General features: G+C 40.6%; 1 protein-coding gene across 1 annotated transcript; it reads right to left on the bottom strand.

Annotated features, from left to right (window-relative positions):
- Positions 1–38,312: 38,312 nt before the first annotated feature.
- Positions 38,313–40,492, bottom strand: LOC145161887 (glycerol-3-phosphate acyltransferase RAM2-like). The gene is made up of 2 exons (XM_079081372.1): positions 39,825–40,492; positions 38,313–39,330 (listed from the first exon to the last, which is right to left on the bottom strand). Exons 1-2 carry the CDS (start codon positions 40,467–40,469, stop codon positions 38,458–38,460), a joined length of 1,518 nt encoding a protein of 505 aa, XP_078937498.1. The 5' UTR covers positions 40,470–40,492; the 3' UTR covers positions 38,313–38,457.
- Positions 40,493–72,089: the final 31,597 nt, after the last annotated feature.

The raw sequence follows: 72,089 nt of genomic DNA, 5'->3' as shown, positions 1-72,089 counted from the left end.
CGGTTTCCGGTTCTACAAAATTCCGTTAAACGGTTCCGGGTTTTCCGGGTTTGGGTCTATCCGGTCCGGGTTTGGACCACTTTCATCCCTAGCAGTGTGTATTCCAGGCCCACTTAAGCATGCAAATGGGCCACTAAGGCCCAATAAGCATGTAAGGTATATTCCGACCCAATTAAAAGTGTAAGTGACGTATTTGTTCCATTTGTTATTACGTTGATCATTTAAGCTCAATTGTTTACCAAAATGACATAAAATGCCCACTTTTTGTAAAAATGACATTTTTGGTCCATAAAACCGAAAATTTACAATTAAGCCACATTTTTGGTAAAAATGACGCTTTAAGTCCCTTAAGACCAAAGTTTACATTTAAGGGCTTATTTCAAAATAAAATAACATTTTTAGCCCACCTTTGTTAGAATTGTCATTTTCGACCAAAGTGTATAAAAGTTGACATTTTCGTCCCAAATGCTCAAAAAATTACCTTTTTAGCTCAAGTTTAATAAAATTTTCATTCTCACCCCATTTAACCGAAAATTTATATTTTTGGCTTAAATTTGTTTAAAACGACAATTTAATTCATAAAAGCCAAAAAATTACAAGTTTAGTCCATGAAATCGTGAAGGCCCAATTTGAGGCCCATTTTGTGAAAATTTACACTTTTGGCCCTTTTTAAACTATGAACTTTATAAAAATCCATTTTTATTTAAAAATGATCCATTTTGGTCCTCTCAAAACCGTGAGTTACATAAGAATCTCGCATTTTTTTGTTTTGTCAAAAATGGCCCTCTACACGAATTTATTTAGTTTTCTAGTGTTCTTCAACATGTTTTCCCATTTCACTTCATAGTATGTTATATGTAATACTTTTAGTTTGCAAATATCACCATGTTTAGTGAATATTTCAAGTTTTGTGATGTTTCAACAAGTTTTCATAGTAAAAAGCACATCACATAACATAAAACACACATATACATGCATAAACATATAGATCTAACACAAGGCAACTTGTATCCTCCCCCAAAAACAATATAAAACCGAAAATAGGGGTATGAACTCACCTTGGGTTAATGATTAGGTTTTTGGTGCAGAAACGAGAGGGATTTCGGCTCTAGCAAGCTCCCTTGAGTAGATCTCGAACTTATGAGGCTTATAAGGGACATAGATCATGAAATGGAGTGTTAAGAGAAGTAAGTTTATCATGAACATGAAGTTAAACAACTTGATGAGAAGTAGCTTACCAAGAATGGATGGATTTTGATGAAGTATCCTTGGACACTCCCACAAGCACACACAAAAATTTGGAAGGAAGAAGGATAAGTGAATTCTTTGTAGAGATGGAAGTTTTAATTGAGATGAAATGTGGGTGATGGTTGAAGGGTTTCGGCCGAGAGTTTAAGTAGGAAAGAAATGGGTTAGTTTTTGGGTAATACATGAAGGATTAGTGAAATAATCCTAGAAGTATGTGGTGTAATATGACATAGAAATCCTCTAGTTAATGATGAGGTATCAAGGTTTTGTTCAAATAAGTTTTTTTTATTAAAAGCCGACAATGAGAGGAAGGAAAAAGGAAAAGAAAAGAAATGTTTGGGCTAGTTTTGGTTATACTCGAAATTATAAGGCCCAATATGGAAGTCTTCGGCCCATTAGGCCCTCTTATGAATTCACGACCCAAAAGGGGTAAATACAATAAATTTTCGGCCCAATGAGGTTCAAGAAAACATTGATGGCCCATTAAGGCCCATGTAGACAGGGTGAGACATTTTAGGTCCAATAAGGCCCATAAAAGTCTTATGGCCCAAAATGTTATAGTTTAATGAATGTGGGTCCATTTAGGCCCCAAATGAGGATTCTTAGCCCAAAATAATTCAATTGAGAGTTTATTGGGCCATTAGGCCCAATAAATGATTCCTGGCCCAATTATTTGAACCGGGAAGTTAGGGTTACAAACCCAAAATCGAGTGAATATATGTAGAATTAGGTTTAGGGCTTCATGAGTGAGTTTTGATTTGAATAGTTGTTTTTGAATGAGTAATATGTATATCATCTAACTTTGAATTACAAGATACATTGAGAGTTGATCATCCATGGATAGAATTTTCTAGACAGAAATGCTAGTTGTGACAGATTCTTTCTTCCAGTACATTAAACTAAACATACCGATGTTCCTCCAAGCAGAATGCATGGTTCTCCCCCACTTAGGGTTCGGACTACCACCAGCTGGCGTTGGAAACAAACCATATCCCGACCCGTCTCAACCAGGCACATAACATCCCTGATAACGCAAGATGATCTTCCAGATAAAGACCAAGCAAACCAAAGAGGTTATGAATCTCAGATGGAGACCTCGAGAACTTCCCCAATCACAACCGCATCTAATATCAAGAATCCCATGCAGATGCATAACAATATTTCTGACAGTTCATCCATAACACCAACTCCCTATCTAGAACAAACTGACTACCACATTCCTCTTCTGCAAACCCCCTACCGTCAGATCATCGTGAGAATCATTCACAAATACAAAATGCATTATCCTCATAGTCGGGATACATCAGAGACAACAAAAGTTTTCACACCCGATTCGCCTGAAATCATCAGCTAGCACCTGACCTGCCTATATACTAAGAAGCAGACCCTTGGTCTCATCTCAAGGCATCCATACCATAAAATCCTCTTGTGCATTCCCATACTGTTGTTCTGCCGTCATAGACCGCAACCATCCAGCCCCATGCTGGGTTTACATCACAACTCTAAAAATCACATGTCTGCCCTCTCTCTCCTACGAACATGGAAAATCTTGGGAGAATATAATCCCCAATGTGGATAGTGACCTCCCAACCTATCTGCCAACCGCTCAGCCTCTGGATGCAATCCTCGAGCTGATCATCACAATCGCTTCCTTTTTTAGTCTTGCGACTCAACTGGCACTAACCCATAGTAATCTGGAGCCCCACATGCCCGGAACTCCCTGAAATTCAGTGAACGAGTCCCAATTAAAGCCACCTTCTCAGAACAGAAAGAGCCCAAATGCTCCTCCAACACCTCCATGAAACCCTCCTTGATCGTACCAAAGATCATATGAGACTGCTCAAGTATGTTGTGGGTAATCTCAGACGAAATGAACTCCCGCGTCTGATCATCCAACAGCCCGGCTCCAGAACATGAGCCTGAGCCCTCGCCCGCACTAGAACCACCAATCGGTCTGCCTCGAAGAGTCACCATACTGAAAATAGACCATATAAACCATCCGAACACGCATCAATATATATATATATATATATATATATATATATATATATATATATATATATATATATATATATCGAGGAGTCTCAAACTCTACAGGCTCCCTGGATTCATCGCAGTCCTCCTTGACTCGAGTACGAATCCTCTACTTCCAGTAGTACGTGCCCATATTACCTTCCACATCTATCCGTACTTTCCTCAAGAATTGCTTTGAATCCTCCAAGTCACTCCTAATCCACACAAATAATCATTCACAAGACAAGGTTCCCAACACTAAATCTCCTCCTAGGTTTTCCTAGAGCAACCACCACACCACTCTCCGCCATCAGCTGCAGAAGGAATTCCTACCTACACTCTCAAAGTAGCTCACGAATATAATTACATGTCACTGACACCAGATAATTCTTCGAATGAAAGGTCTCACACTACAACGGTTAGACTCAGACAAGAGCTGCGCAATAAAGTTAAAACCTAACCTTCTAAAATTTGTTAGTTTCAGTAATATGTAACTTAACATATTCGCTTACTAGTTAGTTGATGTTGGTGAGAACTCCTAAAAGCACAAAGCAAGCAACATTCGAGCATCGAGTAATCGGAATCATGCCTAACCTAATCAGGTCATCCTATCACCGATTGATCAGTACTAGCATGCAAGTCTACAAACTCATACAATATGCACATAAAGGTATCTCTCCTAGCATTCTATCATGCAAATCCTGAGCAGATCCTTAGCCCCAACTAGCATGTTATTCACAGATTCATAAATAAAAGCATATCATACATCATGTATGGGTATTTTGAGAAAACTTACTTAAGCTTGGTCGATTGCATGCACCACACCCTTTTTCTTTTATTAGAAACCTTTTTTTTATAAACATTTCTTTTTGAAAAATTATATCAAACCCACAGTTTGAGTTCAGAGACACCCAAGAGCATGCCCAAATCCCTCAAACTAAGACTCTAATACTAACTTGAAACGTCCTAAAAATTAAGACCAAAAAGTCTTGTTTATAAATTAATAAAACCATTATCCCAAAACATCAATATAAAACAATGGTGGAACAAAGTGTATCAAATACATCACAAATATCAGAGTAATCATAAAAATGCTGAAAAAGGTGGTGGGTGTTCTACAATCATCTCGAGCTCTTCCCTTTCGAACAAGAAGTACCTGAAACATAAACTAAAACCGTAAGCACAAAGCTTAGTGAGTTCCCCAAAATACCACATACCATACATAATAAAAACATAATGGGCCCAGCCCGTAATCGGGCCCCGCTCGGCATCGAGCCTTGCTCGGTATACAAATCTGTCAGTCATCGGGCCCCGCCCGACATACATATAAACATATAAACAAATAAACAAATAACACATGAAATAATCACAAAAATAAATAGCATACATAATGGTCATCGGGCCCCGTCTGGTAAGCATACAAGCACATAACACATGCAAGAGTCATGCAGACATTTAACATCCTAACATAACAAATCATGGGTCAGAATTGGTGACTTCGACCTGCTAAACACAGTGAGGAAACTCACCTATGAATCTGAACGATAGCTGATGAGGTCCTGACACCGAATCTCAACTCTAACCGATGCCTAACCTTCAAAAGACTAATTCTCAAACATAATCCAGAATACCCAAAATACCCCTTGGTCAAACTAGGTCAAACGGTCAAAAAAAAGTCAAGAAGAGTCAATTCAGGTGACCGCCATGTCATGGTAGCCCTTTGCCACGTCGTGGCGTCGAATACGGCAAAATAGTCGCGACCAGGCCCGCTACCACGTCGTGGTGGCCTTGCCACGCCGTGGTAACTGGTTTCCAGTAGCTTAACGTATTCAACCATTTTCTTCGATTCTAAAGGGTCTCCAACTTAGATCTAGGCAATAATAGGGTCTAGATCTCAACTTTAAGGTCCAAAACACTACATGGATTAAGCAATAATCACTCAATCTTTAAGGTTACTTGTCCAAAAGCTCTAGAAGAGTTTCTAACACCAAACAGATCATAAAAATCAATGCTTTTCAGAGATGCATGTACAATGCATGTCTTGAATTCTTATTAGGTCAAATTAGGGAAAAAGGGGCCAAGATTCCATGCATGGCCTCAAAACTCAAATCTAAATCAGATCTAAAGAGTCAAATGCTCCAAATGGTCTGGAGATTCATAATGTAACATCCAAAAATCGAGACCCAAAATTTTTTGTTTAACTATTATACTTATATAAATAGTTTACGGAAAACATCGTTACTATCATTTCAAAACATCTAGTCACAAATCACAAGTCTCGAAAACCATAACATCAAATAGTAAAATGTCAGAGTACAATCCCAGGGTTCTCAAAAAGGAAATCATGTGTGTGCGATGCGCTGCTACCCTGCTGGTTCCTTCCCCTTAGCTGAAGAGGTACCTGAAACCAAAACTAAAAATTGTAAGCACGAAGCTTAGTGAGTTCCCCCATCATACCACATACCATTCAACATACATGCTGTCGGGCAATTCTGGGGTGCCCGACCTACCCATGTCAAGCCATTTTGGGGTGCTTACCTACCCATGTCAAGCCATTCTCGGGTGCTGACCTACCCATGTCAGGCTATTCTAGGGTGCCTGCCTACCCTCCGGTCTATCTCACCCGGTCACGGGGACTATTTCACCCCTACTACTATCACATAATAACATATCATAATCATGCTGTCAGACATATCTGGGGTGTCCGACCTACCCTTCGGTCCTAACGACCGAATTGGGGGACTATTCCCCTCCTACTACCACTATCACATATAACATATCATACTGGCACATAGAACACATCAAGTAATAGCAAACTTATAAGTCCCGAATCTTCTTGTGTATCAACCAGATCCGTTTGATGGTGCGGAATCCCAATCAAACGGATAATGCCAGATCTAATGAAGAAGAAGGAGAAGAAGAAGATGATGAATCTTGTATGATTTGATTAGAATGAATATCCAAATACAAGATTCACATACAAACACACACACTTAAGCTCCTTTCTTCTCTCTAACTTTCTCTCTACCATATACTCTCACACTTAGCCTTACACTCTCACACATGCACTCCTCACCCTATATATAGTAGACATGGGCCGTGAATGGGTTTACGGCTGTAAACCTGTTCACGGCCGTAAACACAACCGTAAACATGTATTCAACCGTAAACACCAAGCTGTTTACGGTCCAAGACATAAAAATACGTTTTCCTAAAAAGGTAAAGTATAAACCAAATTTTGACCCAACAATCTCCCCCTTGGTTTATAGCTTTCTTTTCTAATTGACCCAACAGACTCCCCCTAAAAATAGTTGGCTTTTCTTTTCAATCTTCATTGGGAGCTTGGCTTCAGCATTAATCTTCAAATTCTTCACAGCTTCAAGATGAACATGATGAATCTTCAATAAATGACTTCATCTTGAGCACTTGGGCTTTTCTTCAGAATTTGGCATTGAACGCACGTTGGGTGAGGAGGTTTCTTGAAAAGATTCTTGAAAATTTCGCTTTCAGCTTGAGAATCTTCAGAGAGAATAGAGAACGAAACTTCTGGATCACTTTAGCAGGTACAAGATAACAGCAAATTGATTGAGGAGGCTTCAATGCAATCTGTCACATAATCTTCAATTACAGCTTGGCCTTGCTTCTGGGGTTGAAGGATTGAATGTTGAAAGAATAATCTTCATTTCTTACTCCTTTGAATGAAAATTCTTCGACACTCACGGATGAAGTCTTGGCTCAGAAATTCTTGATACAGTCTCCACGAGTCTCATCTACATCTGAATTCACTTTTCAAGACAAACAAAGCTAAAAATAGAAACAAAACTAAAATAAAACTTAGCACACAATATTTTTGGATTTTTCATATTTTCTGAAAAAGAAGTAAAACAGAAATAACACTATTTTTGGATTTTAAATTTTCTTATTTATTTTTATTTTTGTTTGATTTTTTTTATTTTTTTTAATTCTCCCCCTAAATTTGTGCATAGAGGAAAACTATGAACAAATTTAACAAAAATATTTGGGATCAAAGTTGTGAGACAATCTTAACTTTGTTTATCAGTACCTTCACCTTCATGAATAAAACTGGTCAATTACCGGTATTATGGTCCACTTAAACACGAAGAATATTGACAAACTTTTCCAAATATACCATTCAGCTGATGACGACCACGGGTATTGTTGTCCACTTAAATTAAGCAGCGAGATCTACAGACAATCTCTAAATGGTTCAATTTTAGTTGCACTAGAACATATTCCCCACTTCCCGATATACCCTGGTTATCAAGAACTTCCTAAGGACTCCTTACTTTAGGTGAGTAAACAATTATTAAGGAGGAAGTCAGATTTAGAGATAGGTGCATATGTTGTGTCCCAGGTCGGATCTCTTTCAATCACGCAGAGGGGACAACATATGACTAAAAAAGATAGAGGGATTGAGAGGAAGAATGTTGCATATGTTGTGTCCCAGGTCGGATCTTCCGATTCACGCAGAGGGGACAACATATGACTAACAGATAGAAAGAATTTCATAGATAAGGAGGTGCGTAGAATTAGAGTTGCATATGTTGCAATCCAGGTTGGATCTCTTCCAATCACGCAGAGGAAGCAACATATGAATGACAGATAGAAATCAAGAAAATAATTTCCTACATACCTACTTTATCAGAACCCCCCAGTCGCCCTATCAGAACCATAATTAAGGACATAAATCTGTACATCAAGGAAAAGTTAAGCCACAGTTCTAGATGCGTATTAATTTAGTGTATACCGTGGGTTCCCATGTTTATCTCACTGCTCAATCTACCCGAGCGTCGTATGGTCAGTCCAAACAATCCTATCTAAATCCACACTGTCAAATCCTTCGTGCCTACCAGCACATTGAACACAGAGTCTAGACAATTCAGATTCAGTCCCTTACACATGTTTTAGACTGCCCGTTATCACTTTATCTTTATATCACTTACCAAAACAATCTACTAAAGAAAGACATATAAGGAAATAAAAAAAATTGTCTTCAAAATGAACCAGTTTAAGATAAACTCAGGAGTATAGAGAAGAAAACTCAAACCGTAAGTCACCGATTGAATTTGCATCCAGAAGATCTGAGAACAGCACGCATAATCTCAGAACAGATCCGAAAATTCTTCACATCGTTAAGAACAAACCCCATGAGTGATCCCTTCCTTTCTTCCTTTCCCGCAAAGGACACATACTCTCAAACAATGTTCTGAGTGTTGTACTGTTGAGAGATGCCTCCTATCATGTGCCTGGAACAGCCACTACCAACAAACTAAAGTCTGATGATATGCCTCCATAGCTGCTCCGACACAGAGCGGGATTAGTTGGTCTTTGGAACCCAACCCATTTTGAAACTAGGTTGACCTTTGTCGTCTTTGCAAGGAACTCTCTCCCACGACATGTACTGCTTATCACAAATAGAAGATGAAGAAATATTAGAGTCATTGGGTGATTTGGGAGATTGAACCTTTGGTACCCATCTGTAGTTGGGTTTAACCCATTTCTTTTTCAATCCGATGGGTGCCCCAGCATTTGTTTCAGAACTTGAAGCCGATCTTCGAGATGACTTTGACCTAACCGGTCTTGATTTCACTAGAGCATCTCTTGGATTGGACTTCTTGGCCGACATTCCCTTTTTGCCCTTGGGATTTTGATTCTTGGCCTTTTGCGAGTTCCAGTCGCCATTGTCTGAACGTGACCTTGAGGGGTTTCTTTTGAAAAATCTTCCTCTTGGCGCGTTCTGCCACCCTTGTGCATAGTAGGGAACGTATGCGCGATTTGGACAATTTATGGCAATGTGTCCAGGTGTTCCACAGTGAAAGCAAGTTTTTTTCTTCACTGGGAAGTTGTTTCTTCCTGCCCCTGGTGGCGTGTCTTTGCCTTGTCGCTGGTTGTTCCCACAAGCACACTTGCAACAGGCACTCTGTTTCACTGGAATTGGTGGCCTGTATTTCTCAACCGCAGGTTTGTTAGGAGTAATTGAGTTAGAAACAACAGATTCAGAGTTCAAGGAGTCATTGGATTGTTCAAAAGTGTTCTCATTGTTCTCTTCTTCCACTACTTTACCTGCACAATTCTCTCCAGACTCCTGCTTTCCCTGGCTTAAAGATGTATCTGCATGGGAAGTAGAAATGTTAGTATCCAAAACCCTAGCACTAGGTCCTGTTGCCTGTTCAGCAGCTGGTTTACCATAAACCATATAAGGTTCTCTGTCGATCTCTTCTTTTGTTAAAGGACTAACATAATACGAATGATTAAATGGAGGAGGGACACTCTCATATCCTAGACCCTTGGTTTGATTATCTTTAAAAATCAATTGTTTTTCAACTAAGGACTAGACTGTCTTACTTGACGCAGTATAATTTTTGAAACTAACATCTGTTTTTCCACACTTAATTTTCAAAGCGTCAAGTTCTTCAGTTACAGCAGCAAGTTTATTTTTGATGTGATCATAATTCTCACACTTGTTGCTGTAATCTTCTTGCAGTTTCCTAAAATCATTTGTTTGGATTCTAATTTTTCTTTTAATGGTTTTTGTCCTTTTCTGAGTTGATATCCTTCGTATTTTAGGTCCTCATTTTCTCTCTTAATCAACTCGATTTGGTCACGCAAAAATTTGACAGTTTTAATGCAAGATTGAGAACAAGAAACTTCATTGACCGGGATGTTTGAGGAACTCATTTTTTTTTTTAAAAAATATGCCCTTTGACTAAAAACTCAAAAGTCAACCTTAAAAGTCAAACTTAAAAAGTCAAACTTAAAAAGTCAAACTTAAAAAGTCAAACTTAAAAGTCAAACCGAAAAGCTAAATTTGAAAATTTAAAAGTTAAACGAAAAAGTCAAAGTTTAAAGTCAAAGGTCAAACTTGAAGTCAAAGGTCAAACTTTAAAAGTCAAAGTCAAAAATTTAAGTCAAAAGTCAATTTAGAAAGTCAAAAAATTAAAAACTAAAATTTTGGAAGAAAATAGAATTTAAATATAAAAGGAAATTGAATTTTGGGCTGAATATGACAAATTGCGAAACTTGGATCGAAATAAGAAGCCTTTTGAATTAAATGTGGGAGGAGAGTATCAACTCGCAGCCTAGATGAGTTGGAAGAGGCAACCCCCAAAATCGATTCTTTTTTTAATGGAAGCACGCTGCGAGGACTTCTACCGCTGAGCCGTAAACTCCGAAGCCGGAATCCCATGTACGGCCGTACACCGAAGACCGCACACCGAGCCGTACACCGAGGCCGCACACGGAGGATCGTACACCGAGCCGTACACCGACGACCGTACACCGTACACCTTCAACTGGTCGTACACCTCGCATATACGAAAAAAAACGATGATGTTTGCCCCTTTTTGCTCCAAAACTCGTTTTTATCAAAAATGCAAAGAACAACCCCCCCCCCCCCCCCCTAATTTTCAGAGATCTATCCAAAAACGCAAAGATCCTTCAAAAATAAGATCAAATAAGCTCCAGATCTGACAAAAATGATTGATACAATCCAAGCTCTGATACCACTTGTAGGTCCCCAATCTGCTTGTGTATCAATCAGATCCGTTTGATGGTGCGGAATCCCAATCAAACGGATAATGCCATATCTAATGAATAAGCAGGAGAAGAAGAATATGATGAATATTGTATGATTTGATTAGAATGAAGATCCAAATACAAGATTCACATACAAACACACACACTTAAGGTCCTCTCTTCTCTCTAACTTTCTCTCTCTACCATATACTCTCACACTTAGCCTTACACTCTCACACATGCACTCCTCACCCTATATATAGTAGACGTGGGTCGTGAATGGGTTTACGGCCGTAAACCTGTTCACGACCGTAAAGACAACCGTAAACACGTATACAGCCGTAAACACCAAGTTGTTTACTGTCCAAGACATAATAATACATTTTCCTAGAAAAGTAAAGTATAAACCAAATTTTGACCCAACAAAACCAGACAATTATCACAAAGACAATCATCTCAACTGTAATCAACTACTAGTGGGTCGGCCTTGGTGCCTTAGACCCACTTCTACTGGAAGGTAACTCACCTCAATGTCGTGTAGTGTATGCACTGTCCTTGGTATGGAAATCAACTCTTCTCGACTCCTCGATCCCTACATAACATCCTTTCTAAATTACCATTTCGTACTCATAACCCTTACAAGGGTCAACTCAAGTCCAAGCCAAAGTCAAGGTCAAAACCTTGTTCAAAGTCAACATCTGGTTGACTCGACTCGCCGAGTTGATCCACCAACTTGTCGAGTCCCCACATTCACAAAATGCAGCAATCCCGTCCCTACTCGTCGAGTCTAGCAAGAGCTCAATGAGTTCTCCTTCAACGAACATTGGGACCTTCTTCAACTGACTCGCCGAGTTCAACCTTGAACTTTTCGAGTTCATCTTCATCCGTATGAAGGTATTTAGTCTATGACTCGCCGAGTTCTGCTTGAACTCGTCGAGTCCGTCTTCATGTGGTTGGGACATTGCCTTGAACTCGCCGAGTTCCTCCTTGAACTCGTCGAGTCCTTTGATCTTCAAGTCCATAGCTAACCCCAACAGGCTGAGTTTTCCTTCAACTCAACCAAAGACCACTTCCAGAAGTCGTTTTGGGGGAAACTGCGACCTGACTCGCCGAGTCCCTCTTTGTCCAAAACTATACAGTCGATCTTAATCGGTCTTAACGCATCCAAATCATAGATCTGACATCCTAGGGTCTATATAATACGTAAAGTCACAAACTTGATGTCTATGCATGGGGTTCTTGGCTCAAAAGCCATAAAAAGGGGTTTATATGTTGCATGGGTCTCCCATGGCCATAAAGTTGGCACCTTTATGCCATGGGAACCCTCAATGGTTCCAAATCTGAAGTACAACTCCAAATATACACACAAATCTGAGTATAGCTTCACTAAAGCTTAGAAAAGGTAGAAATTAAAATAGCCCCAAATCAAGATCTAAGTAAGGAATAGCCAAGGTATCAACTTTATACCTCAAATGAGCAGGAAATGTTCCAAGACTTCTGGATCTACTTGCTCTCCCTTGATCTCCCAAGCTTCCTTCTCCTTTTCCAACTTCAAATACACACAAAAGGCACCAAAAAGCTCAAGAACACTCAAATAACGCTTAGGGTTTCTAGTTAGGGTTTCTCTGGGTTGGGAGGGACGATGGAGGCTGGGTTGGGGCAGAATAAGTCGTTTAAATAGGGTTCAAACCCTAAATATTAGGGTTTCATCCAGACAGCTTCTACTTGTTGAGTCCGTCTCCCGACTCGTCGAGTAGATCATTAAACTTCCCGGTCAATATCAAGTCTACTCGACGAGTTGGGCCTCCAACTCGCCGAGTCCCAGAGCAAAACATGAACTTACTTGAATTTAAATACATACCAGGAACTTGGTGTTACAAATCTCCCCCACTTATTTTAGACTTCGTCCTCGAAGTCTGCTGCTGAATCCGGAAAAAGCTCGGGGTAGTGCTCCCTCATCTCGTCCTTCGGCTCACAAGTCCATTTCGAGCCCTTGTGGTGCTACCATTGCACCTTCACCAGCTCCACCCTCTTGTTCCTCAGATCCCTCGACTTCCTGTCGAGGATAGCTACTGGTCGCTCGATGTAGTTCAGGCTGTCATCCACCTGAATATCCTCCAAAGGCACCACTACCAAGTCGTCCACCAGGCACTTCCGCAACTGGGAGACGTGAAAAATATTGTGAATCTGACTGAGTTCGGTTGGAAGATCCAGCCTATATGCCACCTTTCCCACCCGGGCTACAACCCTAAAAGGTCCAATGTACCTGGGGACCAACTTACTGCGCTTCCTGAACCGAATGACGCCTTTCCAGGACGACACCTTCGGGAGCACCATATGCCCGACCTGAAATTCCAGGTCCGAACGATGCTTGTCGGCATAACTTTTTTGCCGACTCTGAGCAGTATGAAGCCTGCTCCGCACCTGCTGGATCCTCTCCGTAGTCTTGAGTACCACTTCGGTACTCCCCATGACCCTCTGGCCAACCTCACCCCAGCATATCGGGGTCCTGAACTTCCTCCCGTACAACATCTCGAAGGGAGGACGGTCGATACTCGCGTGATAGTTGTTATTATAGGAAAACTCTGCCAAAGGAAGTTAAGTATCCCAACTACCTCCGAAGTCTAAAACACACGCCTACAACATATCCTCCAGAGTCTGTATAGTTCGCTCACTCTGACCATCCGTCTGCGGGTGAAAAGCGGTGCTAAAGTGCAGACGAGTACCCAGCTCGTCGTGAAACTTCTTCCAGAATCTGGAAGTGAACCGCACATCTCTGTCGGAAATCACTGAAACTGGCACCCCGTGCCGAGCCACTACCTCTTTGATATAGATGTCGGCCAAATTTTCGGCCTAAATGCTCTCCTGAAACGGAATGAAATGGGCGCTCTTGGTCAACCGATCCATGATGATCCAAATCAAATCCACTCCCCGCGCGGTCCTAGGAAGCTTCTTGATGAAATCCATAGTGATATCTTCCCATTTCCACAATGGAATATCCAATGGTTGGGTCTTGCCGTGAGGCCTCTGGTGCTCGGCCTTGACCTTCCTGCAGGTCAGGCATCTCTCAACAAACCAAGCTACGTCCCTTTTCATGTAGGGCCACCAATAATCAAGACGAAGATCCCTGTACATCTTTGTCGCCCCGGGATGGATAGAAAACCTGGATTTGTGCGCCTCCTCCATCAATACCTGGCGCACACCTCCATGATATGGGACCCACACCCTACGGTGTAGAGTCAACAATCCACGACTGTCATAATCGAAGGAGGGAACCTGACCCACGATACGCTCACTCTTACGACGTTCCTCCTTCATGGCCTCCTGGGCCTCTCGAATCCGCTCCAACAGCGGAGTCACCACGGTCATCCTCATGCAAATATCTCTAATCGGCGCTGCCTTGTGGCTAAGTGCATCGGCCACGACATTGGCCTTCCTCGGGTGGTAGAGGATCTCACAATTGTAATCCTTCACCACATCAATCCATCGACGCTGTCTCATGTTCAGATTCGGCTGATCCATAAGGTACCTAAAACTCTTCTGGTCCGTGTAAATGGTACAACGGACCCCATATAGGTAATGACGCCAAATCTTGAGGGCGAAAACAACTGCCCCCAACTCCAAGTCATGCACCGGATAGTTCGCCTCATGAGGCTTCAGCTACCTCGAAGCGTAGGCGATAACATGCCCCATATGCCTTAATACCATGCCCAAAACCGAGATGGACGCATCGCAATACACCACAAAATCATCCACGCCCTCCGACAGGGCTAAGATTGGCGCCTCACACAATCTCTGTCTCAGCGTCTCAAATGCGGCCTGCTGCTCAGGCCCCCAGCGAAAGACCACGGCTTTCCTTGTCAACCGGGTCAAAGGCACGGCTATCATGGAGAAGTCGTGAATGAATCTTCGATAGTAACCTGCCAATCCCATGAAGCTCCGAACCTCAGATGGAGACCCCCGAACCTCCCACCTCATCACGACCTCCACTTTGGTCGGGTCGACTGAAATTTCGTTCTGGTTGACAAGGTGCCCAAGAAACTGCACCTCGCGCAACCAGAACTCACATTTGGAGAACTTGGCATACAAGCTCTCCCTCCTAAGAGTATCTAATACCTCCCGCAAGTGCTCCTCATGCTGCTCCCGTGTCTTGGAATAGACCAAGATGTCCTCAATGAAAACTATCACAGACCGATCCAACATCGGTCTACACACGCGGTTCATGAGACACATGAACGCGACAGGAGCATTGGTGAGCCCAAAAGGCATCACCACGAACTCATAGCAACCATATCGCGTCCGAATAGCAGTCTTCTGCATATCCTCCTCTCTGACCCTCATCTGATGATAACCCGGACGCATATCGATATTGGAGAACCAAGATGCTCCTTGAAGCTGGTCAAAGAGATCATCAATCCTCGGGAGTGGGTAACGGTTCTTCACCGTTACCTTATTCAGCTCCCGGTAATCTATACACATCCGATGCGACCCGTCCTTCTTCTTCACAAATAGAATCGGGGCTCCCCAGGGGGAACTTCTTGGTCTGATGAATCCCTTGTCTAACAGCTCCTGCATCTCAGGAGGAGCCAACCGATACGGTGCCTTGGCTATCGGATCCGCACCAGGGACTAGGTCGATCCTGAACTCTACCTGCCTCTCCGGAGGTATCCCAGGCTGCTCCTCTGGAAATACATCCGCGTACTCTTGTACCACCGGTACATCACTCATTGTCGCCTTACCCGCCTCTCGGGTATCCAAGACATAGGCGACATACCCTGCGCACCCCTGTTGGAGGTAGCGGCTAGCTCTCGCTGCTGAACGTAAAGCTGGTCCACGTTGTGGTCTCTCGCCCTGAATCACCAGCTCTCCCCCACTTGGGGTCCTGACCCGGACCAACTGTTGTGCGCAGTCGATCACTGCCCCATTGGGGCTCAACCAATCCATACTTATAATAACCTTGTTCCCCCGCAATGGTATGGAAAAGTCTACCAAGTAGCGTTCCTCGAACAGTCTCAAAACACAATCCCTGAAAACCTCTGATGCTCACACTGATCGGTCGTCCGCAATCTCGACCTCTAGAGGGCAATCTAACATGCCCGAAGATTCACGGAACCTCTTGCTAAGCGCACGAGAGACAAATGATCGGGTAGCACCCGAATCAAACAACACCTGAACTGGGATACCGTTCACATGGAACGATCCCATCACCACATCGGGTGTGGCGCGTGCCTCCTCGGCTGTCAACTGAAAAGCTTGGTTCCTCATCACTGGAGCCTCTGACTTGATCTTCCGGTCATCCGTAACCCATGCAGTCGCTGGAGTCGGCGCCACCACTGGCGCTACTGCTCCTGCTGTCAATCTAGGGTAGTTGGCCTTTTCATGGCCCCTTTGATTGCAATGAAAGCAAATCAAGTCTGATGTCTAAACAGTGGGGGCAGGGGCAGTACAATCCTTGCCAAAGTGCCCCGTCTTTCCGCACTTGTAGCAGCCTGATGATCCCGCTCTACAAGCTCCCTCATGCGGCCTGCCACATTTCCTACAGCAGCTCTGGCCCGGCTAGCCCTTCGACCTCGTGTCGGATCCCTTGGGTTTCTTCCCCGAAACCCCAGTAACCTGCTCCGTCTCTGCCTTCCTCTTCCTGAGGTGCTCTAAGTCAATCTCTCTCTCCCTCGCCCTGGCAATCATGGATTCCAGGGTCGGGCAGGTTGAGTAGCTGACATGCTCCCGAATATCAGCCCTCAACATATCATGATAGCGGGTCTTCCACATCTCCTCATCCCCTGCATACTGAGGTACCAACAAGGCCCTCTCTCGGAACTTAGCGGTGATCTCCGTCACTGACTCCGTAGTCTGTCTCATGACAAGAAACTCCCTGGCCAGCTGCTGAAGCTCCACAGCTGGCGCAAACTCAGCCCTGAACCTGGTCACAAAGTTTGACCAAGTCATAGCCTCGATGGTTGGGGCTCCTAGTGAGTCACCAACTGACTCCCACCAATGCCTAGCTCTATCCCTCAAACAACCCGCAACAAAGCGGACCTTCGACCCCTCCGGGCAGAAGCTCGTCAACTGCGCAGACTCGATATCTACGATCCATCTGCTGCCAGCAATGGGGTCCTTCACCCCGTGAAAGTCTGTCACACCACTCCCCCTGAAGTCCTTGAAGGACAGTGTGCGCGTACCCGACTGGTTGGACGCCAAGTCACTCCTGAATGTACGGAGGCGATCCTCCATCAGCTCAATAATCCCCTCCTTGATCGACCCGAAAATGACCGGGGTCGCCTCAAGGATGCCTCTCATGATCTCAGACGTGATGAACTCGCGTAGCCCGTCATCAACCTGCTCGGATCCCGCACCCGAGCCTGATCCTGATCCTGATCCTGATCTAGACCCTGAACCTCCTGCGCCATGTCGCGTAATTGCCATACACATAAACGTCAGGGTCATACATACTATCGAGAGGTCTCACACACTCTCCAAGTTTCCTGGTTCTATCTTATCCCTCCTTGATTCGAGTACGGGTCCTCTACTTCCAGTAGTACGGGCCCAACTACCTTCCATATCTATCCGTACTTTCCTCAAGGATTGCTTCGACTTCACCAAGTCCCTTCTACTAATACTGCTTTCCAAACTAATCTCATCCTAGGCTTTTCCTAGGGCATTCTCCGGCCTACTCTCCGCCATCAGCTGCAAAAGGAGTCCCTACCATCTTTCCCTAACTAGCTTGCGAATACTATTACATATTCTCTTTCTAGTTAGTTAAAGCTAGCTGGAACCCCTATAAGCACAAAGCAAGCAGCATGCGTGCATTGAGTAACCATTACCAAGCATAACCTAATCAGGCTACCATACTGCTGACTAACCAGCCCTAGCATATAGCTCAATAAACTCAAACAACAGGGATGTAAGGCATCCTTCCTAGATCCTTAGCCCTAATCTAGCATGCAGTTCTCATAATCACATAACAGGCATACAAGGCATCCTCCCTAGATCCTTAGCCCTAGTCTAGCATGCAGCTCTCATAATCATATCATATAACATAACATATCACGTATGGGTATCTTGGGGAAAACTTACTTGAGCTCGGCCGGTCGCACGCATCACACACCCTGTTCTTTCTCAAAACTCCTTACTTTTAAACTTTTGAAAACTACTTTTCTTGTAATAATCCTTCAAGCCCTCGATTTGAGTCCAGACACCCTCGAAGGTGTGCCTGAATCCCTCAAACTAATCCTCTGATACCAACTTGTAACATCCCAAAATCGAGACCCAAATTTTTTTGTTTAATTATATTACTTATAAATATAGTTTACGGAAAACATCATTACTATCATTTCAAAACATCAAGTCACAAATCACAAGTCTCGAAAACCAAAACATCAAATAGTAAAATGTCACAGTACAATCCTAGGGTTCTCAAAGCGGAAATCATGTGTGTGCGATGCGCTGCTACCCTGCCAACTCCTTCCCCTTAGCTGAAGAGGTATCTGAAACCAAAACTAAAAATTGTAAGCACGAAGCTTAGTGAGTTCCCCCATCATACCACATACCATTCAACATACATGCTGCCGGGCAATTCTGGGGTGCCCGACCTACCCATGTCAAGCCATTTGGGGGTGCTGGCCTACCCATGTCAAGCCATTATGGGGTGCTGACCTACCCATGTCAGGCCATTCTGGGGGTGCCTGCCTACCCTCCGGTCTATCTCACCCGGTCACGGACTATTTCACCCCCTACTACTATCACATAATAACATATCATAATCATGCGGTCAGACATATCTGGGGTGTCCAACCTACCCTTCGGTCCTAACGACCGAATTGGGGGACTATTCCCCTCCTACTACCACTATCACATAGAACATATCATACTGGCACATAGAACACATCAAGTAATAGCAAACCAGAAAATTATCACAAAGACAATCATCTCAACTGTAATCAACTACTAGTGGGTCGGCCTTGGTGCCTTAGACCCATTTCTACTGGAAGGTAACTCACCTCAATGTCGTGTAGTGTCTGCACTGTCCTCGGTATGGAAATCAACTCTTCTCGACTCCTCGATCCCTATATAACATCCTTTCTAAATTACCATTTCATACTCATAACCCTTACAAGGTTCAACTCAAGTCCAAGCCAAAGTCAAGGTCAAAACCTTGGTCAAAGTCAACATCTGGTTGACTCGACTCGCCGAGTTGGTCCACCAACTCGTCGAGTCCCCACGTCTACAAAATGCTACAATCCCGTCCATACTCGTCGAGTCTAGCAAGAGCTCAACGAGTTCTCCTTCAACGAACATCGGGACCTTCTTCAACTGACTCGCCGAGTTCAACCTTGAACTTTTCGAGTTCATCTTCATCCGTATGAAGGTATTTAGTCTATGACTCGCCGAGTTCTCCCTGAACTCGTCGAGTCCGTCTTCATGTGGTTGGGACATTGCCTTGAACTCGCCGAGTTCCTCCTTGAACTTGTCGATTCCTTTGATCTTCAAGTCCATAGCTAAGCCCAAAAGGCTGATTTTTCCTTCAACTCAACCAAAGACCACTTCCAGAAGTCGTTTTGGGGGAAACTGCGACCCGACTCGGCGAGTCCCTCTTTGTTCAAAACTATACAATCGATCTTAATCGGTCTTAACGCATCCAAATCATAGATCTGACCTCCTAGGGTCCATATTATATGTAAAGTCACAAACGTGATGTCCATGCATGGGGTTCTTGGCGCAAAAGCCATAAAAAGGGGTTTATATGTTGCATGGGTCTCCCATGGCCATAGAGTTGGTACCTTTATGCCATGGGAACCCTCAATGGTTCCAAATCTGAAGTACAACTCCAAATATACACACAAATCCGAGTATGGCTTCACTAAAGCTTAGAAAAGGTAGAAAATAGCCCCATATCAAGATCTTAGTAATGAATAGCCAATGTATCAGCTTTATACCTCAAATGAGCAGGAAATGTGCCAAGACTTCTGGATCTACTTGCTCTCCCTTGATATCCCAAGCCTCCTTCTCCTTTTCCAACTTCAAATACACACAAAAGGCATCAAAAAGCTTAAGAACACTCAAATAAGGCTTAGGGTTTCGAGTTAGGGTTTCTCTAGGTTGGGAGGGATGATGGAGGCTGGGTTGGGGCGGAATAAGTCGTTTAAATAGGGTGCAAACCCTAAATATTAGGGTTTCATCCAGACAGCTTCTACTCGTCGAGTCCATCTCCCGACTCGTCGAGTAGATCATTAAACTTCCCGGTCAATATCAAGTCTACTCGACGAGTTAGGCCTCCAACTCGCCGAGTCCCAGAGCAAAACATGAAGTTACTTGAATTTAAATACGTACCAGGAACTGGGTGTTACACATAAAGTTGCAAGCTTTATGAGGTTCAAACTTCCAAAGCAACAAGGCATAAAGAAAAATGGACAAAATCCATAGATCTATCAACTAACTCATCAAGATGAAGACTTTATACCTCCTTGATGTAACACTCTAATTTTTCAAATAAAATTTTCAATTTTAATTCTCAAAATATTACTCATAAATCCAAGTCATCACATAAATTGTAAGTTATTGTCAAGACAACATCAGAGTATCCCAAAATCCTCAAATATCTATAAGCCGACGGATGTGTATAATCGTGCCTTCGCCTTCCCGAAATCTACAGAAGTACATGAAACACATTTACACAAACATTGTAATCACGAAGCTTAGTGAGTTCCCCAAAATACCACACACAAATAATTAGCCTCTCATGGATATATATCGATAAAGACCCTCCAGTCATGTGTCTTGGTATGGACCCTTCGGTCTCACAGCTTAGGTTGGACCCTCCAGTCCAGTATCTCAGTGAGGACCCTCCGGTCTCATAACTTGGTTTGGACCCTCTGGTCCTAACTCAATAAGGCACAAAATAATATACAACATAAATCACGAAGACAAAATGCATAATATATCACATAACACAGTATAAGCACATAATACCCTCCAGTTAATAACTCAGACAAGACCCTCCGGTCACACAGTATTACCACTCAGGTAAGTATAGTGAGAAGACTCACCTCGTAGAGTAAAGCAATATATCCCACACTCGAACTGCTGGTCTAGACTCCGCCCCTCCATGGCCTCCAAAATCCACAGCTTGACCAAAACCCTAAAGTCAACGGAAGTCAACAGTCAAAGCTGACCCAACTCGTTGAGTTCCTCAGAACTCAATAAATCATGAAAACCCGAGTCAACTCACTGAGTTGCTAGCCAACTCGTCGAGTCCATGCAGAGTCCAGAGGATTGGGGAAAAACCCTAACCACTCGTCGAGTTGTCCCACCAACTCATAGAGTTCACTCTGAATCCAAAAGCGGGAAAACCCAACTCAACTCGTCGAGTAGGATGCCCAACTCGTCGAGTTCTTCAGCCATTACACATTAAACTTATTCAAGTCGATTCCAATGCTCCAAACTCCAAATCCAACCTCCTAGGATGAAGTTACCACATAAAGTTGCTAACTTTACGATCATGCAAGGCCTTACAAGGCTAAAACACCCAAAACTAAGCTCAAGAAGGGGTTTAGGACATGAAGACGGGTCAAAGCTTCATAAAGCTTGAGACTTTAGGCCTAGAGGGGCTAGTAGTGTCCAGATATGAGGACTCAGCTCCATAGCATGCTCACAACCATTAATGACTAAAGGAGAAGCTAGAAAGGGCCATAAACTTTCTAATGGAGAGATCTAACAAACAAGTGATCAAGGTAATGACTTTTTACCTTCAAATGACTGCTACCACTGAGAAGATGTCGGATCAAAAGACTCATTCTTGTTCCAAGCCTTCTACTCTTCAAGGAATGCACCAACACACACACACACACACACACACTATTAGCTCTAAACAATCTCAAAATGGAAGGTACTTGATTAGGGTTTGTCTCAGGGTGATAAAGTGATGATGGAGGCGGGGTAAAGGACTTAAGGTCCATTAAATAGGGTGCAAACCAGAAAAATTAGGGTTTCATCAAACAGCCTCAACTCGTCGAGTTCAGTCCTTCAACTCGACGAGTAGGCTTCATATTCCCTGCGTCCTGATCAACTCCTACACGACGAGTTGGGACCAACCAAGTCGTCGAGTAGGTCCTATAATGTGAATAAAATTCTCAAGTTCCACATCCAGGAAATCGGGGTGTTACACTTGAGATGATTGAGGAATATAAACTTCTGGACCTACGTTGCTTTGGACTCCCAATATGATCTTTCACCACCTTCTTCCTTCACAAGCACCAAACACACACACTTTAAGGCTAAAAACTCACACAAGGGATCTAGGGTTTGCAAGGGACGATTTGGAGAGATGGAGGCTGATGGGAGGGAGGCTATGAGAGGTTAAGGAGTTTAAATAGTGCTTAGCCCTTAAACTTTAGGGTTTTCTCCAACAGCTGCCACTACATCATGGAAAAATCACCACGTTGTGGTGGTTCATTGAACTCCCGTGACCAAAAGCTTATTGCCACGTCGTGGCAGAAAAAAATCATACATAATCGGAAATAATTTCATTCCTAGAATTGAGTGTTACACCAAGTGTCCGTAGTCGTGGTGTGAAGTGGAGAGCTCTACGGGTTATCACGACTAATGAGATTCGTTTCTTCCAATCGGTCACAAAAATGGTCGTTTTTCTCAAAGGAACCTGTCGGAAATCCATCTAAGTGCTTGTCGGAAAACGAATTACAACAACTACAATATGAAAAAAAGAAAGAAAAAGAAGAAGAAAAGTAGAGGCTACGGTTTTTGGATAGCTGCAAACCAGAATGAATGTAGGAAATAGGGCAAGGTTGGGCTTAGTTAAATTTAAGTGGGCTAGACATATTTTTAGTGGACTAATTTTTTTTGGGGTTAATATAACATCCAAAAAAAATCATGCCAAATTTAAACATTTAATAACATTTAGAAACCAATAGTTGTTACAAATTTGTTTTCAAAATAGTTCTATATCAAAGTCTCCCAGAAACATAGTCATAAAATGTGAGGAGCTGTACGATTACGCCTTTGCCTTCCCGCAATCATCTGAGGTACCTGAAACCAAAATTGAAACTATAAGCCCAAATCTTAGTGATTTTCCCCCAAGATACCCATACACACAACAATATACATATAATCACGAACAGCATACCATGGGTCCAATCAACCACCGGGTTGGATTACCCCAGGCCCTCAACCATTAGGTTGGAATGCCAATATACTATGGGTCCAATAATCCTCGGGATGGAATACCCCAGGCCCACAACCATCAGGTTGGAATGCCCACAAACTACGAGTCTAGTCATCATCGGGATGGAATAATCACGGTCGACAACCATCGGGTTGGAATGCCCAGGTCTGTTCGCTCTCGCACAGAGTAGATAAGCCTCAACCACCAATCAAACATGTGCACATATACCAGATAATCACATAGCATTCTATAGACAGACAAACCGATCTAACAGATCATAACAGCATATAACATCCTATCTACTATGATATTGATCTAACGGGTCATAACAACATATAACATCCTATCTACCAGGATACTGATCTAACCGATCATACACTACTCTAGCGTATAACATATCAAGATAACAATCCAAAAAGGGCCGGCCTTGGTGCCTTAGACCGTTGAGTATAGTGAGGAAAACTCACCTCACAAGTAGTGCTGAAATGAACTGAAAGTCTCCGATCGTTGTCTCCGAAAGTCCCGAACTATCCAAATAATAAACACCATGTCAATACATGGAATATCAATCTTGACTAAGGGTCCACATAATCCCTTTTTTCCTTTCTCTTTATTGGGCCAAGGCGCAATTGCCAAATCCATGATCTTAAAAGCCCATATATATCCAAAGCCCATTAATGGCCCAAGTTTTGCAATTTGGGCCTAACTTCCTAATTGGACCTTATTATAGGATCCCTTATCAAAACTGGCCCAATATCAGTTATTCAGAGAGATCTGCAAGGCCCAAGTCCCATTAGTCCAAAAGCGGCCCAATCCCGAAGCCCAATTTGTCAAAAGCCCAACAGAGGGCGTAAGCGGGGCGTACTCCTCTGGTACGTTGGGCGTACTCTTGCCTGATGTTGACCACCATCGGAGTGGTTGACCCAGTACGCTGGGCGTACAAAATTTACGTGGGACGTACGCGGGGTTTTGCCAAAACCCTAATAAGTGCTTAATGGCTTAAGCACTTAAGCCCAAACTCCAGATCCATCGACCAAAAGCGCCTTAGAACCATAAAGTCTTGAACTTTAAGACTTTTGACGTCCATAAAGTTCCTAATACATGGTCTTAATCCATTAAGACCTTTCTAATCCATGTATGAGATACATTTAGCTATTGGGACATCATTTTTATCACTTATGACCCCTTCAAGGGTCTGAAAGGACAACTTATCTCATCTAAATCACATCATGCACCAACTTGGGACTTTTGGGACAAGAAATGGTTCCATAAAGCTAGCATGGCAAGATTTATATCATACAAGCATAAAGTTTGAAGCTTTTTTAGATTCTGGAGCTTCTATACCACAAGGAAACTTTAGATCTACAAGCTTGCCTTCCTTCTCCAACTATTTGATGCAATGTCTTCCCCTTCAAGAGCTCAAAACACACACCAACTCACACTCACACACAAAACTAGGGTTTGGGACATTTCTAGAATATGGAGGCTAAGAATGATGAGAGAAAATGAGCCATAAGGATGTTTATATAGCCTCCAACCATAGACATTAGGGTTTTCTCCTGACATAAGTACGCCCAACGTACACAAGTGTACGCCCAGTGTACCCATATGTACGCTCAACGTACTCCTTCCTGATCCAGGAATGCAACCTTGGCCCTTAGACTAGTCTTGGCTCGACACTTCCAACCCCAAGGACTACAAATGACAAAATAATAATAGAAGAGAGGATTCGGAAATACCTGTAAAAATCTCGAGATATTACAACTCTCCCCCACTTGACCTAGACTTCGTCCTCAAAGTCTGCTGCAGCAAATAGATCTGGGTAGTGCTCCCGCATCTCGGACTCTGGCTCCCAAGTCCACTCGGATCCCCTCCGATGTTCCCACAGTACCTTTACCAAAGGTATCTCCTTGTTTCGTAGAATCTTCACCTTCCTCTCAAGAATGGCAACAAGCCTCTCCATATAATTCAGACGCTCATCGACCTTAATGTCATCTAATGATACCGCCGCCTCCTCGTCCAGAATGCACTTTCGCAACTACGACACATGGAAAGTGCTATGTATCTGATGGAGCTCCTCCAGAAGATCCAATCTATATGCAACCTTGCCAACCCTAGCAATAATCCGAAATTGTCCAACATATCGGGGATCCAACTTTCCCCTCTTTCTGAAGCGAATTACACCCTTCCAGGGTGAAACCTTCAGTAATACCATGTCACCTACCTGGAACTCCAACTCAGATCGGTGTCTGTCGGCGATACCAACTTGTAACATCCAAAAAAAATCATTCCAAATTTAAACTTTTTAAAACATTTAGAAACCAATAGTTGTTACAAATTTATTTTCAAAATAGTTCTATACCAGAGTCTCCCAGAAACATAGTCATAAAATATGAGGAGCTGTACTATCACGCCTTTGCCTTCCCGCGATCATCTGAGGTACCTGAAACCAAAACTGAAAATGTAAGCCCAAAGCTTAGTGAGTTTCCCTCAAAATATCCATACACACAACGATATAGATATAATCACGAACATCATACCATGGGTCCAATCAACCTTCGGGTTGGAATACCTCAGGCCCTCAACCATCTGGTTGGAATGCCAATATACTATGGGTCCAATCATCATCGAGATGGAATACCCCAGGCCCACAACCATCAGGTTGGAATGCCCACAAACTACGAGTCCAGTCATCCTCGGGACGGAATACTCACGGCCCACAACCATCGGGTTGGAATGCCCAGGTCTGTTGGCTCTCGCACAGAGTATATAAGCCTCAACCACCAATCAAACATGTGCACATATACCAGATAATCACATAACAGTATATAGACAGACAAACCGATCTAAGAGATCATAACATCATATAACATCCTATCTACTAGGATACTGATCTAACGGGTGATAACAACATATAACATCCTATCTACCAGGATACTGATCTAACCGATCATATAATACTTGAACGTATAACATATCAGGATAACAATCCAAAAAGGGCAAGCCTTGGTGCCTTAGACCCTTGAGTATAGTGAGGAAAACTCACCTCACAAGTAGTGCTGAAATGAAGTGAAAGTCTCCGATCGTTGTCTCCAAAAATCCTGAACTATCCAAATAATAATGTAACACCTGGTTCAGGTGTTGGTTGGAAAGTTGCCAAATTGGGGAGGTTTTATGCATGGACTCGGCGAGTTGGGAGATCAACTCGTCAAGTAGAATCGAGACATTTTGGACGCGGGTCGAAACTGACTCGGCGAGTCGGAAGGCCTGAATCGGCGAGTCAGAGCTGTTTAGATAAAACCCTAGCTTAGGGGTTTGCCCCTATATAAACATCTTTATACGCCTTTGTAGCCTTCCATAACGTCATAAGAGAGCGTTTACCGCCGCAAACACTTGGGTGTGTGAAGTAAGAGATTTGGGAGCTTAAACCTTGGGATTGTGGAAGGAATTCCAAGCTTGAAGAAGGAGTATCAAGGGGAAAGCACTAGATCTTACATCTAGTTCGTCTTGGGCATTAAATTGAGGTATGAATCTGTTACCTTAAGCCTAGATTCTATTTGAGAGTTATGAACAACTTTGAGGAAATGGAAGCAAGCTTAGATCTGGACCTATCACAAGGATATGGTTCCAGATCTGGACATTCTTAGGTCCTGAATATCATAAAGTTGCACCTTTTATTAAGCTCATTCCCTCTCCATGCATGGAAACCTTGTTAAATGTTAGTTTTGATGTTATGGCCATGTGAGGCCTTGCATTCACGTAAAATGTTCAACTTTACGTGTTAACCACACTAGTAGAGTATAGATCTGAAGTTGGGACCTTGAGTCCCACTGGAAAAGGCCGTAAACATAATGGACTAAGGGGGACTCGGCGAGTCGTGCAAGAGACTCGGTGAGTCGAGAGGGTTTTCCCCATTCACGGCCAAGGGTTTACGGTAAAGGGTGTTCAGTTGGTGGATTACGGCCGTGAACATCAAGGAACTCGACGAGTCCCTTTTGTGACTCGGCGAGTCGATGAGTTAAGCAGGGACCCGACGAGTGACTGATTGTACTCATCGAGTCAAGGTCAATATGGACTGTTGACCTTGACTACAAACCTAAACTTTGACCAGGTTTTACTCAGATGAGCCTTAGGGGCTGAGCTAAGATACTTTACTGATTGGTTATAAGCAGTTTGGGAAGAGCAGCACGACATATCTGAATTCAGTTGCCGATTCAGCTTTGTGAGGTTAGTTTTCTCATCATGCCAATGGCTCTAAGGCACCAAGGCCGGCCTATTTTACGTTAGTTGGATTACTTGCTATGTAGAGGTGTGATATGTATGTATGCATGGTATGCGGTAGAGATAGCCCTTTAGGGCTAATGGTAGAGACAACCTTTATGGCTGATGGTAGAGATAGCCTTGTGGCTAATGGTAGAGATAGCCCTTGTGGCAAACGGTAGAGATAGCTTCATAGCTTATTGACGTGTGATATGTGGTAGAGATAGCTTTATAGCTAATATGATATGTGGTTGGTGTGGGTTATACTCTGGGGGACTCACTAAGCTTTCAGCTTACCGTTTGTGGATTTGTTTCAGGTACATCGGAGCCCAAGGGCAAAGGCAGGGCGTGAAGATGCGGCGTGCACTCTATCTCTATTTTTCGATACGGGTTGGGGGACACTCTGATGTTTTGAAAATAATAATGTTGTAATGATAGTGGTTTTGAAAACAATTATTGGGATTTTTCATGTTTTATGAAATATGGTTGACTAATTAAAAATGAAAAATTTCTTTGTAAAATTTGGGTCGTTACAAGTTGGTATCAGAGCCTTGGTTTGAGGGATTCAGTCATAGTCTCAGGTGTGTCATGACTCAAAGTAAGGAAACGGTAAATTTGTTTTCAAAAATTACATAAAAAGCTTTTGAAAGAAGGAAAAGATGAGAGTGCAACGCGCGTGATCAGCCGAGCCAAGTAAGTAGATCCCCAAAATGCTAGTCATGTTATTCTGATATTTGAACTTGGATGATCGTATGGAATTTGCTATGTGTATGCTTTTAAAATTATATACGGTTAGGAGCTTATAGACTTAGAATGATCGATTTGGCCTTATTTCCTGTTCCTTGTCTGGTTGTGGTCCTAGGGAAGAATCTTTTATTCAAAAGTCTATTTGATCCTCTTCTGTGTATAATTTGCATGCATAAAGGCAACCTGTTATGAGTAGCCTGTTTGATGTGGGTAGAGAAAATCTTAGAACAGTCTAGGATTTGGGTTATACGGTGGTTGGTAGTATACAATTTATTTGGGACGAATTGGAGTTATCAGGTCGAGCCTTGGGGAAAGGTACGGGTAGGTGTGGAAAGTAGTTATTGGGCCCGTACTACTGGAAGCACGAGACCTGTACCCGAACCAATGTTAGATCTGACGACTTCAAGGAGGACCGGTGTGGAGAGATCCGTTTTATGGAAATCCTGATAGTTATGATCTATGACATTCCAGTTCAGCATGGTGGTGACACGTTTCGGAACGGGAGGATCAGGATCGGGATCTGGATCCGGGAATGGATCGGGTGACACTACAGACGGAATAGATGAGAGGCTGCGCGAGATCATTGCAGTCGAGGTTACGAAGGGTATCCTTGACGCTACCCCAGTGATTTTTGGGACGGTCAAGAAGCCTAAGATGTCAGACATTCCCAGCAAGGGTCAGCAGGGTCGGGGCCGATGTGCCAAGTGTAGCCGGGTACACAATGGAGCTTGTCGTATTGCAGGCTCGGGATCTTATGCATGTGGCCAGACGGGCCATATGAGCAGGGACTGCCCCGCGAAGGGCTTAATCTGTTTTCACTGCAACCAGACCGGCCATAAGCGGGTCAACTGTCCGAATTTGCAGGGAGGAGGAGGAGCAGTGGCGGCGCATGCGCCCGCTACAATGAGAATTACCGATGGCCGCCCTATTAAGGCGGATGCTCCAGCAGTAAAGAGCTGGGCATTTCAGCTGACTACCGAGGAGGCACGGGCAACGCCAGATGTTGTGGCTGGTACGTATTCATTCTTCTCTACTCTATGTATCTGTTTCGCTTATGTGTACTATATGCTTGTATAGGGACCTTTTTGGTCAATGGTATGTCTGCTCACGTCTTATTTGATTCAGGTGCTACCCGATCGTTTGTATCCCTTCCGCTTAGCAAGAAGTTTCGGGATGCATCGGGAACCTTAGATTCCCCGCTCGAGGCGGAGATTGCAAATGACCGCACCATTAGTGCTGCGAGGGTGTATCGGGACTGTGTCCTGAATGTGTTGGGTGAGAGATTTCGTGTCGACCTAGTCCCGATACCGTTGCAAGGGTTGAAAGTGATTATCAAAATGGATTGGTTGGGGGCAAATGGGGCCATGATTGACTGTGAGCATTAGTTGGTGAGGGTTCGAACCCCAAGTGGGGGAGAACTGGTGATACATGGTGATAGGGCATCGCAGGGGCCGACCCTCTGTTCGGCTGCGAGGGCTAGGAGGTTCCTGCAGCAGGGATGCTCGGGATTTCTGGCATATATCTCGGATACAGGGATAGAGATCACGAACGATGTAGGCAGTGTGCCAGTTGTTCGGGATTTTTGGGATGTTTTCCCCGAAGAGTTACCAGGGGTGCCTCCGGAGAGGCAGGTGGAGTTTCGCATCGATTTGGTACCGGGTGCCGCTCCGATAGCAAAGGCACCATATCGGTTGGCACCACCCGAGATGCAAGAGTTAACTACATAGCTTTAGGAGCTGTTAGACCGAGGGTTCATTTGTCCGAGCAGTTCCCCGTGGGGAGCACCAATCCTTTTCGTGAAAAAGAAGGATGGATCCCACAGGATATGTATCGATTATAAGGAACTAAACAAGCTAACGGTGAAGAACCGTTATCCGTTGCCAAGGATCGATGATTTGTTCGATTAGTTGCAGGGTGCGTCTTGGTTTTCCAAGATTGATCTTCGGTCGGGATACCATCAGATGAGGATTCGGGATGAGGATATATCGAAGACGACTTTCAAGACTCGGTATGGGCATTATGAGTTTGTGGCGATGCCGTTTGGGCTCACCAATGTCCCAGCAGCGTTCATGGACCTTATGAATAGGGTGTGTAGACCGATGCTGGATCAGTCGGTGATCGTTTTCATTGATGATATCCTGGTCTATTCTAAGACCAGGGAGTAGCACGAACAACACTTAAGGGAGGTGGTGGAGACCCTAATGGCAGAGAAGCTGTATGCCAAGTTCTCCAAGTGTGATTTCTGGCTGCGAGAGGTACAATTCTTGGGGCATGTCATCAACCAGGAGGGTATTTCAGTTGATCCAGCCAAGGTTGAGGCTGTGATGCGGTGGGAAGTACCGAAGAATGCATCAGAGATTCGTAGCTTCTTGGGTTTAGAGGGTTATTACCGAAGATTTATTCAGGATTTCTCCAAGATTGCGGTGCCATTGACCCGTCTGACCAAGAAGAATGTGACGTTTCGGTGGGGTACGGATTAGCAGTTGGCCTTCGAGACATTGAGACGGAGATTGTGTGAAGCTTCGATCCTTGTGCTACCAGAGGGATTAGATGATCTGGTGGTGTACTGTGACACATCGATTTCAGGGTTAGGCACGATACTGATGCAGAGAGGACACGTGATAGCATATGCCTCGCGACAGTTGAAGCCGCATGAGGCAAATTACCCTACTCACGATCTGGAACTGGGGGCAGTGGTGTTTGCCCTCAAGATTTGGAGGCATTACTTGTATGGAGTGCGGTGTACCATTTACACCGACCACAAGAGTCTGAAGTATTTGATGGACCAACAGAACCTCAACATGCGACAAAGAAGGTGGTTGGACGTGCTAAAAGACTATGATTGCGAGATTCTATACCACCCAGGGAAGTCCAACGTAGTGGCCGATGCCTTGAGTCGTAAGACGGCAGGTTCCCTGATTGGGAGTGTGTGTTTGAGGATGACGGTGATCTCTCTATTGTTGGAGATGATCAAAGAGGCTCAGGTTGAGGGAATTAAGAAAGAGAATTGGAAGGTAGAGAGGATCCGAGGACAATATCCTCTGTTTGTTAAGGATAGTCGTGGTCTCTTGACGCAGTGTGGCCAGGTGTGGGTACCGGTGACCGGGGGAGTGAGATAGAAGATATTAGAGGAAGCACATAAGTCCAAGTTCTCTATACATACAGGAGCTACGAAAATGTATAGGGACTTGAGGCTGAGTTATTGGTGGCCATGCATGAAGTGGGAAATTGCTTGGTTTGTAGAGCGGTGCTTGACTTGCAGGAAGTGAGGAAGGACAAGGCCGAGCATCAGCGGCCTCATGGTAAGGTCCAGCCGCTACCCATTCCCATGTGGAAGTGGGAGGAGATCACGATGGACTTCATTACGAAGTTGCCAAGGACGGCGAGGGGTGTGGATGCCATATGGGTAATTGTGGATAGACTGATGAAGAGTGCCCATTTCATTCTGATATCAAAAACTATATCCGCAGAGAAGTTGGCGGATATTTACGTGCGTGAGGTGGTGGCTAGACATGGGGTTCCTGTATCGGTAGTCTCTGATCGTGATGTTCGGTTCACATCCAGGTTTTGGAAGAAATTCCACGAGGAGCTGGGTACTCAGCTACATTTTAGCACGGCGTACCACCCCCAGACCGACGGTTAGAGTGAGAGAACGATCCAGACACTGGAAGATATGTTGTGGGCATGCGTGTTGGATTTTGGAGGGAGTTGGGATACGTATCTCCCACTGGCAGAGTTCTCGTACAATTACAGTTATCATGCCAGTATCGATCGGGCTCCGTTTGAGATGTTATATGGTCGGAGGTGTAGGACCCGGTTTGTTGTGATGAGGTTGGGCACCGGGTCATTGGGAGCACTGAGGTAGTGCTCAAGACCACCGGATTGATTCAGCAGGTGCGCGACCGGTTGCGGGTCGCGCAAAGCCGTCAGAAAAGCTATGCCGACCGACGGCGATCTGATCTTGAGTTTCAAGTGGGGGATTTCGTGTTGCTGAAGGTGTCGCCCTGGAAAGGGATCATCAGGTTTCGGAAGAGGGGAAGCTGGGGCCTCGGTATATAGGCCCGTTCAGGATCACAACCCGGGTGGGCAAAGTGGCATATCGCTTGGATCTTCCAGAGGAGCTTAGCCAGATTCACAACACATTCCATGTGTCGCAACTTCGGAAGTGCGTCACAGCCGAGGCTGCGGTTGTATCGTTGGGTGATATCCAAGTGGACGAGAGCTTGAACTACATTGAGAAGCCCGTTGCCATTCTGGATAGGAAGACGAAGGTTCTTCGGAATAAGGAGGTAAGACTGGTGAAAGTGCAATGGCAGCATCGGAAGGGTTCCGAGTGGACTTGGGAACCCGAAGAGGAGATGCGAGAGCATTACTCCGATTTGTTTGGGTCAGCAGACTTCAAGGACGAAGTCTAGTTCAAGTGGGGGAGACTTGTAACACCTGGTTCAGGTCTTGGTTGGAAAGTTGCCAAATTGGGGAGGTTTTATGCATGTACTCGGCGAGTTGAGAGATCAACTCGTCGAGTAGAGTCGAGACATTTTGGACGCGGGTCGAAACTGACTCGGCGAGTCGGAAGGCCCGACTCGGCAAGTCAGAGCTGTTTAGATAAAACCCAAGTTTCGGGGTTTGCCCCCTATATAAACATCTTTATACGCCTTTGTAGCCTTCCTTAACGTCATAAGAGAGCGTTTACGGCCGCAAACACTTGGGTGTGTGAAGTAAGAGCTTTGGGAGCTTAAACCTTGGGATTGTGGAAGGAATTCTAAGCTTGAAGAAGGAGTATCAAGGGGAAAGCACTAGATCTTACATCTAGTTCGTCTTGGGCATTGAATTGAGGTATGAATTTGTTACGTTAAGCCCATATTCTATTTGAGAGTTATGACCAACCTTGAGGAAATGGAAGCAAGCTTAGATCTGGACCTATCACAAGGATATGGTTCCAGATATGGACATTCTTAGGTCCTAAATATCATAAAGTTGCACCTTTTATTAAGATCATTCCCTCTCCATGCATGGAAACCTTGTTAAAGGTTAGTTTTGATGTTATGGCCGTGTGAGGCCTTGCATGCACGTAAAGTTTGCAACTTTAAATGTTAACCACACTAGTAGAGTATAGATCTGAAGTTGGGACCTTGAGTCCCATTGGAAAAGGCCGTAAACATAATGAACTAAGGGGGACTCGACGAGTCGTGCAAGAGACTCGGCGAGTCGAGAGGGTTTTCCCCATTCACAGCCAAGGGTTCACGGCCAAGGGGTTCACGACCAAGGGTTCACGGCCAAGGGTTTACGGCCAAGGGTTTACGGTAAAGGGTGTTCGGTTGGTGGATTACAGCCGTGAACATCAAGGAACTCGACAAGTCCCTTTTGTGACTCGGCGAGTCGATGGGTTAAGCAGGGACCCGACGAGTGATTGATTGATCGGCGAGTCCCTTTTGTGACCCATCGATTCAAGGTCAATATGGACTGTTGACCTTGACTATAGACCTAGACTTTGACCAGGTTTGACTTAGAGGAGCCTTAGGGGCTGAGCTAAGATAATTTACTAATTGGTTATAAGAAGTTTGGGAAGAGCAGCATGACATATCTGAATTCAATTGCCGATTCAGCTTTGTGAGGTGAGTTTTCTCACCATACCAATGTGTCTAAAGCACCCAAGGCCGGCCCATTTTACGTTAGTTGGATTACTTGTTATGTAGAGGTGTGATATGTATGTATGCATTGTATGCGGTAGAGATAGCCCTTTAGGGCTAATGGTAGAGACAACCTTTATGGCTGATGGTAGAGATAGCCTTGTGGCTAATGGTAGAGATAGCCTTGTGGCTAATGGTAGAGATAACTCTTGCGGCAAACGGTAGAGATAGCTTCATAGCTAATTGACATGTGATATGTGGTAGAGATAGCTTTATAGCTAATGTGATATGTGGTTGGTGTGGGGTATGATCTGGGGGACTCACTAAGCTTTCAGCTTACCGTTTGTGGATTTGTTTCAGGTACATCGGTGCCCAAGGGCAAAGGCAAGGCGTGATGATGCGGCATGCACTCTATCTCTCTTTTCCGATACGGGTTGGGAGACACTCTGATGTTTTGAAAATAATAATGTTGTAATGATGGTGGTTTTGAAAACAATTATTGGGATTTTTCATGTTTTATAAAATATGGTTGACTAATTAAAAATGAAAAATTTCTTTGTAAAATTTGGGTCGTTACAAATAAACACCATGTCAATACATGGAATATCAATCTTGACTAAGGGTCCACATAATCCATTATGTACTTTCTCTTTATTGGGCCAAGGCCCAATTGCCAAATCCATGATCTTAAAAGCCCATATATATCCAAAGCCCATTAATGGCCCAAATTTCCCAATTTGGGCCTAACTTCCTAATTGGGCCTTATTATAGGATCCCTTATCAAAACTGGCCCAACCTCAGTTATTCAGACAGCTCTGCAAGGCCCAAGTCCCATTAGTCCAAAAGCGGCCCAATCCCGAAGCCCAATTTGTCAAAAGCCCAACAGAGGGCGTAGGCAAGGCGTACTCCTCTGGTACGCTGGGCGTACTCTTGCCTGATGTTGACCACCATCGGAGTGGTTGGACCAGTACGCTGGGCGTACAGAATTTACACGAGGCGTACACGGGGTTTTGCCAAAACCCTAATAAGTGCTTAATGGCTTAAGCACTTAAGTCCAAACTCCAGAAAGTTCCTAATACATGGTCTTAGTCCATTAAGACCTTCCTACTCCATGTATGAGATACATTTAGCTATTGGGACATCATTTTTATCACTTAGGACCCCTTCAAGGGTCTGAAAGGACAACTTATCTCGTCCAAATCACATCATGCACCAAATTGGGACTTTTGGGACAAGAAATGGTTCCATAAAGCTAGCATGGCAAGATCTATATCATACAAGCCTAAAGTTTGAAGCTTTTTTTACCTTCTGGAGCTTCTATAGCACAAGGAAAGTTTAGATCTACAAGCTTGCCTTCCTTCTCCAACTATTTGATGCAATGTCTTCACCTTCAAGAGCTCAAAACACACACCAACTCACACTCACACACAAAACTAGGGTTTGGGACGTTTCTGGAATATGGAGGCTAAGAATGATGAGAGAAAATGAGCCATAAGGATGTTTATATAGCCTCCAACCCTAGACATTAGGGTTTTCTCCTGACATAAGTACACCCAGCGTACACAAGTGTACGCCTAGGTTACCCTTATGTACGCTCAACGTACTCCTTCCTGATCCAGGGTTGCAACCTTGGCCCGTAGACTAGTCCTGGCTCGACACTTCCAACCTCAAGTACTACAAATGACAAAATAATGATAGAAGAGAGGATTCAGAAATACCTACAGAAATCTCGGGATGTTACAACTCTCCCCCACTTGACCTAGACTTCGTCCTCGAAGTCTGCTGCGGCAAATAGATCTGGGTAGTGCTCCCGCATCTCGGACTCTGGCTCCCAAGTCCACTCGGATCCCCTCCGATGTTCCCACTGTACCTTTACCAAAGGTATCTCCTTGTTTCGTAGAATCTTCACCTTCCTCTCAAGAATGGCCACATGCCTCTCCACACAATTCAGGCCCTCGTCGACCTTAATGTCATCTAATGATACCACCGCCTCCTCGTCTAGAATGCACTTTCACAACTGCGAAACATGGAAAGTGCTATGTATCTGACGGAGCTCCTCCAGAAGATCCAATCTATATGCAACCTTGCCAACCCTGGCAGTAACCCGAAATAGTCCAATATATCGGGGACCCAACTTTCCCCTCTTTCTGAAGCGAATTACACCCTTCTAGGGTGAAACCTTCAGTAATACCATGTCACCTACCTGGAATTCCAACTCAGATTGGCGTCTGTCGGCGATACCAACTTGTAACATCCAAAAAAAATCATGTCAAATTTAAACTTTTTAAAACATTTAGAAACCAATAGATGTTACAAATTTGTTTTCAAAATTGTTCTATATCAGAGTCTCCCAGAAACATAGTCATAAAATGTGAGGAGCTGTACGATTACGCCTTTGCCTTCCCGCGATCATCTGAGGTACCTGAAACCAAAACTGAAACTGTAAGCCCAAAGCTTAGTGAGTTTCCCCCAAAAAACCCATACACACAACAATATACATATAATCACGAACAACATACCATGGGTCCAATCAACCATCGGGTTGGAATACCCGAGGCCCTCAACCATCGGGTTAGAATGCCAATATACTATGGGTCCAATCATACTCGAGATGGAATACCACAGGCCCACAACCATCAGGTTGGAATGCCTACAAACTACAAGTCCAGTCATCCTCGGGATGGAATACTCACGACCCATAACCATCGGATTGGAATGCCCAGGTCTGTTGGCTATCGCACAGAGTAGATAAGCCTCAACCACCAATCAAACATGTGCACATATACCAGATAATCACATAACAGTGTATAGACAGACAAACCGATCTAACAGATCATTACAACATATAACATCCTATCTACTAGGATACTGATCTAACAGGTCATAACAACATACAACATCCTATCTACCAGGATACTAATCTAACCGATCATACAATCCTCGAGCGTATAACATATCAGGATAACAATCCAAAAAGGGCCGGCCTTGGTGCCTTAGAACCTTGAGTATAGTGAGGAAAACTCACCTCACAAGTAGTGCTGAACTGAACTGAAAGTCTCTGATCGTTATCTCCGAAAATCCCGAACTATCCAAATAATAAACACCATGTCAATACATGGAATATCAATCTTGACTAAGGGTCCACATAATCCATTTTGTCATTTCTCTTTATTGGGCCAAGGCCCAATTGCCAAATCCATGAAGTTTGAAGCTTTTTACCTTCTCATACAAGCATAAAGTTTGAAGCTTTTTTACCTTCTGGAGCTTCTATAGCACAAGGAAACCTCAGATCTACAAGCTTGCCTTCCTACCTCCAGGGTTGCAACCGTGACCCTTAGACTAGTCCTGGCTCGACACTTCCAACCTCAAGGACTACAAATGACAATATAATGATAGAAGAGAGGATTCGGAAATACCTGCAATAATCTCGGGATGTTACAGTTAAACTTTCTTTTTTGTAATATGGAGTAATTTTTTTGGGGGTTTAGTTGATTTGGTAATATGGAATTATATGGAGTGTGTGTGTGATTTAGAAAATTCGTAAAATGTTTACTTAATTTTAAAAATTATGTTTTTTTTACTTAATTTAATGTAAAGAAAAATATAAATAATTGTGGAGTGGCAATCATTTCCCATAGTTAGTGGTTATTTTCCATAATTAGTGGTGTGGTAGTGAACATGTAATAAAGATGACGTAGTATAGTTATGGTAGCACTTTTCTATTGGAGATTTAGGTGTTGTTTGTTTTTTCGAAGCAAAAATTAATGAAGTCCGTTGATCACATTTACAACTCTCTGCATGAGAAGAGGTGGACCAAACGAATGCATCCTGTAAGAAGTTTGTTTGTTTTTTAACGTCTGCAAGCTGTTGCAATAAATTAAAATTTAAATAAACTGATTTTACAAACTGAAAATAGTTTTCAATATCGAAATTTTAATAATCCAGTTTTAAAATATTGAAATAATACTAAAAAGAACATGTAAAAAAATATAAAAAATGTAAAAGAAGCTATCATAATTTTTTATTTTTTTAAAAAACTAATTTTAAATAACATAAAAAAATTATAAAAAAAACTGTAAAAAATGTCTAGAAAATTCATACAAGAATCGCACATGTTAAAAAAGATATAATTCAAACTTTTTATTAAAATAAACGATAAAAAATTTAAAAAAATCAACGTTTGAAAAAAATCAAGTTATGAAAAATTGTTGAAACTATAAAAAAGAAATTGTATCAAATTCATAAATCAAAGTTTAAAAAAAATCAAAGTTTTAAAAGAAAAATCACAAGTTTATAAAAAAAAAAAAAGTTATACTATATTTCTCAAAAAAAAAATCATTTCAAAAAATGAAAGCTAAAAAGGTTTGAAAAGAGAAGTCAAATGCTAAACAAAACACATTCATATGTTTTGTAGTCGGATGCATTCTAAAAACAAACTGATGCGAAATTACAATTAATGCGTGGCGTGCTACACCATAGAGTAAATAATGGTCTGAAACCTTAATAGCATGGTGAAAAAGTCATAGATTTTAAAATCTCATTAAAGACATAGAGAGGAATTTAGAAGCACATTAAATTGACCATAAAAAATATAAAATAAAAAATAAATAAATGACATGGTGAAGTTGAAAGTGGCAAATTATCAACACAATTTTCTAACCTTTTTTTGTAGTAAATCGTCTATATATGGCTATGGTTAAAGCTGACATAAATGCGTATGGCACTATTATTGAAAGTGACAGTCATACTTAGCCTAACCTCCATGGCTATGGTTAAAGCTGACATAAATATGTATTACATAATTTAATTATGCTACTACATATAGCTTAACGATTGCCATACCTAGCCTCACACAATTTTCCGGCACCTACCATCATATCCGGCCAATATTCTGTACTTATCTTTCCTCGTGAAATTCATACATTCAAACGACAAACTAGAGGCGATCATTTGTTGTATATTATTTGCGACATCGTGGCTCAGTTTCCCGTTTCTACAAGTTGATTCATAGGGTAACTTGTTCAAGAAAGTAACTTCATAAGTTGGACTAGGGTTCATAGCGAAGTAAAATGCATCCATTGATTTCCACCCTCTTACGGTAGTGGCCTGAAACATGGACATCTTGGTTGACATAGCCACCGGAACCAGGTCGTCTGTGAGTTCTGCAAACAGAGCTGAAAACCGGAACAGAATTGGTTCTCTACTGGTCGTTCCTTCTGGGCATATGACCAAATCTCCTTCTTGTAGAAGCTTCTTGATTATGTTGGCATCGGTGGTCCGGTCCCTGGTTAATCCGATAGTTTTGATAGGAGACATTATCTCCGAGAGTCTTGAAAGAGAGTATGTGACGGCGGGGATTGGACGGCCGAGGGCTGCGGAGAGGAAAACCGGGTCTAGGAGGGTACGGTGGGAGCAGACGAATAGGACGCCAGTTTGACCGGTTGTCTTTTTAGCCGCTGGGGGTGGTGATCCTTTAATTATGACTCGCATTCCGAGTGCCCAAAAAGCGTAATACGTTATACTCATGGGGAGGAACATTCCGGCGGCTATACGTAGACATGCAAGGAGGAAACCCACCGGAATCCAAAGAATGGTGACTAGAGCCATGAATGGGGTAAGCTTATTGACTAATCGGCCGTCGTGGAACACCACTCGTTTTGGCAACTTGTCTGCTGTTACAGCCTGAACTTCCGCTGTGGCTGGTGGAACTATATAACCTTCCTGAAGTTAAAGAAGATGACTTTAGTTGATTATGAAATATCTAAGTCAAAGTAACCATATCAAACTATATATCTGTTTGTGTTTTGTCCATCTGACCCACAACTGAAACTCCAATCTCTTTTTTTTAGTTGTAAAATAACATTATTTTTTTCGATGTCGTTCCGTTTATGGTTGATATTTATGTCATAAGTGGATCACAAGTCCAAATAAAAGTTGTATATCGAAAAAAATTGTTACCATATATCTTCTTAATGTTATTTTTTTATGATATTATCATATGTACTATAATAGTAATGATACATAATATATCAATTATTCGATCCCAACCGATCTTGATTTTAATTAATCGGCTTCCAGGAGATAAGTTTGCTGTAATACCAATATATTTTTTGGTTTAAAATGAGTACTTTTTTTTTTATATAAATATAGTTCAAGTATAAATGTTTTGAAAATTGAAAGGAAAGAACACATTTTTTATGAGTTTTGGTTATGACCTTGCATAATTTCATGAATGGGTAGTCAGTTTCTCGGTCACCAAGTGCCAACTCCGGTGGTGACGCGTCTTTAAAAGCCTTCAAAAGAGCGTCAGCCTTGTTACTTCCGACGAGAACTCCAGGTTTATTAACAAGTCCGGTAGCTCTTCCTTTCCAACTATGAATCTCCGTACCCATCACCAAATCGACACCCAAAACCTCCTTCAAAAAGGGCTCCACCATTACAGTCGGAGTCGCTGTCAAAACACACCTCTTCCCACAAGCCGAGAACAAGCCCCAGGCCTCCCGGTGAAGGTCATCGGCGTAAAATTTTGGCAAGACGGCATGCGCCGCAGATTCAATGTCAGAAACCTTCACCCCGGCAAAGGTGGCAAATATTATAACACGGACCCCGGCAGACTCTGAAATGAAATAATAGAGAATTCCGGCGAAGGGAGAGGCAAGAAGCAAAATGAGGAGTCTTAAAACTCCACCAACATCAAATGCAACGAGGGCAAAATAAGGAAATGAACTACGTCCCCGGAGCAAAGTTCCGTCCATGTCCGAGACTATAGTTTGGTTTTCCCGGCCAAATGTATTGCAATTAGATATTGGCGGAAATTCGTAAGTGAATTCAGAATAGTTCTGATTATACGGCATTGTCATCGGGAGATTTGTTAGAGTTGACGTTTTGCTTTTAGTTGTGAACGAGTAAGTTTGGTGTTTGTATATATATAGAATTGAAATTAATGATATTTACGACTAGTAAAGTTTATATTCAATTAAATTTTAGTTTAAAATATTGTTTACATTAAATTAAAACTTATTACTTATATACAATACCTACTTATACCTCATTTTATACCGTTCTATTGGAAAATATCATCTTAGAAATCATTAATATTACTTATTCCTATTAAGAATTTTCTTTTAATCAATTTGTGTCTCTAAATTATTATATTCAAGAGTTCAAATAGAATATTTAATTTTAGATAGTCTCTTCCAATCTAAGTTTGTTGATGATCAAGTTAAGATGCAAATTTTGTACTCACAATGTTTTAAAAATCGCACGAATGCCAAATCATGAGTTATTTTTCAAAGGTATGTGTTCTGATTATATTATTGACAAACATTGATCAGAAAAATGAATTATTTAATGATACTTGACTACAAATGATATCTTTTGGAAAGCGTGTTATCATGACAGATACCATATTTAGAATTATTGTTATAATTCAGTCCTTTATTCCAAAAATGTCATTAAGTCTAACTCAATAAAAAATTTAATTCAAATTTCAATAAATACAATTCGTAAATAGTTTATAAAATATTATTTTTTATTACATCATATACTATTATTTGTAATAAAACTTTATAATTAATTTTCATTTGTAATTTGTTATATTTTTTCATATATGTTTATTTCAACAACTTAATTTTTTGATTTGCTATATACCAATTTTAATTAATAATTATGAGTTTTTATTATAAAAATTTAATTATTTTTATAACCGTGGTTCTCACTGGTTATAACCTAGTTACTTATATACAAAAACTCTGCTTAAAAATTCTTGATTTCTAAATTATTTTATACGGAGCGTTTGAGAGTTTTAACTTTTAACGTTTAACAAAAGGCTCCATTTTGAACAAAAACATCGTTTGACACTAAAAATTTTAGTGTTTAATTTAACAAAACGTTCCAAATCTAAAACGTTACCCGCTACTCACTACCTACTACCTGCTACATGTTACCCTCTAAAAGTTAGTTTTGCCGAACAAATCTATATCTTGATATTTTTGATTTTCTATTTTTTTGGAAACGACAAACGAATTTAAATCCTTACTGATTAATTTTAAAAATATTTACTTTAATAAATTTTACTAAAAATTTCTTTTAAATTTATAAATACTTTTTTTATTCATTAAATAGGTTAAGATCAAAATTATACACTAAATTATAGTATTTATACCGATTTACTCATTGAATTTAGTTTTTTAGTTGATTTGATCTTTATAACTCATCAAAACAGATTTTCACATTCTTTTTAGATATCTAAGGTTAGCAAACAAAGTTTAGTGACTTTAGATTGTCAAAAAGACATATTTATGCTCCCAGTAGCTTTGACATGTACCCAAAAATCAGCTGGACTTCTAAAAATCAATACTTATTGACTTTCATTACCAAAGTTCAGATTTCTGATACGAGATGCTTTGATAAGACTTTATCTAGGCTTCTAAAACTCATACACCTTTCCTTAGACAGCTCATATTTGTGTCTAAACAATTTAAGAACTTACAACAATAAGTCTCAAATGTTTAGACTTTTTGCCATTCCTCACAATTCGAATTATAAAAAGGTATGCCGTAATCATAATCAAATTTGAGAATGCAAATATCATAATTGCTATCTTAAAAAATCTATTTAGTGAAAGCGTTTCCTCACCATCATTTTCATGAATCGGAGAGAAACCTTATGACACTTAGATTTTATGGTGTATGTGTTCCTATCCATGTGAATTTGTCACAACCATAATCACAAGACATGATTAGTGACAAATCCAAACTCATATGGACTGAACTTGTTCAATCTTAATTTCTTGCCACCTGGCAGCACAAGGGTCTACCATTGCTTCCAAGTTGTCATGAAAACAATTGAGTACTCATAGAACTCACATACATAGTCAACTTTAAATGGAATGGGCACATAAATAAGAATATGTCAACACGATAGGTTACCAACCTCAAGTCGTGTGCTAGTGTTTAACAATAGGTTTACTCTTGATTTGTTCTTGAAACTTTCAAGATCTTTAAGACTCTCACTGACCTCTTGACATATAAGGTTCACTTTTTCAAGGAACATGACTTGACAAACAAATATTCAAGAGTTAGTGTGGATTCTAATCAAGACTAACACTTCACACAATTGGCCTTAGTCGGTCTTTGTTTTACCCAAAACATCACAACTTACCAATTTCAAATGTACAAGAGTAGAAAACATTTTACTCTACATTTGATAAGTGTTATAAACCTTTCTTAAGATTATGTCACTCAAGGTTCAATCTCGGAGTATCACTTTAAGACTTGTTTTGGAAATGAAGTATGATTCATCTTCTTGATTTAAACTATTTCTGTCACACCCCCAAACCAAGGATGGCGGAAACGTCCGGGGGTGGAGGACTTCATGTATAGTATCATAACAACAATTTCAATAGTGATCAAAGTAAACACAACCAACATAAATATAATTGAAAAAGTTGCATCATTGTATGAATTACATGTTTACGAATCAATTACATTATGTTGACAAAATATGAAATGTTTTGACGCCTTAACGTCCCATCCTCAAAAGCACTTGTTTACCTGTTTAGTGATTCCTGAGAATGGGACGTTAAGGCGTCAAAACATTTCATATTTTGTCAACATAATGTAATTGATTCGTAAACATGTAATTCATACAATGATGTAACTTTTTCAATTATATTTATGTTGGTTGTGTTTACTTTGATCACTATTGAAACTGTTGTTATGATACTATACATGAAGTCCTCCACCCCCGGACGTTTCCGCCATCCTTGGTTTGGGGGTGTTACAGATTGGTATCAGAGCAATGTTTATAGTGAACTCAGTATATCGAACCACATACGATATACAAACTATAAACACATTTGGGACTGAAAGTCTCTGATTGAACATTTTCAAATGACTATACTTTTAGAAAATAAATAGTTTTCTTGTTAAAAGTATAAACACATGCATACATGCTCGCATAGTGTCATAACTAGGAGAACATAAAGTAAAAGAAGAGGAGTTGTACACTATGGATATGCCTTGGTATATGCGAATCAAGTCAAGGAAGAATATAGCCTGATCAACTATATCTGTCCGAGAAGTTACTTACATATATTGGGGGATAGACGTAGTGGACAACAAATCTGACAACCTAACATCACCCTATAATAAAGACACTAAGAACCAAACATAACATTTAAAAATACTATGGGAGTATTTTGTAAACTTATAACTCGACATTTTAGATTCATGTCATATCTCTTACACCGCCAGGGGCCGATTACCGTGAGTAGACCTGCTTAAGGGTCAAATTTTTCAAAAGTACTGTATACTAAGTTATATCAATGATGTTGACGCGCCATTTGTTTTATTGGAAACACTACATCAGATTCATAACATGAACTATTTTTCAGATAAAAATTTACTGGTACTCAACCTATGATCACCTGAGATATAAACCAAAGTTATATGTAATTGAGACCATGTCGACCTAGAAATGGTGGTTCCGCCTTGGATCCTGTTCCTTGTTTGGTTGTGGGCCCAGGGCAGAACCATTAGATTCGAAAGTTTATTTAATCTTAATTACATGTAAATATTATACATCAAGTGATTATTGGTTGGACCCAGTATGGATACTATCACAGACATTTCGTGAGAATCAATACTATCGAAATTCATAAAGTCTATATTTCATTGTTTATAGACTTCTAGTATGAATGAATTCTTACAACATTTTTACAAGTCGGAATCATGATGCATATAAATAACTAATAATGATTAGTTTAACACTCGACTGGTATCAAAGACTTATTGTCTTTTCATGCTTGTAAAATGGCAGAAAATGCCACCTCGTAGGAATCCTAGACGTGACGAAACAGCTGGGACTGCACAACCCCCCCCCCCCCCACCACCTCCTCAGTTCAACCCAGCCATGCTTCAGGCTGCGATAACGGCCGCAGTAGCAGCCGTGATAGCCCAAATCAACCCCAGTAATTCGGGAGGTGCAGGTAGTGGTGTCTCGAATTCTAATAACGGGGACGGCCAGGGACGCTCGAGAGAGTGTACCTACAAAGACTTTACTAACGCCAAGCCCAAAACCTTCAACGGAAGCGGAGGTGTCATAGCTTTGCTACAATGGTTTGAGAAAATCGAGACCATTTTCGAAATATGTGCATGCCCTGAAACAAGCAAGGTCAAATTTGCTTCATGCACATTCTCCGAAAGAGCCCTCACCTGGTGGAAGGGTCACATCAAGGCACTAACGTTCCCAGTGGCTAATACGATAACATGGGAAGATCTGAAAACCATGTTGATGAAGGAGTACTACCCCAGGGGTGAGATACAGAAACTGGAAGAAGAATTTTGGGGTCTTAAAATGACAGGCTCTGACATCCTGTCATACACCTCGAGGTTCAGCGATCTAGCCATATTGTGTCTCGGGATGGTTTCTACTGAAAGCAAGAAGGTGGAAAGATACGTATGAGGATTATCTCGACAACTTCAAGGACACGTATTGGCCTCAAGGCCAACTACCTTCGACAGTGCCAAGGAACTGGCACAACAACTCATCGACCATAACGCCAGCCACGACACTGTAGCGATCACCTCCGAACAAGCAAAAGGGTTAAACAACAAAAGAAAATTCTGGAACAAGAAAAAGGACCAGTCTACTCAAGACCCTGCCAAGAAACAACAAGTGGTTGCAGTGCACGCCGCCACAACCTCCGCCAACCCCACTCCAATAAGGCAATACCCCGGGAACATGCCCAAGTGCAACAAATGCAGCTACCACCACAACGGTGCATGCCGTGAAATGCATTGCACCAACTGTAACAAAAAGGGGCACACCGCCCGATTCTGTAGAACTCCAGCTCAACCGAACGCACAAGTTGCCAACGCCGGAGCAAGCCGAACCTGCTATGAATGTGGAGAAGCATGACACTTCAAACGTAACTGCCCGAAGGCAAGGAACCCCAACCCCGGTGGAGTGGGCAGAGTTCTGGCGATATGGAATGAGGAAGCCGTCTCAGATCCAACTGTGGTTACCGGTACGTTTCCCCTCAACAATACCTACGCATGCATTCTTTTCGATAGTGGCGCGGAGAAAAGCTTCGTGAGCCACCAATTTAAACGCTTGCTTAATCAAACACCACAAACACTAAAAGACACATTCACCGTAGAAATGGCTAACGGAGAAACAGAGAACAATAACGATATTTACACCGGGTGTACCCTCACCTTAAATAACCACTCTTTCCAAATCGACCTTATGCCGGTCACCATAAAAAGCTTTGACGTTATCATTGGCATGGATTGGTTATGCCCTCACCATGCGGAAATCCTATGTCACGAAAAGGCCGTTCGCCTTAATCTGCCGAGTAGCGAAGCTCTCGTTATTTATGGCGACAAGCCTAACACAAACTTTCAGATCATCTCTTGTATCAAGGCTCAAAAGTATCTCCGCAAGGAGTACCACGCCTTCCTAGCCCACGTCGTAGATAAGGGTCAAGGAATGAAAGACATCAAGGACATTCCGGAGGTCTGCGATTTCCCTGATGTATTCCCAGAAGACCTTCCCGGAGTGCCCCCTCCTCGACAAGTCAAATTCCGAATCGACTTAATTCCTGGAGCTACCCCCGTAGCCAAATCGCCATACCGTCTAGCTCCAGCCGAGATGCAGGAACTGTCCAGTCAACTGAACGAACTACTGAGCAAAGGCTTCATTAGACCAAGCTTCTTGCCATGGGGAGCACCGGTTTTGTTCGTTAAGAAGAAGGACGGGTCGTTCCGTATGTGTATTGACTACCGCGGATTAAACAAACTCACCATCAAAAACCGATACCCTTTGCCTCGAATCGATGACCTCTTCGACCAACTACAAGGAGCGTGTTTCTTCTCGAAGATTGACCTTAGATCTGGATACCATCAACTACGAGTCCAAGAGGAGGATATTCCCAAAACGGCGTTCAGAACGCGCTATGGTCACTACGAATTTGTAGTGATGCCTTTCGGATTGACAAATGCACCCGCAACGTTTATGGACCTGATGAATCGGGTGTGTCGACCTTACTTAGACAAGTTCATAATTGTTTTCATCGATGATATACTAGTCTACTCCCGAAGTAAGGAAGAACACGGCCAACATTTACGTCGAGTCCTGGAGACGCTGAGAGCGGAGAAATTATACGCAAAGTTTTCAAAGTGTGAGTTCTGGATCCGAGAGGTGAATTTCCTCGGGCATGTAGTCAGCAAGGAAGGAATCCATGTGGACCCTTCAAAAATCAAGGAAATTGAAAGTTGGGCAGCACCAAGAACACCCACGGAGATCCGACAATTTTTAGGACTCGCCGGTTACTACTGGAGGTTCATCCAAAACTTCTCCAAAATCGCAAAACCACTCACCACCCTGACTCAAAAAGGGGTGACATTCGTCTGGGGAGATAAGCAAGAGGCTGCATTCCAAACACTAAAACGATTCCTATGCAGTGCTCCGATATTATCCCTACCAGATGGAACAAAAGACTTTGTGGTTTACTGCGATGCATCAAACCAAGGTTTCGGGTGTGTGTTAATGCAACAAGGAAAAGTCATTGCCTACGCCTCAAGACAACTGAAGACGCATGAGGTAAACTACACAACGCACGACCTTGAATTAGGAGCAGTGGTTTTCGCCCTAAAAATCTGGAGGCATTACCTTTACGGCACCAAGTGTACCATCTTCACCGATCACAAAAGCCTCCAGCATATCCTCAATCAGAAGGAACTCAACATGAGACAAAGGCAATGGGTGGAATTACTAAACAATTACGAATGCGAGATTCGTTATCACCCCGGAAAGGCCAATGTGGTTGCAGACGCTTTAAGCAGAAAGGAGTACTCGGGCCGCCGAGTAAAGGCATTAACCATGACCATCCACTCACACCTGTCCGCACAAATCAAGGAAGCTCAGGAGGAAGCCTTGAAGCCAGAGAACAGGACATGTGAAGCATTGAGAGGAATGGATAAAAATCTTGAAGTCAGGGATGACGGAGTTCGTTGTCTCATGAAACGGATCTGGATACCAAAATTTGTGGATTCAGGGACGTTGTCATGAACGAAGCTCATAAAACTCCCTACTCAGTGCATCCCGGTTCAGACAAGATGTACTTAGACCTCAAGAAGATGTATTGGTGGCCGAACATGAAAGCTGAAATAGCTACCTTTGTGGGCAAGTGCCTGACTTGCGCCAAAGTTAAGGTAGAATATCAAAATCCCTCGGGACTACTTCAACAACCAGAGAAACCCGAGTGGAAGTGGGAGCGGATTACGATGGATTTCATTACCAAGTTGCCTAAGACCATGGGTGGGCTTGACACCATCTGGGTAATCGTCGACAGGTTAACCAAATCCGCACACTTCCTACCAATAAAAGAGACAGACAAAATGGAGAAGCTGACAAGGATCTACATTGGAGAAATAGTGCGCCTTCACGGAGTACCGATATCCATTATCTCCGACAGAGATAGTAGGTTCACGTCACGATTCTGGCAGTCACTACAGAAAGCTATGGGAACTAGGTTGGACATGAGTACAACCTACCACCCACAAACTGACGGTCAGAGTGAAAGAACCATTCAGACGTTAGAGGACATGCTAAGGGCTTGTGTGATAGACTTTGGTAAAACTTGGGATACTCATTTACCACTTATTGAATTTTACTACAATAATAGTTATCACACTAGCATCAAAGTTGCTCCGTTCGAAGCCCTTTACGGCCGTAAGTGCAGATCACCCCTGTGCTGGGCCGAGGTGGGTGATACACAACTAGCAAAAGGGCAAGTCCCTAACAGCGCACTCACTGGCCCAGAGATCATAAGGAAAACAACCGAGAAGATCGTCCAAATTCGAGAACGGATGAAGGCTTCACAAGACCGACAAAAGAGCTATGCAGATAAGAGACAAAAACCTTTAGAATTCCAGGTTGGGGATCGTGTACTATTAAAGGTCTCACCCTGGAAAGGTTTAATACGTTTCGGTAAACGAGGAAAACTAAACCCTAGATACATCGGACCATTCGAAATCCTTGCCAGGATTGGACCGGTAACATATAAACTACAATTGCCACAGGAACTGAATAACGTACATCCTACCTTCCACGTATCAAACTTAAAGAAATGTCTATCCGACGAGACCCTCATGATACCTCTCAACAAAATTGAAATCAACGAGAGTCTCCACTTCGTGGAAGAACCGGTAGAAATCATGGATCGAGAGATCAAAAGAACAAAGCAAAGTCGTATTCCCATTGTGAAGGTCTGCTGTAACGCTAAACGAGGACCCGAATTCACCTGGGAACGCGAGGATCAGATGAAACAAAAGTATCCACATCTCTTCCCAAACTCTTGAAGTCCCAGTCAAAATGAAAATTTCGGGACGAAATTCCTTCTAACGGGGGGATAATGTGACAACCGTCAAATTTCGGTCAAGTCAAAGTCAAACAAAGTCAACAAGTCAAACCGGTCAACTCCATTAACCCTTGTATGTTAGAGTTTACGTTATGTAATCACTATACAATTCGCTATTTAATGAGAAAACATCATTTGGAAAATTCATGTGTTTGATTTTCCTTAGCCTTAACAGTGCTAAACAACGAACCAAAGCGATAAAACACTATTGCACAATTATCGGGATTGTGTCAGACACTAAATCATGGCTTAACGGGGTTTATGGACCTTGCGTTGCGAAGCCGGGCATTCAAAAAGATTACAAACGAAACCTCTCTCAATCTCTTTCACTCAATCTCTCTCTATTAAATCTCTCCCAAATCTCTCCCAAATCTCTCCTAAATCTCTCTTAAAAGTTCCTTTAACTTTTGGTAATCATTCGGGCAATCCCGACCCTTAACCGGGTCAAAAACCACTTGAAACGGGGTAAAAACGAGTAAAATAGCCTTAAGGACCCGAAACTGAAGCTTTAGGACCGAAGCCTCTCATCCGAGGCCTCTGATCCGAAGCCGAAGCTTCTCACGAGACCAAAGCCGAAGCCCAAAGACCGCAGCCTTGCATGCGAGGGTCCGAAGTCTCGGATCTTCGGCCCCCATGCGAGAGGTCTCACAGACAGCCTCTTTTTCCCGGTTTTCGACTACGACTTCGTTTTAGGCCCGTTTTTCATCATTTTAACTCGGGATTTTCACCAAAAACTTTATTTTTACAATTAAAACCCTATATTTCATAAATTCCCACGTTTTTAGGGCCAATCATACCAATAATTAGTGGGTGAAGTGCTTGAGGTGGAAGGATGACTTTACTTTACTTTATGACACATGCCACCACTCACACCCACTACATGACCAACTCATATCCACTACATGACCAGCTCTTCTCCACTACATGACCAACTTATATCCACTACATGACCAGCCCCACTCCTTGTCTAAGTATAAAAACCCATCCCCTCTCTTCATACTTCTTGCATTCTCTCATTTTCCTCCAAGGATCACACTCCAAATTCTCTCACCATTCTCTCTCAATTTCAAGACTTCCAAGGCCAATCATCAGGCTTTCTTCCACTCTTGGTAAGTATAATTCATTTTCCTTATGATTATTACACATCCTTCTACTCAAAATCATAGGAATCTTACACAAACATCGTCACCTTCATGTTAGGTTCTCGATTCGTCAAGGCATCTTCTAAGTGTTTTTGAGTTGAACACTTTTCTTCTCCAACATCCATCCTCTAAGAACACATAAGGTGAGTTCATACCCCCATCTTTTCATGTTTTTCTTAAGTTTTAAGGGGGGGAATACAAGTTAAAACATCAAAATCACAACTAAACTCATTTAACAGTCTTCAACAGAAAAGTTGAACTCCAGCCACGGACTGTTTTTGTCAACTTAAACATTTTAGTTTTCAAAACTGTTTCAGGTGAAAATAGTTCAGGTTCATACATTTAAAATGACTACTTGCACATCTCCATATGATTTTTCTACAATTTATGGTGGTTTTTACAAAACTGCCTATCATTTCAAGAACAAATCCGGACCAGTCTGTGATTATGGACTTTTTCACACAAGTTGGAGATCACTAAAAATCATGAGAAAATTTATGAACAAACTAGACATATATTCTAAACTCACAAAATTTGCGGTTTTTGATTTAGACCTTTGATGATTTTTCTATAAATTTTCTAAGAACAGAAACAGAAATGTTATCATTAGAAAAATACCATCAATTTCATTCGCACCTTGTAACTTGTTGAGCAAGGTGTATATCATTATGTGATTTTATATTATTACATTATATGTCATTTTTTCTTGGTAATTAGACATACATCAGTAAACAAATGGATTTTTACCTTCATAAGTATGGTAAATAAATTAATCTTTATAAACAAAGTTTACATCCATTATACACAAACATTCGGTAAACTATGACAAATATAGTTTATGAACACTACTACTACCCTTGTTGTGATAAACTATAATAGGTATAGTTTATGATACATTTACATAACAAACTCATTACTAAAGGGTACATTTATACAAAACGAGTTTTCATTACACTACATGTAAATTCGTTAATGACTTCTGTGAGACATTCGCTTCATTTTACAAATAAGTCCTGTATTGTAACCAGAATCTCCTTGAGGGAGAGCGTGATATTTGTATATAGATCTATATTGGGTCTGACAAACCCACACCTTAGCTGCATGCAACAGCTAGATCGGCAGGTTTGGGGTGACAAATGTCATAATATTTTCGACGCCTGAAGAACGTCGTTTCAGGCCAACTAGGTCATAACATGGTTATAATAACTCACATGTGGTATTAACGAACATAGAATTTACGGGGATTTCAATAAAATCAAACGAGTTTATGTCGATTTAAACTTGCATTGTTTTACTATAAGTATGACAAATTACTTGTACATTTCGGTCTTTGGTTTTTAAGACTACATTTACACATTAAGGAAAATATTGGATTTTTTGGAACGAACACTACTTTTACCAGAAAAGGTTTTCATAACTACATACAAAAGCTTATGAACTCACCAACTTAATTGTTGACACTCTTTCAAAACTACTTGTATTCTCAGGAAATCACTAAACAGGTAAACAAGTGCTTTTGAGGATGGGACGTTAAGGGCGTCAAAAAATTTCATATTTTGTCAACATAATGTAATTGATTCGTAAACATGTAATTCATACAATGATGTAACTTTTTCAATTATATTTATATTGGTTGTGTTTACTTTGATCACTATTGAAATTGTTGTTATGATACTATACATGAAGTCCTCCACCCCCGGACGTTTCCGCCATCCTTGGTTTGGGGGTGTGACAGATTGGTATCAGTCACACCCCCAAACCAAGGATGGCAGAAATGTCCGGGGGTGGAGGACTTCATGTATAGTATCATAACAACAATTTCAAAAGTGATCAAAGTAAACACAACCAACATAAATATAATTGAAAAAGTTACATCATTGTATGAATTACATGTTTACGAATCAATTACATTATGTTGACAAAATATGAAATGTTTTGACGCCTTAACGTCCCATCCTCAAAAGCACTTGTTTACCTGTTTAGTGATTTCCTGAGAATACAAGTAGTTTTGAAAGAGTGTCAACAATTAAGTTGGTGAGTTCATAAGCTTTTGTATGTAGTTATGAAAACTTTTTATGGTAAAAGTAGTGTTCGTTCCAGAAAATCCAATATTTTCCTTAATGTGTAAATGTAGTCTTAAAAACCAAAGACCGAAATGTACAAGTAATTTGTCATACTAATAGTAAAACAATGCAAGTTTAAATCGACATAAACTCGTTTGATTTTAATGAAATCCCCGTAAATTCTATGTTTGTTAATACTTAATGTGAGTTATTATAACCATGCTATGACCTAGTTGGCCTGAAACGACGTTCTTCAGGCGTCGGAAATGTTATGACATTTGTCACCCCAGACCTGCCGGTCTAGCTGTTGCATGCAGCTACCGTGTGGGTTTGTCAGACCTAATATAGATCTATATACAAGTATCACGCTCTCCCTCCAGGAGATTCTGGTTACAATACATGACTTATTTGTAAAATGAAGCGAATGTCTCACAGAAGTCATTAACGAATTTACATGTAGTTAATGAAAACCCGTTTTGTATAAATGTACCCTTTAGTAATGAGTTTGTTATGTAAATGTATCATAAACTATACCTATTAGAGTTTATCACAACAAGGGTAGTAGTAGTGTTCATAAACTATATTTGTCGTAGTTTACCGAATGTTTGTGTATAATGGATGTAAACTTTGTTTATAAAGATTAATTTATTTACCATACTTATGAAGGTAAAAATCCATTTGTTTACTGATGTATGTCTAATTACCAAGACAAAATGACATATAATGTAATAATATAAAATCACATAATGATATATACTTTGCTCAACAAGTTACAAGGTGCGAATGAAATTGATGGTATTTTTCTAATGATAACATTTCTGTTTCTGTTCTTAGAAAATTTATAGAAAAATCATCAAAGGTCTAAATCAAAAACCGCAAATTTTGTGAGTTTAGAATATATGTCTAGTTTGTTCATAAATTTTGTCATGATTTTTAGTGATCTCCAACTTGTGTGAAAAAGTCCATAATCACAGACTGGTCCGGATTTGTTCTTGAAATGATAGGCAGTTTTGTAAAAATCACCATAAATTGTAGAAAAATCATATGGAGATGTGCAAGTAGTCATTTTAAAGGTATGAACCTGAAATATTTGCACCTGAAATAGTTTTGAAAAATAAAATGTTTATGTTGACCAAAACAGTCTGTGACTGGAGTTAAACTTTTCTGTTGAAGACTGTTAAGTGAGTTTAGTTGTAATTTTGGTGTTTTAACTTGTATTCCCCCCCTTAAAACTTAAGAAAAACATGAAAAGATAGGGGTATGAACTCACCTTATGTGTTCTTAGAGGATGGATGTTGAAGAAGAGAAGTGTTCAACTCAAGAACACTTAGCAGATGCCTTGACGAATCGAGAACCTAACATGAAGGTGGCGATGTTTGTGTAAGATTCCTATGATTTTGAGTAGAAGGATGTGTAATAATCATAAGAATAATGAATTATACTTACCAAGAGTGGAATAAAGCTTGATTATGAGGCTTGGAAGTCTTGAAATTGAGAGAGAATTTGGAGTGTGATCCTTGGAGGAAAATGAGAGAATGAAAGAAGTATGAGGAGAGGGGATGAATTTTATACTTAGACAAGGAGTGGGGCTGGTCATGTAGTGGATATGAGCTGGTCATGTAGTGGGTAAGAGCTGGTCATGTAGTGGGAAAGAGTTGGTCATGTAGTGGGTGTGAGTGGTGGCATGTGTCATAAAGTAAAGTAAAGTCATCTTTCCACCTCAAGCACTTCACCCACTAATTATTGGTATGATTGGCCCTAAAAACGTGGGGATTTATGAATTATAGGGTTTTAATTGTTAAAATAAAGTTTTTGGTGAAAATCCCGAGTTAAAATTATGAAAAACGGGCCTAAAACGAAGTCGTAGTCGAAAACCGGGTGAAATGGGGCTGTCTGCGAGACCTCTCGCATGGAGCCGAACCTGAGAGGCTTCTCATGCGAGGCTTCGGTCCTGAGAGGCTTCTCATGAGAGGCTTCGGTCCTGAGAGGCTTCTCATGAGAGGCTTCGGTCCTGAGAGGCTTCGGTCCTGAGAGGCTTCTCATGAGAAGCTTCTAAGAGGCTTCGCTTCTAATAGGAGGGTTTTGGTTCCTTAAGGTTATTTTACCCGTTTTTACCCCGTTTCAAGTGGTTTTTGACCCGGTTAAGGGTCGAGATGGCCCGAATGATTACAAAAAGTTACGGGAACTTTTGAGAGAGATTTGGGAGAGATTTTAATAGAGAGAGATTGAGTGAACGAGATTGAGAGAGGTTTCGTTTGTGATCTTTTTGAGTGTCCGGCTTCGCAACACAAGGTCCATAAACCCCGTTAAGCCATGATTTAGTGTCCTACACACTCCCGATGATTGTGCAATAGTGTTTTATCGCTTTGGTTCGTTGTTTAGCACTATTAAGGCTAAGGAAAATCAAACACACAAATTTTCCAAATGATGTTTTCTCATTAAAATAGCAAATTGTACAGTGATCACATAACGTAAACCCTAACATATGAGGGTTAATGGAGTTGACCGGTTTGACGTGTTGACTTTGTTTGACTTTGACTTGACCGAATTTTGACGGTTGTCACATCATCCCCCGTTAGAAGGAATTTCGTCCCGAAATTTTCATTTTGACTGGGACTTCAAGAGTTTGGGAAGAGATGTGGATACTTTTGTTTCATCTGATCCTCGCGTTCCCAGGTGAATTCGGGTCCTCGTTTAGCGTTCCAGCGGACCTTCACAATGGGAATACGACTTTGCTTTGTTCTTTTGATCTCTCGATCCATGATTTCTACCGGTTCTTCCACGAAGTGGAGACTCTCGTTGATTTCAATTTCATCGAGAGGTATCACGAGGGTCTCGTCGGATAGACATTTCTTTTAGTTCGATACGTGGAAGGTAGGATGTACGTTATTCAGTTCCTGTGGCAATCGTAGTTTATATGCTACTGGCCTAATCCTGGCAAGGATTTCGAATGGTCCGATGTATCTAGGGTTTAGTTTTCCTCGTTTGCCGAAACGTATTAAACCTTTCCAGGGTGAGACCTTTAATAGCACACGATCCCCAACCTGGAATTCTAAAGGCTTTCGTCTGTTATCCGCGTAACTTTTCTGTCTGTCTCTAAAAGCTTTTAACCGTTCCCGGATTTGAACTATCTTCTTTGTAGTTTCCTTTATTATCTCCGGGCCAGTGAGGGTGCTATTAGGGACTTGTCCCTTAGCTAGTTGTGTGTCACCCACTTCAGCCCAGCAAAGAGGTGACCCGCACTTGCGGCCATAGAGGGCTTCAAATGGTGCAACCTTGATGCTAGTGTGATAACTGTTATTGTACGAGAATTCGACAAGTGGTAAATGGATATCCCAAGATTTACCAAAGTCTATCACACACGCTCTAAGCATGTCTTCTAGCGTCTGAATAGTTCTTTCACTCTGACCGTCAGTCTGTGGGTGGTAGGCTGTACTCATGTCCAACCTAGTTCCCATAGCTTTCTGTAGTGACTGCCAGAATCGTGACGTGAACCTACTATCTCTGTCGGAGATAATGGATATCGGTACTCCGTGAAGGCGCACTATTTCTCTAATGTAGATCCTTGTCAGCTTCTCCATTTTATCTGTCTCTTTTATTGGTAGGAAGTGTGCGGAGATTGAGAGAGGCCTCGGATGATTACAAAAAGTTAAAGGAACTTTTGAGAGAGATTTAGGAGAGATTTGGGTTCGGTCTCTAATACCAATCTGTCACACCCCCAAACCAAGGATGGCGGAAACGTCCGGGGGTGGAGGACTTCATGTATAGTATCATAACAACAATTTCAATAGTGATCAAAGTAAACATAACCAACATAAATATAATTGAAAAAGTTACATCATTGTATGAATTACATGTTTGTGAATCAATTACATTATGTTGAGAAAATATGAAATGTTTGACGCCTTAACGTCCCATCCTCAAAAGCACTTGTTTACCTGTTTAGTGATTTCCTGAGAATACAAGTTGTTTTGAAAGAGTGTCAACAATTAAGTTGGTGAGTTCATAAGCTTTTGTATGTAGTTATGAAAACCTTTTCTTGTAAAAGTAGTGTTCGTTCCAGAAAATCCAATATTTTCCTTAATGTATAAATGTAGTCTTAAAACCCAAAGACTGAAATGTACAAGTAATTTGTCATACTTATAGTAAAATAATGCAAGTTTAAATTCACATAAACTCGTTTGATTTTTAATGAAATCCCCGTAAATTCTATGTTTGTTAATACTTAATGTGAGTTATTATAACCATGCTATGACCTAGTTGGTCTGAAACGACGTTCTTCAGGCTTCGGAAATGTTATGACATTTGTCACCCCAGACCTGCTGGTCTAGCTGTTGCATGCAACTAAGGTGTGGGTTTGTCAGACCCAATATAGATCTATATACAAGTATCACGCTCTCCCTCCAGGAGATTCTGGTTACAATACAAGACTTATTTGTAAAGTGAAGCGAATGTCTTACAGAAGTCATTAACGAATTTACATGTAGTGTAATGAAAACCCGTTTTGTATAAATGTACCTTTTAGTAATGAGTATGTTATGTAAATGTATCATAAACTATACCTATTATAGTTTATCACAACAAGGGTAGTAGTAGTGTTCATAAACTATATTTGTCATAGTTTATCGAATGTTTGTGTATAATGGATGTAAACTTTGTTTATAAAGATTAATTTATTTACCATACTTATGAAGGTAAAAATCTATTTGTTTACTGATGTATGTCTAATTACCAAGACAAATTGACATATAATGTAATAATATAAAATTACATAATGATATACACCTTGCTCAACAAGTTACAAGGTGTGAATGAAATTGATGGTATTTTTCTAATGATAACATTTCTGTTTCTGTTATTAGAAAATTTATAGAAAAATCATCAAAGGTCTAAATCAAAAACCGCAAATTTTGTGAGTTTAGAATATATGTCTAGTTTGTTCATAAATTTTCTCATGATTTTTAGTGATCTCCAACTTGTGTGAAAAAGTCAATAATCACAGACTGGTCCGGATTTGTTTTTGAAATGATAGACAGTTTTGTAAAAATCACCATAAATTGTAGCAAAATCATATGGAGACGTGCAAGTAGTCATTTTAAAGGTATGAACCTGAGCTATTTTCACCTGAAACAGTTTTGAAAACTAAAATGTTTAAGTTGACCAAATCAGTCCGTGATTGGAGTTAAACTTTTCTGTTGAAGACTGTTAAATGAGTTTAGTTGTGATTTTGGTGTTTTAACTTGTATTCCACCCCCCTCTTAAAACTTAAGAAAAACATGAAAAGATGGGGGTATGAACTCACCTTATGTGTTCTTAGAGGATGGATGTTGGAGCAGAGAAGTGTTCAACTCAAAAACACTTAGAAGATGCCTTGACGAATCGAGAACCTAACATGAAGGTGACGATGTTTGTGTAAGATTCCTATGATTTTGAGTAGAAGGATGTGTAATAATCATAAGGAGAATGAATTATACTTACCAAGAGTGGAAGAAAGCCCGATGATTGGCCTTGGAAGTCTTGATATTTGAGAGAGAATGGTGATAGAATTTGGAGTGTGATCCTTGAAGGAAAATGAGAGAATGAAAGAAGTATGAGGAGAGAGGATGGATTTTAATAGAAAGAGATTGAGTGAACGAGATTGAGAGAGGTTTCGTTTGTGATCTTTTTGAGTGTCCGGCTTCGCAATGCAAGGTCCATAAACCCTGTTAAGCCATGATTTAGTGTCTGACACAATCCCGATGATTGTGCAATAGTGTTTTATCGCTTTGGTTCGTTGTTTAGCACTGTTAAGGCTAAGGAAAATCAAACACACGAATTTTCCAAATGATGTTTTCTCTTTAAAATAGCGAATTGTACAGTGATTTCATAACGTAAACCCTAACATACAAGGGTTATTGGAGTTGGCGCAAGTAAGGCATTTACTCACGAAGGTAGCAATCTCGGCCTTCCTGTTAGGCCACCAGTATGACTTTTTGAGATCCAGATACATCTTATCTGAACCCGGGTGGACGGAATATCGAGTGTTGTGTGCTTCCTGCATGACCAAGTCTCTGAAGCCACCGTGTTTCGGTGTCCAGATCCGGTCCATGAGATATAAGGCTCCGTCACCCTTGGCTTCCAAGTTCTTATCCATTCCTCGCAGGGATTCTCCCGCTACATTTTCAGGTTTCAAAGCTTCGAGTTGAGCGCTTTTAATTTGCACGGATAGATGCGAATGGATAGTCATTGTTAGTGACTTGACTCTTCGACCAGAATATTCTTTCCGACTTAGGACGTCTGCTAATACGTTGGCTTTACCCGGATGATAACGAATTTCTCATTCGTAGTCATTGAGTAGCTCCACCCATCGTCGTTGTCTCATGTTGAGCTCTTTCTGGTTGAATATGTGTTGGAGGCTTTTGTGGTCGGTAAAGATAGTACTCTTCGTACCGTATAGGTAGTGTCTCTAGATTTTTAGGGCGAACACAACCGCTCCTAATTCGATATCGTGTGTGGTGTAGTTGACCTCGTGTGTCTTCAGCTGTCTTGAGGCATATGCGATGACCTTACCTCGTTGCATCAGAACACAGCCGAGCCCTTGGAAGATATGTTGCGAGCATGTGTGATCGACTTTGGGAAGGCGTGGGATACCCACTTACCTCTCGTCGAATTCTCTTACAACAACAGTTATCACACGAGCATCAAGGATGCTCCATTTGAAGCCCTCTATGGCCGGAAGTGCAGATCCCCTCTGTGCTGGGCTGAGGTGGGTGACACTCAGTTAGCTAAAGGACGAGTTCCTGACAGCACTCTCACGGGTCCGGAAATCATTCGGGAAACGACAGAGAAGATCGTTCAGATTCGTGAACGATTGAAAGCCTCTAGAGACCGACAGAAAAGCTACGCTGACAAACGAAGGAAACCTTTGGAATTCCAGGTGGGAGACCGAGTCCTTTTGAAAGTCTCGCCCTGGAAAGGCTTGATACGTTTCGGAAAGCATGGAAAGCTGAATCCAAGATACATAGGGCCTTTTGAGATTCTCGCTAGAATCGGCCCCGTAGCTTACAAACTCAACCTTCCCCACGAGCTAAGTAACGTGCATCCTACCTTTCACGTCTCTAACTTGAAAAAGTGCCTATCCGACGAGACTCTTTTGATCCCACTCGACGAGATCGAGATTAACGAGAGCCTCAACTTCGTGGAAGAACCTGTAGAGATCATGGACCGAGAGGTCAAACGAACAAAACAAAGCCACATCCCAATCGTGAAGGTTCGCTGGAACGCCAAGCGAGGACCTGAATTCACTTGGGAGCGCGAGGATCAGATGAAACAAAAGTATCCACATCTCTTCCCAAACTCTTGAAGTCCCAATCAAAATGAAAATTTCGGGACGAAATTCCTTCTAACGGGGGGATAATGTGACAACCGTCAAATTTCGGTCAAGTCAAAGTCAAACAAAGTCAACAAGTCAAACCGGTCAACTCCAATAACCGTTGTATGTTAGGGTTTACTTTATGAAATCACTGTACAATTCGCTATTTTAATGAGAAAACATCATTTGGAAAATTCGTGTGTTTGATTTTCCTTAGCCTTAACAGTGCTAAACAACGAACCAAAGCGATAAAACACTATTGCACAATCATCGGGATTGTGTCAGACACTAAATCATGGCTTAACAGGGTTTATGGACCTTGCATTGCGAAGCCGGACACTCAAAAAGATCACAAACGAAACCTCTCTCAATCTCGTTCACTCAATCTCTCTCTATTAAAATCCATCCCCTCTCCTCATACTTCTTTCATTCTCTCATTTTCCTCCAAGGATCACACTCCAAATTCTATCACCATTCTCTCTCAATTTCAAGACTTCCAAGGGCAATCATCAGGCTTTCTTCCACTCTTGGTAAGTATAATTCATTCTCCTTATGATTATTACACATCCTTCTACTCAAAATCATAGGAATCTTACACAAACATCGTCACCTTCATGTTAGGTTCTCGATTCGTCAAGGCATCTTCTAAGTGTTTTTGAGTTGAACACTTTTCTTCTCCAACATCCATCCTCTAAGAACACATAAGGTGAGTTCATACCCCCATCTTTTCATGTTTTTCTTAAGTTTTAAGGGGGGGGGGGGGGGGTAATACAAGTTAAAACACCAAAATCACAACCAAACTCATTTAACAGTCTTCAACAGAAAAGTTTAACTCCAATCACGGACTGTTTTGGTCAACTTAAACATTTTAGTTTTCAAAACTGTTTCAGGTGCAAATAGTTGAGGTTTATACCTTTAAAATGACTACTTGCACATCTCCACATGATTTTTCTACAATTTATGGTGATTTCATAACGTAAACCCTAACATACAAGGGTTATTGGAGTTGACCGGTTTGACTTGTTGACTTTGTTTGACTTTGACTTGACCGAAATTTGACGGTTGTCACACCCCCATGGGGGCCGTACTTTGGCGCAAATCTCTCCCAAATCTTGGAAGTGTGCGGATTTGGTTAACCTGTCTTAAAGCCCGAATGATTACAAAAAGTTAAAGGAACTTTTGAGAGAGATTTAGGAGAGATTTGGGAGAGATTTGGGAGAGATTTGGGAGAGATTTTAATAAAGAGAGATTGAGTGAAAGAGATTGAGAGAGGTTTCGTTTGTGATCTTTTTGAATGTCCGGCGTCGCAACGCAAGGTCCATAAACCCCGTTAAGCCATGATTTAGTGTCTGACACAATCCCGATGATTGTGCAATAGTGTTTTATCGCTTTGGTTCGTTGTTTAGCACTGTTAAGGCTAAGGAAAATCAAACACATGAATTTTCCAAATGATGTTTTCTCATTAAATAGCGAATTGTATAGTGATTACATAACGTATACTCTAACATACAAGGGTTAATGGAGTTGACCGGTTTGACTTGTTGACTTTGTTTGACTTTGACTTGACCGAAATTTGACGGTTGTCACAATTTCAACAATTCATGATTTCACTTCTTAGCCATACAAATTCACTAAGATGTTTTTAGAGGATCAATTGTGACATGGTTTTCATAATCATTAAGATGATCATAAAGACAATACTCAAGTACTCTCCCATCTTTTCAGATCGGAGAAACTTTTATCTTTCTGCCCAATTTGATTCTTTTCATTCGTTCTTCCATACATTGAAACTTTTCCAATGTTCAAAATTATACTTAAACTTGTAAGCATAACCATATTTACTAAACTTTAGTAAATCATGACGAATAGTCTTATCGTTCTTTGTGGTGGACCTGACCAGCGCACACCCAGTGTACCAAATCCCCTAGTCTTTCACTCGACTCACATATACATATGAAGAAGGAATTAGTCTTAATTTCCCAAAGATGAAGGTTCTCATTCATCACACAATACAAGTTGCATGATTCCAAGTTTCTATCCAACTGAAACTTGGGTGATGAGAATCTTTCCTTATTTGGTAAATCATGACACTGCCACAAACGAAAGAATCAAATCCATATCGAACATTGCTAGAATATACATAAACATCAATTTTCACAAAAGCCATTGTAAGGAGATATAAAATAAAACAAAATAAAAATTTTATTTATTTATAAAACGCGGAAAACTTTTCCTTACAATGCAGTTACAAATGAAAACTATGTTTCTAAATATTTCTAAGCAATCTATCATAACTTTTAAGTAGCAGCTCAAGAATCTGATCATCGAACCATGCGATCGAAATCCATTTATTCGCGATCAGACTCAGCTTACTCTTCTTTTAAGCTTCCTTTGATTCTACAAAACATCAAAATGTAATTGGATTACATCATGTATTAAGAATCTCCAAAATAGGAACTTAATAGAGTTAGATAGTTGATTTTACCTGAAGTAGAGTCATACACTCTAACTTTACCATCCCCGTGGTCCTTCAGGTAGATACGTCAGCTTCGCAACCAATGCCCCTTCTCTTGGCAATAGAAACATATGGACTCTTTGGAATGGTACACGAGACTATCTCAGACTTAGCCTTTCTCTTTACCATTTGGTCAAATGACTTGACCATGGCCGATCCGTTTCCACTGGGAAGAGAAAGCTTTTCTAGACTTTCAATGTTACCATTATCACTGTCCATGGAAGTTTGGAGAGTAGATCTGATGGGTTTCGAGCAATACATCAATCCTATGGTGTACATGCAAACCCTAATAGCTTTGGATCTAGTTTGTCTAATGAACATGCAATTGATAATCCAAATCCATAAACCCTAGATCTATCATATAAGAACTTAAATAAGGGTTTAGTAATTACCTTTGATTGTTATATAGTAATAACAATCAATTCCTTGCTTTGATTGGCTTCAGAAAGCTTAGTGCCTCAAGTGTTGCACCTCTAATGGAGTCACAAACACCACTAAACAACTTGGATGAAGAGGCAGGAGAGAGGATGCACCAAAAACGGCTGGAAACCCTAAAGGATTACTTCACCAAGTTTTTGGGGGCATATGGGCCTTTATATACATGTAGGCTATTAGGGTTTACAACTAGGAAACCCTAATCTGGATGCTTAAGCCCTAAGCAGCCCATTGACTCCTTTAACATATCCCTTGGACGATTTCTAATGGGCTTCCCATAGAATTCGTCCAACCTATATATTATTAGGTGATCCATAGCCCAATTGTAATTATCTTATAATTACAACTCCAGTCCCGTAAGTTTAATTAATCTCTTTTAGTCACAAAATTAATTCTTAATTAATTCTTGACTAATATCAATTAAACAATATGATTTCTCCTTTAATATATTATTCTCATAATATATTAATAAATCATAATTAAACCTTTCTCTCCTTAATTCATCCTACATATTTCTATGGTGAAGGCAACCCAAAAGGACCATGCTCATAATCGAGTCAAGTACATACCAAAATAGTTATGGACTTAGACACTAATCCAACAGTCTCCCACTTGGATAAGTCTAATAACTATTCTGTATAACTTCAGAACCTGATCAGCAATCGTAGCTTTCAAAAGCCGCTGTCAACTCTGATCTTATCAGATACACGTGTCCTTTAGATAAGGGATTATATATTCCTCCATTCTCAAGATATCGTATAGACACAAGACATGAATTTGATCATTCTCTCTATATTGTTTCCCGACTTCCGATTTATGACGACTGACAACAGACTACAATTGAACACATCAACTTAGTCCCGGCTTGGCCAAGCGCTTAGGGTGTCAACACTAAATCATCGAGAGGCCCACAAATATCGCTTTTATCCCACTTTGGGTAAAAGGAATGGATAAACTTCGACTCAAATGCTTTCTTGCACCTACTAATCGGATCACACACAATAATAAGTTTTATAACACCAAGTTACTGGTACGTTTACTTATCATCAATGTGCAACCGATCAGCAAGTAACAACTCACACGTCTTGGTTTCAAGAATATACAATATTATCGTCTCACAATTACTCATGATAAAAACCATGAAGTGATTCAAGTGAGCGTGGGTTTGATCCAATACTCCAATCTTATTAAAGCACTCATGAACTCTGCAGCAAACTTGTGCTATGTCTAAACACTTCAGACAATCTACAGACAGATTCATGACAGTCTTCCTTCATACCTACTTCCAACATATGACCCACTATGGAGGTTCGAATAACCCAGTTATTCTGGAAGTCAAAACATGCAAAGTGAAACGCAATAATAATATTAATCCTATATGGCCCCAAAACTTTTGAGCGTAAATAAAAACACTTTTATTTAAACACCATATTGATTACTCATTATTCATTACTTACTGTTTCAGAAAATCAACTTATTAGTCGAATTATAACCACAATTGTCCCATGATCCAAGCATGCACACTTTGGTTTCCTATGGTCCATACTTTGTGAAATAGATCAATTGAAAACTTTTCCAATGATGCTCATTTCACAATTCCTAATCCTCATCGTTAGTGTAAGAACACAAGGTTCTTGGCACTACTAGAATACGTTAGATTCTAACATTTTATGCAACGATCCTTTAGCAAAGTCATAGCACAAAAGTCACCAGGACTTGGCTAATGAAATTACAAGGTCTCTATCAGAATTTGTTACAAATAATTCTATAGATGTGATGTCTCTCACTCAAAGTACATTCCTTTGAACATCCTTTTGCATAAAGTTTCTAATCTAGACATATTCCTTAATATCCAACTCCCATTAATGGAAACATTTCCATATTTGCCATATGACAACTCATTCTTAATAGAATCTTATATATTCATAATAATGTCAATATAGTCCACCCAGTACTATACTTCCAACTACTCACAAGCGACAAATCCTCAGTGAACCTCAGATCGTCCTTTGATAGTTGTTTAATTATTTTAGTCAAAACCGATTCTAGTCCCTTTTTCCCTCTTAATGCCCTAGGCATTTGGAAAATTTTTAGAACGGTTAAATATTATAGCATATGCAATTGATCCTATACTCGAAGCGTATTGGACACGATGCATAATGTCTCACATAAAGACGTGATACTTTATCATCCTTCTGCCATAATATTTTATGTGCTATGTTCCCACAATTCAAACTATGAAGAGGGATGCCGTAATCATAATCGAATTTTGAGAATGCACTATGTATCCTTGACTAAATTTATTAACATTTCTCGATCTAGGCTTTAGAATTTTGAAACGAAGTATAATATTCTCTCCCTTAATTATAGCAAAACAACTTTTCAACCCTTGCAACTTTGCAAAGTGAATCTTTGTTTTCTATAATTAATATTGCTAACTTGCAATACTTACCATAATAATCATGCTCCCACTAACATGATGATTATTCTCTTACCAGCATAACACTTATGCTCTCAATAGCTTTGACTTGTATTTAGAAAACAATTGAACTTCCAGAAAAACAATGCTTATTGAATTCCCTAAGTTCAAATTTCTAATACCTAATGCTTTGATAAGCCTTTATCTAAGCTTTTTAAGCTCATACACCTTTGCCTTAGATAGCTCACATGTGTGTCTAAACAATTCAGAATCTATGTTACTAAGTCCCAAATGTTCAGACCAATTGCCAAATCTCACAATTCGAGCTATGAAAAGGGATGCCGTAATCATAATCGAATTTGAGAATACAATTATCACAATTGCTATCTTCTTAAAATCTCTCTTAGTGAAAGCATTTCCTCACAATCATTTTCATGAAGGAGGGAAACCTCATGACACTTAGATTTTAAAGTGTATGTGTTCCTATCCATGTGAATTTGTTAAAACGAAGGTTTGCGACAAATCCAAAACCATATGGACTGAACTTGTTCAATCTTGATTTCTTGCCTCATGGTAACACGAGTGCCCACCATGTCTTCCAAACAACTCACCCCTACATATCAATGTACTTTCCATTGATCAAGGCGCTTTGTCTTTGTGCATGCAAATGAGAACTCATAGAACTCACATGCACATTTAACTCAACTGGAATGGTACAGAAACAAGATAACGTCAACACGATAGGTTATATACCTCAAGTCGTGTGCTAGTGATGATCAATTAGGTTTATTCTTGATTTGTTCTTGAAACTTTTCAAGTCCATTAAGACTCCCACTGACTCCTTGACATATAAGGTTCTCTTGTCAAGAAACATTTCTTGACAAACAAATATTCAAGAGTTAGTGTAGCCTTTTGTCAAGTTTAACACTTCACATAATTGGTCCTGGTTGGTCTTTGTCTTATCCAAGACATCACAACTTACCAATTTCAAATGTGCAAGAATAAGAAAACTTTTCCAAATTCCACATTTGTCGAGTGTTATAAACCTACTTAAGACTTGTCACTCATGTCAGAATCTTGACTCTAAGACTTGATATTGGAACGAAGTATGATTGACTTATTGATTTAACTATTTCCATAATTCTCGATTCCTCTTCTTAGACATACAAATGCACTAAGACTCACTTAGAGGACCAATTGAGAAATAGTTCTTAATCATTAAGACTTATCATAAAAGACAATAAAAGGTACTCTCCCTTCTTCTTAGAATAGAGAAACTTTTATCTTTCTGCCTACTTGATTCTTCTTATTCATTCTGCTATTGATTGAAACTCTTTCAATCAACTCAGAATTATACTTAATCTTATAAGTATAACCATATTTACTAAACTTTAGTAAATCATGACGAATATCTTTATCACTCTTGTGGTGGACTTGATCAATGCACAACCTAGTGTACTCGATCTCCTAGTCCTTCTCTTGACACTTTGTCAAAGAGTTAGTCTAATTTCCAAATATGAAGTTTCTCATACATCACACAACCAAGTTGCATGGCTCCAAGTTTCTGTCCAACTAAAACTTGGGTGATGAGAATCTTCCCTTATTTGGCAAATTCTCGACATTTTCACAAATAACATAATAAAGAATCCATTATTTCTAACAATAGAAACAATCAAACATCAATTTTTCATACACCATTGCAAGGATAAATAAATAAGACAAAATCAAAATTTATTTTATTGCGGAAAAATTTGTCCTTACAATGCAATTCAACTGAAAAACTATGCTATTTCATATTTCTTATCATTCTATCCTAACTCTAGAGTAGCAGCTCAAAAATCTGATCCTTGAGTCCATGCGATCGAAATCCATTTCTTCATGATCAGATTCAACACGCTTCTTCCTTAAGTTTCCTCTCTTTTCTTCGATCCTGCAAAAACATCAAAATGTAATCTTATCACATCATGTATTAAGAATCAAAGAATAGGAACTTATAGAGTTAATTAATAGATTTTATCTGAAGTAGAGCCATACGTCTTGACTCTACCATCTCTCAGATCTCTCAGGTAAATAGGGCAGCTTCGTCTCTAATGCCCCTTCTCTTGGCAATAGAAGCAAATGGACTCTTTTGGAATGGTACAAGGAACTATCTCAGAATTTACCTTTTCTGGATTTCCAATGTCACCATTTTCAATGTCCATTGAAGTTTGGGAGTTTGATTTGCCAGACAAATTTGCTCGATCAACACGCCAAATCATTTCTGATTCAGCAGCTATAAGCAAATAGGTCAAATCAATGAGGGTCACATCATGGTCCATCATACAGTACTCTCTAACGAACTCACTATATGATTCAGGAAGTGACTGAAGAACCCAGTTGTAACATCCTAATTTTCAAGTCAAAAAATTTCTAACAGCCAACATTTCTGAGATATCGACACCCATCATCCTTAACCTATCAATGTGTGACTTCATCTCTAAGATGTGTGCACACACATGTTTTCCATCTTCGTGTTTATTTGCCAAAAGGGATTGAGTGAGCTTGAACTTTTTAAGCCTTTGAACTTGTGGGTTAGGGAGAATAATTGGAGGAGGTGGAGGAAGTGAAGCATGACTCTCATTTCCTTGATCGTATCGTGGAACGTCATCTTCATTTGGAAAGCTTGTTCCAAGGGACTTGGGAAGATCATTGTTAGATTCAGACATCTACAAAATGGGAGAAATTCAAGTCAAGTTGATTAGAATCCTTGATGTAACACCCAAACGAAACATCAAGGCTAGGATCCAAAACAATACTCTACAACCTAGAAGAGGGATGCCGTAATCTAGTTGCAGAATATTTGAAGGTAGGTAAATGACGATTTACCAATTTCCACCATGATAAACGAAAAAGAAATTTAAGTTTTAAATGAATTGAAACTCATAGATCTTTTGAGATTCATTGAACTTTTCAATGACATGTTCAATCTCGATTATGCCCTTCTATTTGTGACTGGGATGCCGAGGATCACAAATAAGGTGTGAATAACCATACGAATCACGTGGTGCACCCAAATGCTACTATCACCTAATCAATGTGTCGGTTAGCCACACACGCTCCATTGATCTATGATAAACATCGAGCCACCCTTCGCCACCAATGCCAAACCCAAATTAGTGTGCCGGTTAACCACACACGCTCCACTAACTTTTCGACAAGGGTACAAAGTGTAATTCCATGGATTAACATACAATTCCACATTTTTCCTAATGTAACTATGATTTGGGAATTTGTAAAAGTATGTAGTTACTTTGTACTTCATTATACTTCTAATGGAAGGTTTCGTCCTATCCTACCCGTTCGGCTAACGACCCTCCACTAGTCAAGAGTGCGGTGGGTAAGTGTGGATACCCATTCAATCGCCATTTTATAGGCAATTTCCTTAAACACCCCTTATAGACCAGCTTCGTGAATGAGGCCTACTAACGGTAAGACTGACTCTTTACTCATATATATAATATTAGACTTTTAATGTTACATATATATAGTATAGGGTGTATTTTACACTTTTAAAATACTAGGTGGTCTAATTTAATTAATTATACTTTTAATTTAATTAAATGTAAACCAAAAACTTTATGGATTTATTAGCTCTCTTTTAATTATACACTTTAATTAATTAACAAAACCATAAGGGTGTAATTTGAACTTTTTCAAAATACGAGGGTTTTAGAATTTAACATTTTAAAATTAAACTTTTAATTAACTTTTAAATTCCAAAACTTGATGGCAAGTTTTGAAACTTTTCAAAACATTTGGGATTAGAATTTAAATATTTCAAAATTAACTTTTAATCAAAAATTTAAATTCCAAAACTTGAGGGCAAGTTTTTGAAACTTTTCAAAACATTAGGGTTCAACTATTCAAATTTCAAAAACAAAACTTTTAGGTTCAAGTTTAAACTATAAAAGCTAAAGGGTGTAAATTGAACCTTTTTCAAACTTACTAGGTCAAATATTTACTAATAATAATCCTATATTATCCATATTTAACCAAATCCATCAATTTTGACAAGGATAATCATTCCAAACATAAAAAATCGATTTTAGGCAATAAAAACGAGTTTTGGCAATTATCCTCAACAAAATCTGGTGGAAAAATCGAAAAATCTGGCAACAGATCCTTGGACTCGTCGAGTCCACACTGGAACTCGTCGAGTAGGACCTACTCGCCGAATCCATGAATGGACTCGGCGAGTCTGGCAGTCAGAACCCAAAAAATTCGATTTTTTTCAAGCAATTTTCGATCAAATAAGCATCAAATTCACTAACAAACATCCCTAGGCTCTGATACCACTGATGGGTTTCGAGCAATACATCAATCCTATGGTGTACATGCAAACCCTAATAACTTTGGATCTAGTTTGTCTAATGAACATGCAATTGATAGTCCAAAGCCATAAACCCTAGATCTATCATATAAGAACTGAAATAAGGGTTTAGTAATTACCTTTGATTGTTATATAGTAATAACAATCAGTTCCTTGCTTTGATTGGCTTCAGAAAGCTTAGTGCCTCAAGTGTTGCACCTCTAATGGAGTCACAAACACCACTAAGCAACTTGGATGAAGAGGGAGGAGAGAGGAGGCACCAAAAATGGCTGGAAACCCTAAAGGATTACATCACCACGTTTTCGGGGCATAGGGGCCTTTATATACATGTAGGCTATTAGGGTTTACAACTAGGAAACCCTAATCTGGCTGCTTAAGCCCTAAGCAGCCCATTGACTCCTTTAACATATCCCTTGGACGATTTCTAATGGGCTTCCCATAGAATTCATCCAACCTATATATTATTAGGTGATCCATAGCCTAATTGTAATTATCTTGTAATTACAACTCCAGTCCCCTAAGTTTAATTAATCTCTTTTAGTCACAAAATTAATTCTTAATTAATTCTTGACTAATATCAATTAAACAATATGATTTCTCCTTTAATATATTATTCTCATAATATATTAATAAATCATAATTAAACCTTTCTCTCCTTAATTCATCCTACATATTGCTATGGTGAAGGCAACCCAAAAGGACCATGCTCATAATCGGGTCAAGTACATACCAAAATAGTTATGGACTTAGACATAAATCCAACAAGATCTTCAAATCAAATTGCTATACCAGTGCACCAAATCATTGCTGATTCAGCAACAACAAGCAAATATGTTAGATCAATAAGGGTCATGTCGTGATCTCCCATATAGTAGTCCTTAAAGAACCCGCTATATGGCTTAGGAAGTGATTGAAGAACCCAGTTAACAGCCAACTTCCTTGAGACTTTGACACCCAACTCTCCCATCTTGTCAATATGTAACTTCATCTCCAAGACGTGAGCACATACAGACTTTCCTTCCTGCCAATAGGGCTTTGAGTGACCTAGAACTCTTGGGTTAGGGAGAATTATTAGAGGAGGTGAAGGAAGTGAAGTTCCACTAAAGCACAAAGAAGGGAGTAATCTTTCATCTTGATTGCCTTGTGGAAAGGAAAGTTTTTTCAAAAGATTCGGGAAGACCATAGTTGTCTGAACTTAGACATTTATGAGGGAGAAATTCAAGTTTAGTTGATTTTATTCCTTAATATAACACCCAACATGAAATATTAAGGCTAGGACCCAACACAATACTTTACAATTCGGAAGAAGGACGCCGTAATCCAAACTGCAAAATATTTGAAGGTAGGTAAATGACGATTTACCAATTTCCACCACGAAAAACGAAAAAGAATTTTAGGTTTTAAGTGAATTGAAATTCCTAGATCCTTTGAGATTCATTGAACTATTCAATGACATGTTTAAATATCGATTGTGCCCTTCGAGTTTGTGACTGGGATGCCGAGGGTCACAAACAAGGTGTGAATAGCCATGAAAATTAGCTTGGTACACTCAATGTTACAACCACCTAATCAATGTGCCGGTTAACCACCCATTCTCCATTGATCTATGATTAACATCAAGCTACCCTTTGCTACGCACTGTCAGTCCCAGAATAGTGTGCCGGTTAACCACACACACTCTACTAACGACTTAACAAGGTGCAAAGTGCAATTTCATAGGTTAGCACTAGGGATGAAAGTGGGTTCGAACCCAGACCGGATGGACCCGGACCCGGAAAACCCGGAACCGGTTAACGGTATTTTTAGAACCGGAAACCGGACCGGTATATAGGAACCGGTTCCGGGTACTGTACCAGGTAAAGTGGGTCTAGAACCGGGAAACCCGGAAACATCAAAGTGGGTAGGTTGGAACCGTATAAAGTGGGTTTAGAACCGAAAAACCGGAAAAATTGGAATTTTTTGGTAATTACTTACTACTTAGTGGGTTGAACTTTAAAAATTTTCATATTGATATCCCGACTTTGGGGGACTGTAACTCATTTAATATGAAACCAAAATTAACAAAATTATAGTCTAAAATCATGTACAAACTCTAAAATATATTCTGGAAAAAATCGCATGTCAATCCGAATTTAAACGAATGAGATATACATGTGTTAACATTTTCACAGAATACAAAGTACAAAAACAAATAGCTGAAAAGTTGAAAATTTTCAGTTTTGATATCCCGACTTCATAGGGCTGTAAATAATTGAATATTAAACCAAAAATGACAAAATTATAGTCTAAAATCATGTACCAACTGTAAACTACAAGTTGGAAAAAAACCACATGTCAATCCGACTTCAAACGAATCAGATATGTATATTTTAAAACTTTCACCGATTACAAAAAAACTGAAAAACTAAAAACTTCCAACTTTGATGTCTCAACTTTGGGAGACTGTAAGTCAATGAATATAAAACTAAAAATGACAAATTTATAGTCTAAAATCATGTAAAATCTGTAAACTACATGTTGGAAAAAACCGCATGTCAATCGGAGTTGAAACAAATGAGATATGCATCTTTTAAAAGTTTCACAAAAACCGGTTCCGGCCCTAAAAGTGGTTCCGGTTCCTAACACCGGTTCCGGTTTTCAGACCCGGTTTACCCGGACCCGATGGACCCAAACCCGGATTACCCGGAACCCGGATAAAGCCAATTTTTAAACCCGGAACCGGAACCGGTTCTATATATTCCGGTTCTAATAGTTCCGGT

This window comes from Lactuca virosa, chromosome 1 (genome assembly GCF_052849685.1).
Source record: "Lactuca virosa cultivar CGN04683 chromosome 1, Lactuca_virosa_CGN04683_v6, whole genome shotgun sequence".
Classification (NCBI taxonomy): Eukaryota; Viridiplantae; Streptophyta; class Magnoliopsida; order Asterales; family Asteraceae; genus Lactuca; species Lactuca virosa.
Note: the sequence above shows the minus strand (reverse complement) of the source record. Positions and strands in the feature narration are given on the sequence as shown.

Bases quoted from the DNA above. Each gene is read 5' to 3' on its own strand.
- LOC145161887 (XM_079081372.1), bottom strand. From the start codon at position 40,469: ATGACAATGCCGTATAATCAGAACTATTCTGAATTCACTTACGAATTT. The intron at 39,331-39,824 runs GTCATAACCAAA...CTTTAACTTCAG, and splicing joins CATTCATGAAATTATGCAAG to GAAGGTTATATAGTTCCACC.